This window comes from Dasypus novemcinctus, chromosome 10 (assembly GCF_030445035.2).
Source record: "Dasypus novemcinctus isolate mDasNov1 chromosome 10, mDasNov1.1.hap2, whole genome shotgun sequence".
Taxonomy (NCBI): Eukaryota; Metazoa; Chordata; class Mammalia; order Cingulata; family Dasypodidae; genus Dasypus; species Dasypus novemcinctus.
Window position 1 is genome coordinate 44,084,620 of NC_080682.1, and position 62,042 is coordinate 44,146,661.

General features: G+C 46.5%; 1 protein-coding gene across 1 annotated transcript; it reads left to right on the top strand.

Moving 5' to 3' along the window:
• Positions 1 to 9,670: 9,670 nt before the first annotated feature.
• LRP4 (LDL receptor related protein 4) lies at positions 9,671 to 60,435 on the top strand. Its single transcript, XM_012524903.3, has 38 exons — positions 9,671 to 9,956; positions 23,714 to 23,860; positions 25,035 to 25,151; positions 25,832 to 25,945; positions 26,296 to 26,412; positions 26,886 to 27,014; positions 27,254 to 27,373; positions 27,773 to 27,898; positions 28,440 to 28,565; positions 29,188 to 29,322; positions 29,710 to 29,835; positions 30,156 to 30,386; positions 31,647 to 31,803; positions 33,346 to 33,563; positions 33,707 to 33,883; positions 34,327 to 34,449; positions 36,128 to 36,336; positions 36,510 to 36,591; positions 37,378 to 37,483; positions 38,295 to 38,496; positions 39,730 to 39,919; positions 40,013 to 40,144; positions 41,331 to 41,471; positions 41,797 to 41,883; positions 41,990 to 42,161; positions 42,533 to 42,695; positions 42,814 to 43,039; positions 43,401 to 43,704; positions 44,720 to 44,938; positions 45,095 to 45,229; positions 46,040 to 46,148; positions 47,977 to 48,121; positions 48,379 to 48,492; positions 48,928 to 49,063; positions 50,903 to 50,970; positions 51,526 to 51,613; positions 53,451 to 53,592; positions 56,021 to 60,435. Exons 1-38 carry the CDS (start codon positions 9,905 to 9,907, stop codon positions 56,351 to 56,353), a joined length of 5,718 nt encoding a protein of 1,905 aa, XP_012380357.2. The 5' UTR covers positions 9,671 to 9,904; the 3' UTR covers positions 56,354 to 60,435.
• Positions 60,436 to 62,042: the final 1,607 nt, after the last annotated feature.

The window sequence follows — 62,042 nt, forward strand, 5'->3', positions numbered from 1 at the left end:
GATAAGTTTCAGCACCAGTGGCGCCCGACTGTTAATGACTCAAAGAAAGCTAAATAAGAACAAGATGTCATCTCTGGAGCAACTGGTAGGTTTTTCCTACAGCTCCATCCCTTCCATAAAAATCCTAAGGACCCTTGCTTTAAAGACAATCTTGAACTCTGAATGTCCTGGGAAGTTTATTGAGGAGGAGGAGTTAGAAAAGGGTAGGAGGTTGCTAGACTAAGGCTTCAAAAAAATTGGGAGTTGCACAGAAATAACAGGTGGCCTTACTGGTGGTAGAATTACCATTTACATTTTTCTTCTTTATACTTTCCTATATTCCCGGAAATTTCTATTATGGGCATGTGTTACATTTATAACCTGAAGGAAAAAAACAACAATAAATGAGTGGCTTGAAAAACTTTAAAGTATTTTTCAAGCAAAGGGGATGACCAGATAATGTTTATTTTTCCCAAGAAAAGCCACTACTTTTAGATTTTGCTTCTGTCATAGATTACATGATAATAGATGTTGGCAACACAGCAGTGGTGGAGGAAAGTTTTCAGTGAAATATCCACAATACCAGTCTTAAAAGTAGTGGAGATACAAAAGAGTTGTTAAAGTCAAGTGTATTCTGTAACCCTGTTGAATGTTAAGGAAAGAAAAAAATATTGGCCTTCAATTTAGATGGGTTTTTAAGGTTCTTAAATTATCATAGTATATTTCTGAAAAATTTACGTGAACAACCAATTACCCAGGCAAGCCAATAAATCAGAAGCAACTCCACTATCCTGAAAAGAGGCAAGTGAAGTGAAATTGATCAAAACATAGGGATGACATGAAATGTCAAAGGCAGATATACCTTTTAAGGAATGGAAACATCAAGCTCTAAGCAAATGGGGAAAACACCCACAAGAGAGACTATGTCAAGTCATCAATTTATCAGATTTTGGGAAACGGACTTTGGCCCAGTGGTTAGGGTGTCCCTCTACCACATTGGAGGTCCAAGGTTCAAGCCCCGGGCCTCCTTGACCTGTGTGGAGCTGGCCATGTGCAGTGCTGATGTGCGCAAGGAGTGCGGTGCTACACAGGGGTGTCCCCCGCGTAGGGGAGCCCCACGCACGCGCAAGGAGTGCACCCGTAAGGAGAGCAGCCCAGCGCGAAGGAGGGAGCAGCCTGCCCAGGAATGGCGCCGCCCACACTTCCCCTGCCGCTGACGACAACAGAAGCGGACAAAGAAACAAGACGCAGCAAAAAGACACAGAAAACAGAAAACCGGGGGAGGGGAGGGGGGAATTAAATAAATAAAAATAAATCTTAAAAAAAAAAAATTTATAAGATTTTAATTCCTCTTTTAAAAAGAAAAAAGAATACAACAAGAAAATTAGTATACATCTCTACTCTGCAGAAGAGCTATTAAGAGACTGATAGAGGAAAAAGTCCTCCTTGGAAAGAATACAGAAAAGCAAACACGAATGCACTAAATCGTTTTAAACCTCAAGGAAACTATAAGAAAAGAGAAAATGCAGGCTGAATTATTGCTACAGAACAGGTTCAGGAAACTAGGACAAGCTTTTATCAACTCATCAAGCAGAAAAGATGCTAAAGGCAAAGTAGCTACTAAAAAATACAGGTCATGAAATTCATGCTGAGCTATGAGGCTTTTGTTAAAAGTCTTATCTTCCACAAGAGCAAAGCAGAAACTGTGATGGCACTGTTTGGGATTGACATGTTTAAATTAAAATTGCTATTTACAGAAAAGTCATTCTGGACTGCCACAAGTCTATAGACGAGAACATTGAGGGAATTTGTAAGGAAAAGAAAAATGTTCATAAACTCTTGAGTAGATAAGAATAACTAATGAGTTACAAGAAAGGGGTTAAGAGGACATGGCTTAAATTGAACTGGAGCTTAAAAGCAATTACAGAATTGTACCTTCTTGCTATTCTAGTATTTTCAGTTGCTGCAAAAAAAGTTGGCAATTAAACTTGCATATAGTTTGAAAGGAAGGAAAATTTTCTGATCCTTCTTGATAACCTATAAAAATTAGTTGTGCCTTCTTCTGTCCCAGAGTGTACACCTCTATAAGCATTTATGTTGTGTGTTGTCATGTTTTTTATGTGTTTTTTTTTTTAATTCTTCAGACTATCCCATGAGATTTTGAGTTCCTTGGGACAATCTTTAAATTTATCTTTAAATTTCTAGGACCATGCACAGTGCCTGGCAAAAAGCAGGTTCACAATAAATGCCTGTCAAATGGAGTTTCTCCCCTCCAGATTAAGTCTGGAAATCAAAGGCCAGCCAATCCACAGGACTTATGGTTACCTCATAGGGGCCAATTCATAACTTCATTAAACAAAAGGCCAGGAAAATGCAAGGCATCACTGAGAAGGGCATTAAAGATCAATCAGAAGGCTTTGGTATATTCTTCCTACACCTAATTACTATGTGTGACAGATCACCATATCTTAAGAAATGCCCAGAAAAAAACAACTAACTCAACAAAAGGCTTATAGATGATGCTACATGTAGATCAGCTACAAGAATTATTTCAGGAGGCTGAGAGGAAATATTCTAGGAATCATTAAATAAACTTAGGGAATGAACTGGGAATTTCCAAATTTCAGAATCTTAGGACAGAAAGCTGGAGTAGTATGTGTCTATTTTTTCTCCCCCAAGCCATTCTGTGCATTATCACAAGAGTTTATTGTTATAAAATTAACATTTGACCATGTTATTTCCTTCCTTAAAAATCTTCACTGAAAGTGGTATAATGGTAAAGTTGGTAAATCTTGGTATCTGGGGACAGGGGATATTGGAGTTCTCTGTGTTATATTTGCAACTTTCCTGTATGTGTGCAATTATTTCAAAATAAAAAAGGTTTGCTGACTCACCGTTACTAGAATGAAGCAAAACTTCTTAGCAGACATATAAATTCCCTCACAGTCTGGTCCTAACACACTTTTCCAGCCACCTTGCCATTCATTCCTTCTTACATTCTTAATACTCCAGCCATACTTTCCTACTCAATATTGTTAAATATATTGAGCTCTTTCACACCCTATTCCTCTGGCATAAACTCATCTCTCTTCCTAGAATGTCTCTCTCCTACATTTTCTGTGTAGTAAACCCCTACACATCCGAGAAGACCTAGGCTAAATGCCACCACCTCTGTGAAACCTTATCCAGTCTTCCAAAGAGTCAGTTACCCTTGACGTATATCCGTACTGTAGTGTTTATTATAGTCTATACTTGTTTGTTTACCTGGGTCCCTCTCTTCTTGAGTTGTGAATTTTTCAAAGACAAGGAGCATGTTCTATTCACAGTTATAAACCTTCCTATGCCCAGCAAGACACTCGCTAAATATTTGTTGAAAGTCAAGATAAGTGATTTAAGCTTGAACTTGGAAAATTTGGTTTAAATTAAAGAAATATTACTTTGCATGGCTGTAGTAAACTTAAGAAATTTTATTACTCCAAGAAATCATGAAGGATGAACATCCACATGACTTCAAAATGGGTTTAGATAAGACTGTGGATAATAGGCTCCTGGATGTCCTTAAAGGAAACTAGAATCCAGTATGTTATGGCCCCATTGTTTTGAGGGGACTTCAGGTAAGACAATTCTGCTTTCCACAACATACCCATCAGCGGTTGTAGAAACTGAATCTAGACAATTTGGGCTCTGTCCTGAAACTTCTATTCTTTTGATCTTGTAGGAATATGCTCTTAAAAAATATTTAAGTTAACATAGTAAGCTTTCCTTAAGAGAGCAAAAATTTAGATATCAGTTATAGAAAACCAAATGTTAGTCCACCACCTAGCCTATCACTCTTTCTGGAAAAGTATTATCCTGACTGTCTAGAGTCAAAGATATGTAAAGCATAGAAAAAACAAATTGAAAAAAAAAAGAATAGTATCATCCTCCCCTTGTACTTTGGAGGAACTCAGTGGATGTTGATTGGCTCAAAAGACCTAAAATAGACAAAGGGCATTTCAGAAACAATTTGCAGCAGTAGTTGGTAATTAAGAGCTCCCCTCTCTGCTTTTTTTAATCACCCTGTATACTTCTAGCCACATGAGACTGATGGTCATTCTTTGAATATGCCATGCACTGTCAAGCTACTATAACTTTGCTCATGCTGTTCCTTCCATCCAGAATGTGTTCCCACTTTCTCCTTTCTTCAACTGGAAATTCTCCCTACCTTTAAGATGCAGCTACCGTAAGCAAATTTAAGGGTCTGCTCTTCTCTATTCATATAGCCCTTTATACATACTTCTCTCCCATGGTATTGTAATCCCGGTTTTCTCAAGTTTTCCGCCCCACTAGATTTTGAGCATCTTAAAGGTAGGGACCCTCCCTTAGTCACTTTGTAATTTCCTGGCCCTAGAAGACTGCCTGGTTTGCATTCATCTAACAAAAATGGATCAAGCACCTACTATGTGGCAGATAGTCATCTAGGTACTAGGGAATAAAACAAATCAGGTCCCCGCTCCAATGGGGTTTATAATCTAGGGCTGGGGAAACAGACAATAAACAAGTAATAATTAAGAAGATTATTTCAAAGAGTATTAAGTGCTGTGGAGAAACTAAAACAGGGTAAACAGAGTGAGGACAAGGCAACTTTCGGGTGGTAAGGCAAGTCTTCTCTGAGCCTTCCACAGTTGAGACTAGCCATTCTAAGTAGAGGAGACAGCACATGCAAAAGTTGTAACCAGGAATGACAGCACATTGAAGAGCTGAAAGAAAGCCAGAATGGCTAGAGCAGAATGCATGAGGGGAAAGACAGGTCAGTGAAGGAGGCAGAGGCCAGATCACCAAGGACCTTGAAGGCCATCATGAGAAGTTTGGATTCTATTCTAAGTGCAATGGGAAGCCATTGGAAGATTTTAAGCCCAGTAATAACATGATCTGATTTATATGTTTATTTTTACATTTTTTATGGGTTTTTTCTTTATATGTTTTTTTAAAAGGTCTTCTGGTTGCTGTGTAGAGAATGAGTTAGAACAAGACAAGAGGGAAAAAGAGAGACCATTTACACAGAAGCATAATTCAGTTTGTTATTTAACAAGTATTTTACTCATTGAGCTAGTCATCTTTTTTTTTCTTTCTCTTTTTTTTTTGGCTTCCTGGGCCATGGATTGAACCTGGGACCTCGTATGCAGGAAGCCGGCACTCAACCACTGAGCCACATCAGCTCCCCTAGCCACCATTTTAAATTCACCTTCACTGCTGAAAAGCAAGACATACTGAGCAATTTGCTTCACAGGCTGTATTTATATGTGCTAGGTGTGTGACTATCAAATTTTCAGGAGATAAAAAATGTGCTGGAAGGCCCCACCTTTCAGGGTGTGCCCCGAGTTAGGCCAGAGAACTGAATCAGCCACAGTGCCCCAGATCCCGAGGTGTGTACCACGACTGAGCTAGCACATAAAAAGTGTTGTTGCTAGAAACAGTGGTGTGTGCATGTGTAATTTGGGGGTGGTAAGGGTTTGCACTTAAAAAAGCACAGAAATTCAATCACACTGCTCCCTCCGGCTTCTACTTTTTTCCCTCTCTCCATTAGTTGCCCCAATCATAGATAAAAATTATAAATACCACTGAAAGCCCACCTATCATTAAAAGCAGTCATATTCTTCTAGAAATCCTGTGGCCTCTTTCCTGGCTCAGGCCTTTTCACATGCTGCTGCTTCTACCCAGAAGGCCCTCCCTCTAGCCACTCTCAGCCCCATGACTCCTACTCAGCTTAAATGCCACTGATTCTCACAGGCCTTTCTTGAACCCCCAAATCTAATTCCAGTCTCTTTTTTCATAGACTCATGTTCTTTCCCATCAAAGCCCCTACCATTTGTAGCTTTAAATTCATTTGTGGGATTATTCGTTTAATACCTCTGTGTATCTACAACCCCCCAACCAGTTACTGGACTGTAAATTCCAAAGACCACTGCCTCCACAGAGCCTGGCACATAATATGCTCTCAATAAATACTTAGTGAAGGAATGAATTCTGAAAATAGGTCTCCCAAGGCAGAAAAGGCTCCTTTAGCTGTTCTTTCTCTTGATTTCCCTTCTACAGCTTTAAAAACTCTTTCCTTCCACTCACATTGCTTTCACTAAGGAAGTGATTCAAGAACAAATGATTCCAGAGACAAGATGGAGCACTTCTTTGCAGACACATGTACTTAATTTTTTAAAGCAGAATCTCTTAGTCCTCAACATTATTGGCGTTTGGGGCTGGATAAGTGTTTCTTGTGTGAGCAGTCCTCTTAACTGTAGCATGTTTAGCAGCATCCTTGGCCTTTACCCATTAGATGCCAGTAGCACCCCCTCCCAGTTGTGACAACCAAAAATTTCTTCCAATATTTCCCCTGGAACGGGCCATTGAGAACCATTATTTTAAAATATGAAATTTCAAGCCTCCTTTTTTTTTTTTAGGTGAATTACATTTAGAAACTCAAGCTGTTGAATGATAACTGGGCTATAAAAGGATTCTAAAAACCCGTTTGGGAGAAGCGGACTTGGCCCAGTGGTTAGGGCGTCCTTCTACCACATGGGAGGTCCAAGGTTCAAACCCCAGGCCTCCTTGACCCGTGTGGAGCTGGCCCATGCGCAGTGCTGATGCACGCGAGGAGTGCCGTGCCATGCAGGGGTGTCCCCGTGTAGGGGAGCCCCACGCACAAGGAGTGCGCCCCGTAAGGAGAGCCGCCCAGTGCGAAAGAAAGTACAGCCTGCACAAGGATGGCACCACACACACGGAGAGCTGACACAGCAAGATGACGCAACAAAAAGAAACACAGATTCCCGTGAGGCTGACAACAATAGAAGCAGAAGTGGACAAAGAAGACAACACAGCAAATAGACACAGAGAACAGACAACTGGGGGGCGGGAAGGGGAGAGAAATAAATAAATAAATCTTAAAAAAAAAAACCCAGTTGGATCAAAATAGCACCCATTTCTATATTGTCTAGGTAGCATTCCTTGTATTTCCTTTGAAAGGGCCACTAGTGACAGTCTAATTTGGGGCCATATTCTGATGTTGGAAATTCAGTTCTCTGAACTGTCCTAGAAGGATGATAGAAAGGGGTGGTGTTTTTGAGGAAACTAATGCCTCTGAGACCCCTCTGGAATTGGCAGTCCCCTACAGCTCTTCTAGGGGCATATCCCAGAGGACAATAAAAGGGAGGGGAAAAAAAAAAGCAGCCTATTCTGGCATGCTTTTCAGGATCTTTCACTCTAAACAAGAAAGTCTGAGAGGCCTGGTAAAAATAAATATGGCTTAGCACTCCTGGCACAAGAGCAGTTTCTGTCAGCCAAGACTTAACTCACTCTAGGGGGTGACCCAAGCAGGGACTATGCACGGAGTTCGTTTCTGCCCATTGATATTTCCAATGACTCACAGCAGCCAGGGATGGTTCTGTGCACCAGAGCTATGCTGAACCATGGAAGGGAAGGAGAACTTGGGATGCATATGGAAAATGCAGTTTCTCGAGCCTGAGTCAGACAGGGACAGCCAGCCTCCCCCTTCCTCTCCAGTCCCAGAAAAACAACACAAATCATGCCTTCTGGAAAGGAACCTGTCCTTTGCATACAAAGTGGAAACTGTTTATAAATTCTTAATCCCCAACACTGAAAGTATGGTGACTGCTTGTCCTGGATTTTTTGGGACAAATGGATTCATTATACCACTCGTCTCTAGTTTTCATTAGGAAAATATGTATATATGGTCCCCAGAATCATAGGGTTTTTCTCAACAGGTTGAAAAACAAATCTTCATAAGCAGCATATACTGAAATCCTGACACCAATTAAGGCTGCATCAGAAAAATTGGAGAGGGTCTGAGAATCAGAATCGGCCTCTACTTGTTATTTTTTATCTCCTTGGAATTTTAAATTTCTTCTATTTAGGAGGTACCCAGGATTGAACCTGAGACCACATACATGGGAAACAGGTACTCAACCAGACTTAAGGCTTAGGGGACTCAGGCCTGAAAGGTCAAGTATCATTCCCATGAGTAAGACCATGTGAACCCGACCTGACTTGACTGCCGCCTTCAGTCAGCAAGAAGAACTACACGTGCAGAAAATTCCAGTATTAGTTACCATGGTGATGCTAGTTCAATCACATTGCATCTGGGTGAAAATTCCATGCAAAACAGTATAGAGAAACACTGGCTGAGAAAGAGTTAACACTTCACATTTGTTGTTGCTGTTGCAAAGTGCGGTTTATGTTGGCTTTGGTCAGAGATGGTAATTTGAAGTGAAAGCCTTTGAAAAACGGAAAATAAGCAAGGATGAAATGTCAACCTAGCCATTTGGACAGATCTCCTAATATCCACTTTGCACTACACCACATTACTTTCCCCTCAGCTAACATGGGGCATTTGGACCTTCCTGACTCTATATACTAGCAAGAGGAAAGTGGTTTAATGAAATCCACAAAACCAGGAATTGCTGGCATACCAGTTTGGAGAGAAAAATGATACAGAGGGCTCAAAGGAAGTTGAAGATTTGGGCAAAAGTAACAAAACAAGATTCAACTCAGAAAAATGAATGTAGTAACAAAATTAACCCAGGGTATTAATATGCAATGGGGAGAAAGATAGGCCACAGGTTAAGAGGGAGAGGAGTTTAATTTTATATAGTAAACCAATTTTTTTTTTTCTTTTGCAGGCAGGAAATTTATGGAGGAGCTCTCCCAACGGAGGGAGTCTGAAGATTACACTTCAGCCTCAGTAACCCAAAATTTATATATTGTTGGAGGGCCCTGCAGTCTGAAGCTGGGAGAGGCTGAGGTATTTGGGGGAGTGTGACTCTAAGTTAAGGACTCATTTCCTTAGCCCCTTCCTTTGTAGCCAGGATCAGAAAGTCAGAGAAGGTGAAGAGGCTAGCAATGCTGATTTACAGAGACAGCTAGGAGAAACTGTCTGGGCCAATTCTGGATGTCTGAGCTGGGGAGAAAGGACACAGACAACCACCTCAGGGAATGAGTAAATCAAAAAAGGAGGTCGTGGTATTATTTACCCTAGAACAACGCTGCCCAGACCAAAAAAAGAAGAAAAAGTGGAAGAAGAAAAAGAAACAAGAAAGAAAGGGAGGGGGGGGAGAGAGAAAGAAAAGAAAAAAGGGAAATGAAGGGAAGAAATAAATAAGGAAGAAAGAGAAAAGAAGGAAGAAAAAAATAGGAGAAGGATGAGAATGAAAAAGACCTTCAAAAAGGAATTTTGACGGTGAGAACTCAAGATAAAGCACTCCAGGCCCCCTGATGTCCCTTGTTTGATGTCTCTAAAGACCGAGCGGATTATGCATTAGTAAGCCTTGCGTATTCTGAGACATAATAAAGTCTGGACTTGGGGCCGGTGGGGGGCCGGGGTCATGTCCAGGCGATTGGGGTCAGCTTGGGTGCTCCTCTCTGGCGTAGAGGTAGAGTGAGCGGGATCCAAGAGTTGCCGCTAGAATAATTTTTTTTTTTTAAGTTAGGGACATTCGGATAGTAGTAATGGGGATAGGTGGGGGGGGCTCTTTCTGAGGACTAGGAATGTGGGGGCGGCCTGAAGAGGAGCTGGGTCCGCTCAAGACGCGGGCGGGTGGGGTCGGGGGACTAGGGGTGGGGGCCGAGGGCGGGAAGGGGCTGGGCTGGCGCTGGGGGCGGGACCAGGCGTGGTGGCGGTGGCGGGGGCTGCGGCGCTGGGGGCGGGGCGGCCGGGCCTGGGACACCCCTTCACGGTCCCCTGCGCGGGCGGCTTCGGCTTCGGCTCCCTCACCACTGGAGGCAGCACGGTTGGAGGGCGACTTGAGGGGCGCGCCAGCCACGGTGGAGCCGGGACGCTTCCCCCCGGGGACCCTCCGCCGACTCCTTCGCTGCGCCGCCCGCCGGGAGCCGGCGGGACCCCCGGCCGGCAGGGAGCGCCGGCAGCGGCCACGGCACCATGAGGCGGCCGTGGGGCGCGCTGCTGCTTGGCGCCCTGCTTTACGCACAAGGTAAGCCGCGCTGCCGCGCCGCGGCGCCCGCGCCTCCCGGCCCGCCGGGAAAGTTTGTGCCTGGGACGGCCGCTGCCGGACTTACCTCCCGGGAGCGGGAAGGTGCAGGCTGGGGCCTGGGACCCATCGCTCCCACTCGGAGCCATAGCCTCGAGACTGCGGGTCGGGAAGGGGACCGGGACCTCCCCCAGCGCCCCAAGTCGAGAGGAGGCAAAGGTGGAGGAACTCCCCTGGGCTCGGCGCTCCCAGGCTTCCCTCCCTTGCTGCCGCCGGGCTGGGGGTGAGATCGGAGGCGCTCGCTCGCCCTCCCTCGCTGCTCTTTTAAGAGCTGGGGCTGCTTCTCTTTCAGGTTAAGACTGGGTCTCTGTGTCCTTGGTGCAAGGGAATGTGTGCAAAGAAAGGAGGCAAGGGAGGATGGGTAGCTAAACCCATACATTGTAAATCGCTCTCCTTCCAGGGTTTTGGGGGCTCGGGCGGATTGCGGAGGACTCCAGTGGAATCTGAGTACGTGAACTCCGGGGATTCCTTTGCTCCGGGTCAATTTCTCGAACTCCAGACCTTCCTCCCTCCGAGGGTCTTTGGACGCTGCTTCCTCGCAGCATCTCCCCTTAGTGGTGTTTTGGGTTCCCACTCCTGGCTGCGGCCAATCAATTTCCTGCCCTGGGTCCTCCCAGGGAAAGTGGTGGTGGTGGAGGGGGACAGGGTAGGAAAAGGGGCAGAGGAAGGACGTAGGGAAGAAACTGCTAGAAAGCTCCCTCAGATCCGTCCTAGGCGTGGGCTCCGCGCGGTGGGCCTTGGCCCTCGGGGGAGCTGGACAGACGGCAGCAAGACTCCTGCTTCATCTGCTCCTTATTAATAACTCGTTTGGTGCCCGTACGCTACTGTTGTGTGTGATTGGGACTCGAGTGGAATCTGTTTCTCCGCAGCTGGCTGGGACCATGGGTGCACCCTTGATTTAGCAGCTGCCTCTGGTTTGTGTCCGATGATCAAAGAACTTTGATCTTTGAATTCCATCCCCATCCTCCCACCGCTATTCATTGGGGGGAGGGAGGGGGGGGATCCGAATCTGCCCATTCTACTCCCAGCCGAGATGAGGGGGTGGGATTCAGAATGGAGTGGTTCGTACACCCCCGCCTGACATCCTTCTTTCTTGTACGGAGCTCATGTGGAAATAGTGCAGATCTCGGAACTCGCTGGCAGGGCATGGAGATGTCTGGGCACTTGTTTTTAAAGATTGGTTTACCTTCTAAATCCAAAACAGAGTTCTCATGGCTGTTATTTAAACTATCCGTGGGTTTTAAGTGGCTTTTTCTGTGTCCTCTCTGGCACGGACTGAGCCCTTCTCTACTCTTCACTCTTCTCTGAGTCTAGCCTGGCGACCCACCTTCCTCTCTGCCACTGTGCTCTGCACCACCCCGGATTCTCTCCTAGAAGATTATTTGTAGCCTCTTTGGCATGTCAGGACAGCAACCCTACTGGGGTAGGAATGTAGCTGCTCTTCCCACCACATGGGCCCCTTAAAGGGACAGCTATGCTTTGGGGGGGGGTTCCCCCTTCGGCTGCCGGGGTAGGGGATGGAACTTTCCTTTCGGCCCCCTGGAGGAAGTTTTGAAAAAGATCAAGGGAAATGGCATGGGACTGAAAAAAGGACTAAAACGGATACCAACAAAGCTAGAGAGGAGATTGTTGATTTCTGCCCTAGAGAAGGGAGAGCTGGAAGGTTCTGGGCTGAGACTGGCTAAGAGGATTTTACTACTCCAGAGCTGTCAAAACCATATACCCTATGTCCACATTGAGCCTGGAGGTGAGAATGGGGGTAGTGATTTGTGTGTATTTAATGCTTCTCACACACACACACACACAAAGGATGGAAAGGTTCTTTTTAAAGAAAAAGTTAAGTTTGAAGTCGAACTTCAAAGCACGGGAGGTTTTCTGTGTGCGTGATAAGGATAGTCAGTGGCATAAAGATTTAAACGTCACACAGCTTGATACTGAGCCATCCTTGGACGCTGGGAGGGGACAGACAGATTCATGGTTCACCAGTGAGACAGCAATTGCAGAGCCTGGAACCAGTGCAACCAAAAATTATCACCACCAAGATTCCTGACACTATGTTCCAGGCACTTAGGGAGAAGACATTTGTGATAAGCATAGTAGTAGATCAATTAGTTAGGCAGACCTGACCTCAGCTAGAAGTGAATTCAAAACACAGTTGTTTAGGTGCTTATTTGGATGCAGCTGGTCCCTGTGGCATTTCACAGACACTATAGGTATGGCCTGAGTTTACATAACACTCCAGCCTTAAGGATTTTGGAGGAAATCTTGATTGCTCTTAATAGCTCTTCTTCTTGAGGGTTGAGGTAAGGCCGCAGGCAATCTACCACTACGTGAAAAGTGGGAAAAATCTATGTTTGTCCTGGAGTTTGGTTCCAGGTAAATGAAAAGTTTAAAAATTCTGCTTGCTCAAGAGTGCTTAGGTAGATGAAGAGTGGTTTCAAAGGATCAGTGACTGGTCTTCTTTCCATCTAGCTATTGCCATGGTTGTCATGACTGGTTGTCATGGTGCCTGGGTGACCTTGGCCCTGATCTTATTGGAAGTGTAAAAGATACTTGGCTTGTCACTGATTTTGGATTTCCTCTTCTGTCCCCTGTTGAATATCAGATAACATCTTTGGCACTGACATATGGTATTAAGAATGACAGGTGCAAGGGAACCAAGTCTGGCCATGTCTGATGCAGAGCACACTGGGCATGCCCATCTTCTAGGCCAGCAAAGAACACAGGGGGTCACAGAGGACCGGGTGTTTTCTAGGTCTTTGCTCACCATTTCTACAGACTGACTGCTAATCTTGATCCCTAGAAGAAGGAAATGGGGAGGAATTGCTATATTGCTTCTCCTTTGAAGAAAAGATCAATACTAGAGCCTGTCTGAACAGGAACAGAATTTCAAGAACTACTTTAAGAAGCACTTGGCTGAGAAGTCCCCGTGACCTTGGCTATTGTATGATTGGGCACATCTCATAATTATGAGACAGTTGAATGCCCTTGTTGTTGTCTAGGTCTGTTATCCTATTCCAGCCATGGTGTCTCTGCATTCTTTGACATGCCTTAGTCACAAGTGTTGTCACATTGGCCCAAGCATGGGGCATCTGGGCCCCAGACTTTGTCTGTATTGCCATCACATCTTCAGCAATGGAAGCCCTTCTCTTCTCAGCCGAGGGGGATTCAGTGTCCCAGGGAAGATTCTGTGCTGACTGGTTCACTGGCATAGCCCAAGTATACGGCCCTAAAAATAGTTCTGATGAATGCCTGTGCTTGCCAATCTCCCTCCAGCTTAGAGCTGGCAGGATCAGGTTCTTTTCCCCTAGTATACTCAGGAGCTTTAGCTAAACTGGGTTCTACACCCATTCATTTGTTCTTTCATTCAGCCAATACGTCTGTCAAGCACAAATCTAATCACTGCTTACAGAACTCAAGTGATTAAGAAGCACGGGCAGACCTGGGTTTGAATCTTGGCTTTGGCACTTCCTGATGACACCTTGCAAAACACTTAATCTTCCTAAACTTCAGTGTTATTTGTTAACAGGTTGGGGGCAGAGGGGGGTAGGACTCAGATATAATAGCTTACCACATAAGAATATTGTAAAGATTAAATGAGATAATAGTATGTCCAAACCATTTGGCAAAGGCCTTGACTACTATTTTTGCCTGGGCAAATGTAAGCTGTTTATTAACAAGATTGCGTAAGTGGATTAGAGATGGTCCTTGGCTTTGGAATATGGGAGCCAGATAAATAAATAATTATACTACAATATCATGTGCTAAAACGGAGGCTTGGGGGAAGCGGACTTGGCCCAATGGATAGGGCATCCGCCTACCACATGGGAGGTCTGCGGTTCAAACCCCGGGCCTTCTTGACCCATGTGGAGCTGGCCCATGTGCAATGCTGATGCGCGCAAGGAGTGCCCTGTCACGCAGGGGTGTCCCCCGCGTGGGGGAGCCCCACTCGCAAGAAGTGCGCCCCATAAAGAGAGCCGCCCAGCGCAGAAGAAAGTGCAGCCTGCCCAGAAATGGCACTGCACACACAGGAGAGCTGACAGAGCAAGATGATGCAGCAAAAAGAAACACAGATTCCCTGTGCCACTGACAAAAATACAAGCGTACACAGAAGAACACACAGCGAATGGACACAGACAGCAGACAACGGGGAGAGGGGTGGGGAGGAAGGGGAGAGAAGTAAATAAAAAATAAATCTTTAAAAATAAATAAAATAAGTAGATAAATAAAACGGAGGCTTGGCCCTTCATTCACTTGTGCTGGTTTTTTGGTTTTCTCTTTTAAAAATCTTGCCCCTTCTCCCCCCGCCACCCCCCGAAAACCTAATGAAACCTAGGCCTATTTCTCTCCTGTCCACACTTCCGAAAAAGAGATCTGGTAAGCTGTAATGTGAGTCTAGGGGAGCCTACTCTGCCTTAGTTCTGGAGAGGGCCTGGGAGATGGGCTTTCCTCTGGGATCTTCCCTGTTATAAAAATACAACAACAACTGTGTAATCCACAAGGCAGGGCTGTAGCAAAGCAGTCTCTCATCGAAATTGAAGTCTCTTGTAGCTGGAACAGTTTAGAATTCCAAGCTCTCCCTCCCACTGGCCTGGGAAGGTAGTAATTGCCCCAATTTCGGGGCTGGGCTATTGTGGGGCCTCCTTCCTTCACGACCACTGTCTTTAATCAGGAATCCTGTCAGTGTGCAGCGGTAATTGATGTGGGTCTCCAGCCCCTGACTCTCCCCAACCCCCAGCTCCTCCACCCCAATGTTTGACCCCTGTTGTCTCTTTGTTTCTTCCTTTCAAGTTGGTGCTAGTGATGTGATGTTTTTGGGAGCTGCAGAAAGTTGACCGTAACCAAGAGCAGCCGTTAAAAGGAGCTGATTCTTTGACTTCCTGGCAGTCCTTTGACTCCATTTTCTTTTCTTTTCTTTTGCCTTTTATTTTTTAGGAGGTACCAGGGATTGAACCCGGGACCTCGTACATGGGAAGCAGGCATGCTCAACCACTGAACTATACCCGCTCCCTCTGCATTTTTTATTTCACTAGAAGCAAACACCCTAGGTGCCTTGGACATCTCTCATGCCCTTCAGAGCAAACGTCATTCTTTCACTGCAGGAAGGTATTCCCTTGCTCACAGATGAGTAGGAGGGCTGAAAGCTCTCCCTAACGTCATGCTTCCCCATACAGAAGGGCATTCGCAAGACTCCCTATTACTCAAGTTCGAGTGAAGAAGGGAGGGCACTGCTTGAGACTCAGCTGGGGAAAGCCTGGCTGGGACTTGCTGCAAGCCTTGACTTGGCCTACTGGAGCTCCCTGCCCACCTCTGTTCAGAGCTGAGGATCAGAGCTGCGAGCTGAACCAACCGGAAACAAAAGACTGGGAGCAAACCTCCCATCTGGCTGAGAGGCAGCAACACAAAGGTGCTGCTGCTGCATAATTTATCCGGGTTTACCGGGGCTGGGAAGCTCCTGGTTCCAGGCAGCACCTTTTTGGGGGAGAGGGACCCTCCCCCAGTCTGGGTGTAGGGTCAGGGCAGGTTCAGAGCAGGGTTTTGGGGGAGACACTTGATTAGCACTGAAAGTAAAGAAGCTGTAGGCTATAAGTGCTTGCAGTGATATATCCACACTCAACAGCTCCACTTCCTGCCCGACCTGAGGGGTGGAATGTGAGGGGAATTGCTCCAAGTTTTCCCTTCTGATGGCCCCAGCTGGACTGTCACCACCTTGTGGGCATGGGTCAGAGGACAAGAGAAAGTTCCTCTGTTGGATGGATGCAGCCTAATGGAAACTGAATAGACATGCCAGGTTATAACATCTATAAGCCTAGCAAATAAGAAAGGGGAACCCCTTTCTTTTCCCACTCCCCCCACCCCAGACAGTTCAATAAAGAAGTTTCAAGGATGGGCTAAGAGAAGGAGTAAAAGTGGCTATAAAATGTATCTCCTCCAAATAAGAATTTCTGCTCTTCTGGAAATGATCTCCTTTGGTGACCATTTTTTATGCCAGAAACTGGAACATGTATGTTTAAAAAAATATATTTCTAGGGCAGTTAATGTGTCTTAATGCTTTGCTGCATCCTCATCATGGTGATAAGTGCTTAGCATATGTTGTCGTATTTACTTCCTACAATATCTTTATGAGGTAGATACTGTTAAATTACTATTTTATAGATGGGAAGCTAAGGCTCAGAGCAATTTACTGTCACCCACTAACTGAGTATGGATTTGACCCTAGAACCTAAGCTGTTAACCCCCAATTCATAATACCTCTCAGAATAAAATATTTTAAATTAGGTTGTCCCAGAAGATCTGGGTTGAGAGTACATATATTTCACTGTGGATTGACTTCCCTCTGTGTTCAGGCATCTTCTCAGGGAATCCCCAAAGCACATGGAATTATTTTCCAGGTGTTTTGTGTTGTTGTTGAAGAGGTGCTTACAAAGCCTCCAAGAAGGGGAGATGTGGCTTGTTGCTCCCTGAAGCCACCCATCTCTTCTTTTGTGGGCCTTGTGTTTTAAGATGTAGGGAGAAGGAGAGAGTGATAATTTGTGCAGCCCCTCACAGAACACAGTCAGCTGCATAGTGAAATCTGACAGTCAGGAGCTAGCTGAGGCAGGATTTGCACCAGGAAGTTTTGTTTCCATGTTCTTAAGCTCTGTTGGATTGTGAAATCTGTTGAGTGAGCTCCTGGACCGGGTAAGGAGAATTTTGAGGACCTGTAAGGAGGCATCCTGGTATCACGGCTACATTAGTGGGTTGAGAGAGAGGACACATCCCGATGAAGATGACGGTGTTAGTAATAGTAATAGCTGCTTACTATGTACTTCATAGGTACTATCTCATTTAAGCCTCCCAGTAGCCCTCTAAGACAGATGCTCTTATTTTCCCCATTTTGCAAAAGTGGCAACTAATCCACTTCTGAATTCCTCTGTACTTTAGGTTCTGTATTTCTTCTATACTTGCCTCCTAGGAATTAACCGATGATAAATTAAGTGAGGACAAAGGATGCCATCTGCCTCAGTCTCCTCCAGAGGAAGGCAGGAAAGCCAGGGCTCTTGCCACAGTACTTTTCTTCCCCCATCCCCACCGTGGCTGCTTTGTTCCTGTGATTACTCAGGTCACTAACTTAATGGGGGGGGGGGAGTGGGGGTGACACTGTTGCTTGACACATAGTAGGGTTTTTTAGATACCCCCAAGCCCTAAAGCCAGGCACTATGCTAAGTGCTTCGTGTAATTCAATAATTTAATTCTCATAACATTCATATGAGCCTTATAATCCCAATTTTCCTGATGAAAAACTAAGGTATAAAGATATTATGCCCAGGGTGTAACAGCCAGGAACTAGCAGAGTCAGGATTTGCACCAAGGAAATTTTGTTTCAGTTTTCTTAACAATTATACTCTTCTGGTCTCAAAACTTTGGAAACCAGCCATTGAGAACTTTTCTTTTTTTTGAATAAACTTTTTATTTTGAAATCATTTCACTCCCACTGGACAGTTGTAAAAGTAGTATAAAACCCATCCAGAGAACACCCACATAACCATCCACCCCCACGTACCCAGATCTACCAACTTTTAATATTTTGCCACATTCACTGTATCATCCTATCTATCCATGGGTTCTTTTTTTGTTTTTAAAAGTGGCAAGAGAGGGCTGAACTTGCTGGCACCACTAGGAAAAGACTTCACCAGGTTGATTTTCAAACCTACCAAGTAATGCTGACCTCTAGGGATCACAGGAATAAAACAGACCATGGGACAGAAGTAAAGTTATGATGTCAGTATCATAGTCTGATATAATACTACAGCGAGTGAAAGGAACTTAATAGAACTAGAAAGCCACCTTAAAAAGAAGATTCCTTTTCTCACAAGTACTGGTTAGTAGGAAAATACCTACTTTTATTTCTGATATTCTGTGCATCTTTTTTTCTTTGACAACTCACAAGCCTCTGGAGGGATATATCATTCATTCATTCATTTAACAAACTTGGCATTGATCACCTACTACATACCAAGTATTGAGCTGTGCACAGTGAATACACAGCTGGGTAGCATACAGTTCCAGCCTCCAAGAAGCTTGTGGTCTGGTGAGTGAACACTGATCCCAAGTAGATAGACTAAGTGCTACAATGCAGTGACACAAAGGTCTCTGAGGCTCGGATAAGGAGCTTCCACCTTAGCCTCAGGCCAAGTAGAGCCAAGCCAGGCAGCTTCAGGAAAGGATTCACCTTCCAGTTTCCTGGCACTGCCCTCCTCTTACCTGTTTTTGTGTTAGCACTTAGGCTTCCTAAGCAACCTCTCCCGCCTCCTAACAGTGACTGTCTACAGGCACCTAGATCTCTCCAGATGCCAGGCGTCTCTTGGATAAGGTTAGGTCCATTTCCATGTGGCTCCTTGCTGCCAGTCCTTCCAGTTATATCACTGTGTCTTGCTACATGGGTGCCCCCTTCACTGAGAGATGCCCACTGTAGAGACTGCTGTGGAGCTGAAATTAGTGAATCTGTCCCTTGGTTGGCCTGGATGTAGTTTAGGGTCATTTCAAATAACTTATCCTCACTAGTTAAGGTTTATAGTCTCGCCATTGCCACCTGTCGGTGGGAGGAGAGAGGAGAACAAGTTATAAGCAAAACAGGAAGGTTCCTGCCTTTGCCATGATAATCCCTTCCACACTGGGGTGGCTGTCATGCCCCAGAGCTGTCACTGGGCACTCCTTACCTGCTCATCCCTGGTTTAACTTGAAAAAGCTGCTCTGTAGCTTGTGTGTAGTCACTGTCCACCCATGTGCCTCTGAGTGACAAGTGTAATCCACCTTCAGCTGAGCATTCAATGGGATGATGGAGAGCAGTGCCTCCTTAACCCATGTGCTTCAGTGTCCCTGGGAAGCCTATTAAAAATCCAGATTCTGAGGTCACATTACAAGAATACTAACCTAAGGGTCAGATTGAGCTCCCCTCCTGGCTTTCCATCTTACCCCAGGACCTTGGCCAAAGCAGGTAACCTTACCTGTTAAATAGGTACTATAATAACTCCTCAGGGTTATTGTAATGATTAACTGAGAAGACAAGTGTGTATGCAAACGTGGCAAGTAAACTATAAAGAGAATCAGCAAAGGATAATTATTTGTTATCAGAAGCCCTGTTCCTTCCTGGTCCTATAACACCTAAGGCACTGGTTCAAAAGGACTGGGACTCCAGACTTTCCTTGCTTGGCTACTTTACCTTAGGGTAGGGGAAATTGGTCTTTAGCCTTAGCAGTAACTAGAATGAGAGGTCACTGTTTGAGGCAAATAAACTCAGCATATTTGCTAATTGAGAATACATAAAAGAGAGGGAGTGGCCCAGACCACCAAATGTTGTAAATTCCTTTTTTTTTTTTAGGAGGTACTAGGGATTGAACCCAGGACCTTGTACATGGGAAGCAGGTGCTAAACCACTGAGCTCCATCTGCTCCCCAACGAGAGTTGTTTTTTCTTTTGTTTGCTTTTTGTTTTTAGGTGGTGCCGGGGATTGAACCCAGACTGTACATGGGAAGCAGGTGCTCAACCACTTTAGCTACATCTGATTCCCATAAATTCCTTTTTTTAAAAAAAGTTTATTTTTTTATTTCTCTCCCCTTCCCCCCCCCCCCCCCACACTTGTCTGCTCTCTGTGTCTATATGCTGTGTGTTCTTCTGTGTTCATTTGTGTTCTTGTCAGCGGCACCGGGAATCTGTGTCTCTTTTTGTTACATCATTTTGCTGCGTCAGCTCTCTGTGTGTGTGGTGCCATTTCTGGGCAGGCTGCACTTTTTTTGCGCTGGGCGACTCTCCCTACTGGGCGCACTCCTTGTGCATGGCAGCACTGCGCATGGGCCAGCTCAACACGGGTCAGGAGGCCCTGGTTTGAACCGTGGACCTCCCATGTGGTAGGCGGATGCTCTATCCATTGAGCCAGATCTGCTTCCCTGTAAATTCCTTTTTTGACCTCGAGGTTTTAGAGATCCTTCCAATATCAATACCATTTATTGTGAGGAAGTGTGGTGATGTGGTTAAGAGCAGCAGCTCTGGGATCAACCTGCCTGGCTCCAACCCTTAGTACCCATGTAACCTCCCTGTGGTTCAGCATCCTCTATTATTTGGTGCTGATAATAATAACAGTGTCACCTCCCAGAGTGACTGAGATGATTCATAGATACAGCATAGAAAAGCATGCAGAAAAGTACTTGCAGGGCATCTGGAAAGTATTCATAAATAGCAGTTGTAATATTATGAAGCTTTTGCTGTATGCCAGTCCTCAGTCCTGGGCCAAGCATCTTATTTGTGGATTGTTTAACTTAACCTTTACAAAGACTCTTTTACGTAATACGATTCCTCCCATTTTATAGATGAGGAAACTGAGGCTCACAGGCCTTAAATAAGTTGTTTGTGGCAGAACCAGTATTTGAACCCCACCTCTCTGACTCCAGAATCTCTGCTTTCACGTTTCACTGTCTTATATATGAAGGGGATGTTTCTGTTCTTTCGTGCAGAAGAAAGCAGCGAGGGATTGATAAAGTGGCTGGGCCACGGCTGTGAGGTGTAAATGGTGAGATTCAGGTTAACCGCCCGTAGTGAACACAGAAGATGGATTCCAAAAGCTGGGCGCCTTGATGCTCAGAGATAGCGAAATACCGGGGAGAGACCTTTCCCTGGCTGAAAGCCTTAGGTCCAGAGGCTAGGGAAGCCCCTGAATGACTTTCAAGGCCAGAAACAGAGCTGAGGGTTCTAATGCCTAATTTCTTAAAATGACAACTGTGTTTTGCCGCCCACAGTCACATGTTTCCTTTCTTTACCTACCATTCTTTTAATTGAAAAGGGTTAAAAGCTGCTCTGTGTGATCACAGCCAGGACTTGGGTGAAAAGGCAGAATTCTACCTCCAGGGGCCTAGAGGGGCAGCAGTTGTCCAGAAGAGCCAGCCTCTTGGAGTATACTGTGTCCCCTGTATGAAAGCCCAAGTCGAGGCTCTGCCGGACTGGGGCCTGGCTGACCTTCACGTTGCAGATGCTGGCAGGCTGTCCAGACTCTCCAGCTGCCTGCAGCTATCTTGATGCCCCTCCGATGGAATGCTTTGTTCCTGAAGACTGCTCAGTGAAATCAGGATTTCAGGCTACTGCTCTGCCAAAGGCAGGGGTGGGGCCCTGAAAAAAAACAAAATGAAACAAACCTGGGCTGAGGATCCCTCTTTACCCTCAGTATTCCTTTCATTTGCTGGCAGCACCGGATGCTGCTGTTCTGTTTGCTCTCCCAGTCCTGGTGCTTGGGTTATTAAAATCAAGGCCTTTTGGGGGAAAAAATGTAGCCCCCCACATCCCCACACCCTTATACCCCATACCTCTACACCTCTGCACTCCCCACCCCCAGAGGCCCCACAATCCTTTTCCCCATACCCCACACCCCTGCACCCCAGGCTCCATTTATTCAGCATCTTTTGCTTGCCAAGGTATGAAGTTTCTTTCTTTTGCCTCTATTTTCTTGTCCAGTCCTTGTGGCCTTTTCACAAATGAGGAAACTGAGGTTTAGGGATTTAAGTGACTTAAACAAGGTCAAACTGGTCCTTGGAACCCAGATCTGTCTGCTCTATGTCTTGTGCTTTTTTTTTTTTCTCTGCTCCCCAACCCCTTTGATTCTCCCCTTCTTCTCTGTCCTTGTCACCACCCGCTTTACCTTGAACTCTCTGTTGGTGCATTCCTACTCTCTCCTGTGTGTGGCCAGCAGTGTTTCTCAAGCTTGGAATAGATAATTCTTTGTTGTAGGGCTCTCCTCTGCATTGTAGGATGCTTAGTAGCTTGTCCCTGTTGGATGCCATTAGCATCCCTAGTCTTGACAATCCAAAATATCTCCCCATGTTGCCAATGCAAGGTAGGGGTGAGGTGGCTGAAGGAGGGGGTACAAAATCATCCCCTTTTGAGACCCAGTGATTGCACTTTCTCCCTCCTCCCCATGAAAAGGATCTGTGTGTTGGGGAGCCCCCCACCCCCATTACATGGAGTCATCTGGAATACTTAGCTTCCTTAAAGTGGTCCCCATAGCTGTGATGAACTGGGCACACTACACAATTTCCTCATGTTCTCTTGCCCAGGGTATGAGTGAGAAAAGCTCCCATCCCTTCTCAGTGCTCTCAGAATGGGCCTGAGAGGATGGGGCTGGGACAGTGGGGTCTTCAGGTTTCCCTGGGAAAGAACCCTCTGTCCTGCACTTGCAAAGCAACTTGGAGAGGCAGAGGTCCTTGGGTCAGAGTGGGCCTTTCTGTGAGGTATAGAGATGCTGCATCTCCTGAAGAGGATCTCCTTGACTTCTGCAGGAATCCCTGCATCTTTTCTAGGGCAGCTCATTCCCTTAGCATTTGGAGGGGGAGGTAAAGGCCTCAGTTGAGAATCTGGTGAAAGCTGTGGTCCCTCGCCTCAGAAACATAGCATAAAATACATTTTTGCCCGCAGTTTCAGGGGTTCACAGATCCCAAAGGCCATCTATCCATCCATCTGAAGTTAGAGACCCCTGCCTTATGCTCCCACTCTGTGTGGGAATTGAGGTGGAGAGGGCAGGGTTTAGGCCTCGCTCACAGTTCTTGGAGGGAGTAGAGCACACCCTTTGTTCCTGGCCCTCAGCCCTAATTAAGCCAGGCCAAATAATACTAATGTGAGGTGAGGATGTACATCAAGAGATGAATCAAAAGAGAGAAGCCAGGTCAGGTAAATAGAGGCGTGGCAGTTTAGGAGCTGACTCCTCCCCAGTTCCAGCCCAGCCTGAGGGCAGGACCCAGCTCAGGAGAGGAAGAGAAGAAAGTTGGGGGGAGATGAGCAAGGAGTGAAGGCCCCCATCTTCCCCAGCTGCAAGCAGCCCAGCGGGTTAGATGCATGCTGGGAGGGGGAAGGGTGACCCTGGCAGAACGCTTTGTTCCAGCTGAGGCTGGATTGGGGGCACTGAGCCTTTCACACGCCATCTCAGGGCATCCTGCTGGGCACGCTGGCGAGGGCGCGCAGCAGCCAGTCATGGGACTTGGCCAGGCAGATAGCTCGAGTCTCAATGGGGAAGCCCAGCTGCGGCTGCCGAGGCTGGGGGAAGGGCTGCTTCTGTCCGCCTTCCTCTAGGCTGTGTCTCACGGACCCCGGCTGGTCCCAAGTCCTCTCCCACCCTTCTGACCCCATTCCTCCTGGTGACTTCCTCAAAAGTAAGCCCTGCCTGATGACTCACAGCATCCAGGGCTGCTTCCAGCACTCCCCCACCAACCCCCCTGTGTAGCCTGCTTGTTCCTAATGGGTTTCTAGGATTTTAACTCCATCAATATGTCTTGCCATCCCTGGCCAAGATCCAAGGGTCTGGTCCTGGATGAAGGCAAAATCATCCATACAGCAAACCTAGTTTGGAGGGAAGGAAATAGAGGCCTCCCAGCATCACACTTTTCATCCCCTTCTCCCTTTCTCTGAGAGTACCAACAACCTTCTAGGTGGCATCATTTGTCTCTGGGCCTTTGGGGTGCTTTCCTAGAGGGGTACCTGGACAACTTGTGAGCCCAAAGTCAGAGGGCACCTTCTCGGCCATGCATGTCTTGGAGAAAGGGGAGGAAGACATGATGAGGTTGTCTGTGTCTCTCTCTTGATGTCTCCATGGCCCCCTGGGTGACAGTGCTTCCCATCCCTGCTCCTGGAATGAGCTTCAGCTGAAGGGGAGCTGAGCCCTTACTGATTCCTCTCCTGCCCAGGCCTGGCCGGCAGCCCTGAGTGTGCTTGTGGTCGGAGCCACTTCACCTGTGCAGTGAGCGCCCTCGGCGAGTGTACCTGCATCCCCGCCCAGTGGCAGTGCGATGGGGACAACGACTGCGGAGACCACAGCGATGAGGACGGATGTAGTAAGAACTTCCCCATGGAGGGTGGAAGGGGATGGAAGAGGGGATGGGAGTGGGGGGCAAGGCCAAGGCTGATGGAGTGTTCTGTGTAACAACTACATCCGAGGGTGACAGATATTGACAGAAGGGTGGTTTCTTCACTATATATATGGCCCAACTCCACGCCAACCCTGCCCTGTATTTCTCTTTGTTGGTCCACACATATATGCCCAATAAACAAACCTAGAAAACAAATGTAGGGAAAAACACTCTCAGAACAACAGGTAGTCTTTTTAAATAGACCCCTCTGTATGTTTGTGCATAAGCATGTGTGTAGATTTACTGTAATTTGTGCATTTTAAATTTACAGACTATACATGGGATGCAGATTATGTTAGTTTCTTGGTATTCTGTGTAGTCATACCTTTTTTAATATCATAAACTTTGTAAGCAATCTTCTATTTTAAGTCTCCCTTTGCCCCTCACAATGGTAGCATGTGCACATTTGGCTGGGGTATCCTGTCTTGGATATATGGAAATATCAGAGCTGAGCCAGTTGACTAGGTTTGGGGAGGCAATCTCTGACCTGTAGCATCTGCATCTAAGAGTGGCTAATTAATCTAATGAGAATGAAACTACAACCTGAACCTTATTAATCCTAACCAGTTCACTAATTGTGATGGTGATACATGCTTCCCTTTCATGTAGTACTTTCATATGCATTATCTCAAAAGACCTCTGAGAGCCGAGTATAATTATACAGTCAAACTATAGCTCAGAGAGGGTAACCGCCTTGCTCAGTATCAGAAGTAATGAATTCTGGAAGTGTAATTTGAGCCTAGATGTGTCACTCTTCATTTAACAAAAGGAAAAGAGAAAGAAACACTTCCATCTCTTTCTCTTCCCCTCCCCCTCACATTTTCTTTGCTTTCTCAGTGGTTTTGACTTCCTTGGGCTGGTCTTCCTCTCCCTCATCAACCCCTCACCATGTTCCCTTCTAATACAATCTCTGTGTTGAAGCATCTGCTTAGCTTCTCCATAGGCTCTGGGCAGGAGTAGGGATTTGTAAGGAAGGGCTAGAAGGAAGATAGGAAGATTTGGGACAGGGGATGTTGAGAAAAGGCTTCAGGCCCAGTGTATCCTGCCCGAGTTAGTGTGCCAGATTGCTGAGCTCTTCCCTTCTTTTTCCTGGACTCAGTGCTGCCCACCTGCTCCCCTCTTGACTTCCACTGTGACAATGGCAAGTGCATCCGCCGCTCCTGGGTGTGCGATGGGGACAACGACTGTGAGGACGACTCGGATGAGCAGGACTGTCGTGAGTGCTGGCAGGGGCCAGGCGGACTCCGTCAGGATCTGTTGGGGAAGGATTCTAAATCAGGAAAGGATTCCCCCTCTGTGTCCCGTCCCTTCACATTCTCTGTCTCTTTTTTTCTTTTTTGATTTATTTATTTTATTTTATTTATTTCTCTCCACCCTCCCTCTTTGTCTGCTCTCTGTGTCTATTTGCCTCATTAGGTGCCTCTGGGAACTGATCCTGGGAACTTCCAGAGTGGGAGAGAGGCGATCGTTCTCTTGTGCCACCTCAGCTCCTGATCTGCTGTGTCTCTTATTGTCTCTCCTCTGTGTCCCTCTTTGTTGCATCATCCTGCTGCGCCAGCTCTCTGCATGGGCCAGCACTCCTGCATGGGGCAGCACTCCTGCATGGGGCAGTACTCTGCGTAGGCCGGCATTCTGCGCAGGCCAGCACTCTGCATGGGCCAGCTTGCCACGTGGGCCACCTTGCCTTCACAAGGAGGTCCTGGGCATCAAACCCTGGACCTCCTATGTGGTAGACGAGAGCCTAATTGCTTGAGCCACATCCACTTCCCTGCATTCTCTCTTGGTCAGAGGCAAGGGCAGCACCGGAGCTCCTTGACCACCCTGGAAAGCTTTACATTGGGCTTCCAGGCGCTGGACCCCTCTGCCGGCAGCGGCCTGACCTCTCTGTGTCCACAGCCCCCCGTGAGTGTGAAGAGGACGAGTTCCCCTGCCAGAACGGCTATTGCATCCGCAGCCTGTGGCACTGTGATGGTGACAATGACTGTGGCGACAACAGCGATGAGCAGTGTGGTGAGTGGTGTCCCAGTGAGGCAGGCACAGTGCTGGGTGAGTGGCCTGGCTATGGGAGAAGACAGCAGCAGCAATGGCCCTTGTGCTGCCTGAACCTCCAGCTGCCCCAGGTGTCTGGAGCAGCCAGTGGAAGACAGGGCGGCAGAGTGGTCCAGACCCCCAGGGCCCACGGACCAGGAGTCTGAGGTCTCCCAGGCTCTCAAGGGCCACCCCTTTCCCTAGATCTGTGGTATCTTTCAGGACCTGGGTCAGACCCCAGGGGTGGTGAGGTTGGGGTCAGGGAGGATGGTAGCTGGGTTCCCTGTAGGGCTCTCTCAGGATTGCTCTCCCATTGCACACCCCCCCCCCAGACATGCGCAAGTGCTCCGACAAGGAATTCCGCTGCAGTGATGGGAGCTGCATTGCTGAGCACTGGTACTGCGACGGGGACACCGACTGCAAAGATGGCTCTGATGAGGAGAGCTGTCGTGAGTGGCCCCGCCCGCAGGCTGTTGGGCTGGGAGTGGGCACAGGTCCCATCCAACAGGCCAGGCCGAGGAGTGCATGTACAGTGGGCAAGGGAGGGTGGGATCAAAAAAATATTTGTGGAGAATGAGGGTATCAATCCCATTATAGGGATGGGTTCTTTTTTTCCTGCCCTGGAGAGAGGTGGGTCATCTCCACGGAGGGAATGGGCAGCTCCCCAGCCTGGCCTACCTCCGACCTCCCTCCCGGGTCACTCCCCACCACAGCAGGAGGCGGGGGATGGGTTCTTGAGAAGCAGCTCCTCTAAGCCTGGCTTAGGGTGGGACCAGGCTCCCCTGAGACCAGGGATCCCCAGGCCATCCCAAATAAAACCTGGTTACGGAGGTGCCCAAACATCTTGCCCCTTTGAGGAGTCAGGGCCCCTCTTTTCCATCCAGGTCTGAGTGCATGCCCCTCCCCACCTGCCTTCCTTCAGCCTCAGCAGTGCCGGCACCCCCCTGCAGCCTGGAGGAGTTCCAGTGTGCCTACGGCCGCTGCATCCTTGATATCTACCACTGTGATGGTGACGATGACTGCGGAGACTGGTCGGACGAGTCTGATTGCTGTGAGTGCCCTGGCCAGGCCCGGAGGAGGGAGGCCGGGCTGGGAGGCACTCCTCGGTGGAAGGCACAGGTGCCAGCTGGGGCAAGAGCTCAGGAAAGGAGTTTCTGAATTCCCAGTGACTTGCCATTGGTCCCTCTTAGGCAGAGATGGAGCCCAGGTGCTGGGGCCACAGCATCCTGGTCTGCCCTGGGATGCGCTGTGCACAACCTGGCTAGAGACAAGTCTGTTGTGTTTCCCCAGCCTCCCACCAGCCTTGCCGCTCCGGGGAGTTCATGTGTGACAGTGGCCTGTGCATCAACGCAGGCTGGCGCTGCGATGGCGATGCGGACTGTGACGACCGCTCTGATGAACGTAACTGCAGTGAGTGAAGGACGGCTCCGAAAGGCCGGGCTAGACCTAGGGAGAGGGCTTGTGGAGCCAAAGAGGCCATCAGGGATAGAGCTAGAAGACAGATCATATGGGGCCTCTGTATACACTTGTGCAAGCTCTGCACGGCACAGAGGTACTATGTTCACAGGGATGCCATTTGCAGAATAGACATCAGATTTATATATTCATTCTGGCAGTTTTTCAGCCATGGTCATCAAGTGTCTTGAGGAAGGCATGCCTTTGATTCACACCACAGATACAATGGGGCCAGCTGTGACCCTGATGTCAGGAAGACTGGCTCTGGCCTGGGCACTGACAATCAAGTATGGCTTTGGGTGGCAAGGTGGAGTGCCAGGGAGCCAGCCTTTCATTGGCCTTTGCTTTGCCTAGCCACTGCCATGTGTACAGCGGAACAGTTCCGCTGTCGGTCAGGCCGCTGTGTCCGCCTGTCTTGGCGCTGTGATGGGGAGGACGACTGTGCAGACAACAGCGATGAAGAGAACTGTGAGAACACAGGTGAAGTCTTCCAGGGGTGCTTTTGACCCCGTAGGCTTTAGTCGGGGTGGGGAACAGGGTGAAAAGAGGAAGTAATTGTGCCTTCCAGATGGGCCAAGGTGGTGCTTTATTCTGATCTTGCCCATGGATTGTTCCAGTGCCCAGGGCGGAATCCAGGTGCATCTGTTGCCCTGCAGCCTTATGGGGACACAGTATCAGGGCTGCTCACATTCTGACTCACACAGCTGGTGCCTTTTGCTCTGGCCTAGTGAGCAAGGACAACTCTGGTTAACATCTCCCCATCCCCACCCCCAGCCATGCCTGCTACCAGGCGCACGGATGCACTTTCTTGTTCTGTCCCACGTTCCTCACCTTCCCACTGTGGCATCCTGGGGAGAAAGTGAATGTAGACATGTAGCCAGCCTGTCTGAGCTGTTTCCTGCCTTGGACACTGACCCTCCCACCTAGAGTCTCATCTGTCTAGAAAATGACAGGCTCCCATCCTTCTGTTGACCCAAGTCCTGCCCTACTGTGGCCCTTCCCTCCTGCCCTCCCTTTCTAGGAAGCCCCCAGTGTGCCTCAGACCAGTTCCTGTGCGGGAATGGGCGCTGCATTGGGCAGAGGAAGCTGTGCAATGGGGTCAATGACTGCGGTGACAGCAGCGATGAAAGCCCACAGCAGAACTGCCGTGAGTGTCCCCAGTGGGCAGGCCCAGCCCATGGTTTGTGGCTGAACCCCACCCATAGGGTTCAAAGGGAATCTTCTCCAGGAGCTCTTTTTTTTTTTTTTTAAGATTTATTTTTTTATTTATTTCTCTCCCCTTCCCCGTCCTCCCAGTTGTCTGCTCTCTGTGTCCATTCACTGTGTGTTCTTCTGGGATCGCTTCTATCTTATCAGCAGCACTAGGAATCTGTGTCTCTTTTTGATGCGTCATCTTGCTGCGTCAGCTCTCCGTGTGTGCGGTGCCATTCCTGGGCAGGCTGCACTTTCTTTTGTGCTGGGCGGCTCTCCTTACGGGGCGCACTCCTTGTGCGTGGGGCTCCCCTATGCGGGGGACACCCCTGCGTGGCACGGCACTCCTTGGTACATCAGCACTGCGCATGGGCCAGCTCCACATGGGTCAAGGAGGCCTGGGGTTTGAGCCGCAGACCTCCCATGTGGTAGGCCAAGTCCGTTGGGCCAAGTCCACTTCCCTGTCCAAGGACTCTTGCAGCTTTGGGAGCTGTCCTTCGTGGTCCAGGTGGACTGCCAAGTTGGCTGTCTGGGGAGGACTCTGGGCTCCACTCCCATCTCTGGCTTGGTTGGCACAGGGCCCCGGACGGGTGAGGAGAACTGCAATGTTAACAACGGTGGCTGCGCCCAGAAATGCCAGATGGTGCGGGGGGCAGTGCAGTGTACCTGCCACACAGGCTACCGGCTCACAGAGGACGGGCGCACGTGCCAGGGTGAGCAGGGGCCTGGTTTAGGACAGAGCCAGGATCCTGCATGGGGGCAGTCAACAGGTAGCTGTATTTCCTACGGGCCAGGCATTTGGTGGACAATACCTCATTTAATTATCACAATAATCCTAAGCAGTAGGGCTTGTCCCTCCCATTTCACAAACTGAAGCTCAGAGAGATTAGGTAACTTATTGAAGGCCACACAACTGGTAAGTCAGAGTGTGATTCCAGCCCTGATCTGCATGACTCCAAAGCCCTTAACTTCTTGTTACAGCCTTTCTGTTAGGCCTGGATAGTAGATGGGTACGTGGGCAGGAAAGCAGGTAGTCAGCCTGGGCATTGGGTGGAATGATGGCAGAAGGGAGAGCCCCTGACTCTGCCTGGTCCTCATAGATGTGAATGAATGTGCTGAGGAGGGATATTGCAGCCAGGGCTGCACCAACAGCGAAGGGGCTTTCCAATGCTGGTGTGAAGCGGGCTATGAGCTACGGCCGGACCGGCGCAGCTGCAAGGCTCTGGGTAAGGGGGATTGGCATTTGGCTGGGTGGGCAGGCGTTTGAGCATAGAGATAGGCCAGGTGTTCCCATGCTCAAAAACTGGTGGAAAGGTAGAGCCATTTCCATCTCAGGAAAATGCAGCAGAGGGTGGCATTCTGGGGCCCAAGAAAGACACTGTGGAGTACAGTCCGGAAGTCCTTTCTCCTACTACTGATGCTGAGTTTTGGGGCCGCCTTAGTGGCTGTCCCCATCCTGTCAGCTGAGGAGCTGGGGTACATGCTGAGGGGCACCAGGGGCAGCTCTGGAGCCTGGTGGGGGCCCCATTTCTATACCATGTCCCAGGGCCGGAGCCTGTGCTACTGTTCGCCAATCGCATCGACATCCGGCAGGTGCTGCCGCACCGCTCTGAGTACACCCTACTGCTCAACAACCTGGAGAACGCCATTGCCCTGGATTTCCATCACCGGCGCGAGCTTGTCTTCTGGTCAGATGTCACCCTGGACCGGATCCTCCGTGCCAACCTCAATGGCAGCAGTGTGGAGGAAGTTGTGTCTACTGGGCTAGAGAGCCCAGGTAGGGTACAAGGCCCCCTGGGGAGAGGCAGGGCCACACCATTCACAGAGCAACAGTGCTTGGCAAACCTTGGGCAGCAGAACATTTTTTCCTTTCAGTGAAATTTTAGATGGAACTCCAGTCTAGAAAATATTCCTTACCATACATTCTGAATGTAGGTTCAGAAATAGGTTCAGACTTAAAACATTTCCTCATTATTGAGCTCAGTCCATACAATCAATAACACTTTTAATGAATGCAGTAATTTGAAATCAAGAGATTTATGGATGACAGTTACAGTTTTCTATCAGCCTTAGCATCCAGTTTATTTCTGAATTTCTTTTTTTTTTTTAAGATTTATTTTATTTCTCTCCTCTTCCCCCCCATTGTCTGCTCTCTGTGTCTATTTGCTGTGTGCTCTTCTGCGTCTGCTTGCATTATCCGGAGGCACTGGGAATCTGCGTCCCTTTTTTGTTGCGTCATCTTTCTGTGTCAGCTCTCCATGTGTACGGTGCTACTCCTAGGCAGGATGCGCTTTTTTCATGCGGGACGGCTCTCTTTATGGGGCGCACTCCTTGTGCGTGGGGCACCCCTACATGGGGGCGCCCCTACATGGTACAGCACACCTTGTGCACACGGCACTGTGCGTGGGCCAGCTTACCACACGGGTCAGGAGGCCCTGGGGATTGAACCCTGGACCCTCCATATGGTAGACCAATGCTCTGTCAGTTGAGCTATGTCCGCTTCCCTTCTGAATTTCTTTTGATTGCTCAGTGTCAAGAGTATTCTGATTGACCCAGATAAATATATCTAAATGGTGACAGATTAAAACAGCAGCAGCTCACTTTGCAATCTCAGGCTTTTCTACAAGCAGGTGAAGTGCATTAGATCTGGAATAACCACAGATACTCAGATGCTTATGGAACTTCTACAGTGCCTCTGCAGAATCCTAGGCCACAGTTTGCAAACCCACGAGACAGTACAGTACAGGACCCTGCATTCAGAACCAGGATTCAGGAGGTGGGAGTACAGTTGGGTGGGAGGATGAAAAGCAGCTTGGACAGCTGCTTGACTTCTCTGTACCTCAGTTTCCTCATCTTCATGGGGAGTATATACTCTAGCTCACAGAGTTGCAGTGAGGATTAAATGAGTTAGTATTTGTACAATGGCTAGAACTGTTCCTGGCCCAAGAAAGTGCCTCAAGCAGGAGTTTGCTCTTGTTAGAGTAGGGAGGAGCCAGGGCTGAACTGCTAACACATTATCCCTGTCTCTTTCCACCAGGGGGCTTGGCTGTAGACTGGGTCCATGACAAACTCTACTGGACTGACTCGGGGACGTCAAGGATTGAGGTGGCCAACCTGGATGGGGCCCACCGGAAGGTGCTGCTGTGGCAAAACCTTGAGAAGCCCCGGGCCATTGCCTTGCACCCCATGGAGGGGTGAGTTGGGGACATCTCAAGCTCCTGAATCCCTCCTGTGACCTCTAAGACAGTTCCCGGACCCATTGGGCTAGGCTTTCCAGGGGGAATCCACTCAGTGTGTGTTAACGACCTGGGCTCTGCACCCAGGCACATGTAGCTTTTGGCTGGTGAGTTAGCTTCTTTCTGCCTTGGTTTACTCATTCCTAAATTGATGATAAAGTATACCAGCCTCATAGTTGTATGGTGATTAAATGAGATGGTACATTTTAAATGGTACATAATACCCTTTAGAGAAGTTGTAAATGATTAGTATTTTCATTATTAGCTTACAGGTTGAGCTGATTAATAAAAATTATTAATAACTTTAATAATAAAATGGTTAAAATGGCAATTTTTTGTCATAAATGTTTTACCACAATTAAAAAAAATAGGCGGTGGTAGAGATGGTGACAAAGAAGATAGTACCTATCTTAACTAATATTGTACTATATTGTCAATTACACAACGGTAGGGATTTTTTTTTTAAGATTTATTTTTTATTTATTTCTCTCCCCTCCCCCCACCCCCATTATCTGCTCTCTGTATCCACTTGCTGTGTGTTCTTCTGTGTCTGCTCACATTCTTGTCAGTGGCACAGGGAATCTGTGTCTCTTTTTTTTTTTTTTTTTTTAAGATTTATTTATTTATTTAATTCCCCCCCCTCCCCTGGTTGTCTGTTCTTGGTGTCTATTTGCTGCGTCTTGTTTCTTTGTCCGCTTCTGTTGTCGTCAGCGGCACGGGAAGTGTGGGCGGCGCCATTCCTGGGCAGGCTGCACTTTCTTTTCACGCTGGGCGGCTTTCCTCACGGGCGCACTCCTTGCGCGTGGGGCTCCCCCACGCGGGGGACACCCTTGCGTGGCACGGCACTCCTTGCGCGCATCAGCACTGCGCATGGCCAGCTCCACACGGGTCAAGGAGGCCGGGGTTTGAACCGCGGACCTCCCATATGGTAGACGGACGCCCTAACCACTGGGCCAAAGTCCGTTTCCCTGTGTCTCTTTTTGTTGTGTCATCTTGCTGTGTCAGCTCTCTGTGTGTGCGGCGCCACTCCTGGGCAGGCTGCGCTTTTTTCACGCAGGGCGCACTCCTTGTATGTGGGGCTCCCCTATGCAGGGGATACCCCTGCGTGGCATGTCACTCCTGTGTGTGTCAGTGCTGCACGTGGGTCAGCTCACCACATGGGTCAGGAAGCCCTGGGTTCGAACGCTGGACCTCCTATGTGGTAGGTGGATACTCTATCAATTGAGCCAAATCTGCTTCCCAAGGGTAGGGATTTTTGTCTGTTTTATTTGCTGTTGTCTCCCCAGTTCCTAGAATAGTAACCTCCCCACCTAAAATTTTCTGTGTATGTGAAATGAGTAAATGCCCTGCCTCAAGACCCCTAAATTCAAACTTTTGAAAAACACTCTATGGGCCAATCAGAATATATCTCCTACTATTTGGAGTCCTCTGGGCTAAATGTATAAAAGCCTGATTACTACCATTCTGTCTACCTCTCAATTTCCTTTTCTCCCTTCCTAGTACCATCTACTGGACAGACTGGGGCAATACTCCCCGCATTGAGGCCTCGAGCATGGATGGCTCTGGACGCCGCATCATTGCCGATACCCATCTCTTCTGGCCCAACGGCCTCACCATCGACTACGCAGGGCACCGGATGTACTGGGTGGACGCTAAGCACCATGTCATCGAGCGGGCCAATCTGGACGGGAGTCATCGCAAGGCTGTCATTAGCCAGGGTAAGGTCCTTCCGCCTCTCCCCTTCACCTCCCATCCTCCTTCCCCGGCTCCTGCCCCTAGGAGCCTAGTGCAGTTGCCAGGCCTGGGCCCAGGGGCCATGGTGGGCCATGTCTGGACTGAGGTCTTCCTGGACTTTCCCCAGGCCTCCCGCACCCCTTTGCCATCACGGTGTTTGAAGACAGTCTGTACTGGACAGACTGGCACACCAAGAGCATCAACAGTGCCAACAAATTTACTGGCAAGAATCAGGAAATCATTCGCAACAAACTCCACTTCCCCATGGACATCCACACCTTGCACCCCCAGCGCCAGCCTGCAGGTAAAAAATAAAACAGAGAACTGCCCATTGGATGAGCCGAAGTGGCCTCCTGAGTGACGTGGTCTCTGATGCCTCTGAGAACCTTCTTTGCACCTGTCACGGTTGCCATTGCTGCTGGTGGGGAATTGGGTGTTGGCCCTGACATGGTCTGACTCCTCCCTCTGCTGGACATCTAGGGTCGTACAACATTGAGACTCAAGAAAAAGGAATACTGACTCATTCTCTTCCACGTTCCCCTCTAATTCACACGGATATTTATAGGGCATCTCCTATGTGTCAGGTACTCCCTGTACTAGCAGCTGGGGCAGACAGAAAAAATAATAAGTCCTGGTTTCTGCCTTCTGGGAGCTCACACCCTAGCTAAACCCTTACTTCCCAGTTTTGGGTCCATTTTGCAAACCTTTGGTCTTACGTGGTCCTCTTGCTCCCGACAATTTGAGCAGGAAAAAACCGCTGTGGAGACAACAATGGAGGCTGCACCCACCTGTGTCTGCCCAGTGGCCAGAACTACACCTGTGCTTGCCCCACTGGATTCCGCAAGATCAGCAGCCACGCCTGTGCCCAAAGTAAGTGGGTCTGGGCACCAGCCTCAATAGAGGTTGGTGAGGGCAGGTAGAAGGAACGAGGGATGTGAGTTTGAGGGATTGCCTGATGTGGGGAAGAGCCAGGCTCCTCATGTAGCCCCTGAATAGGAAGAATTTAAAAGGCTGGGGGCTCCTATACCAAAGTTGAGGACAAATGGCTCAGCAGTAGTTGCTGAAGCTCAGTGACACCATCGAGGTGAATCTATAGACCTGGAGCCAGGCTTGTCTGTTATTGTACCACCTAGGATCTACAAGCAACAAAAGGTTTCAGACCTTTCTAGAAAGCAGGAGAATGGTTTTCTATCTCTTCACTTTTAGCCTTATCCTATGGAAGCCTTTCAGTCCGTAAACCAGGACACCAAAAATTAAGATCCCTAATGATGTGCTGTGTATGTAAATTGATAAATTGATAAATACATGTCCAGCAAGTGAAAGACAATGAATGTCAGTGCCTTGGTCTCTCTGAGCTGCTGGTTTGGCCTCTTGCAGGGCTATTGCTTTGGAGAGGGTAGCCCTGTAGAGCCCAGAGCTATAGGTGACTTTTCCTAAGATTATTCCAGAGAAGAGTGATTCAGGTATATAGCCTGGGGTAATTCCTCACACATGAGCAGCTGCTCTTATTTACCACTGTGTACCCATTGACCCTCTTATCTCTGGTAAAATCAAATTCTCTTGGGATCTGGGTCCTTTCCAAAGAGTGAGATAAGGGAAAAAAATCCAGAGGAACAGAGACGATATTCATTCAACACACATTGGTTGAGAACATAGTTTCATGCTCTGAGTTTTCTCCCTACATTATTTTGTGCACAGCTCTTCTCATTCTCTTAGTGAGAGTTCCCTGAGACCTGTCCCATTAAGGGTGTCCCAGAGCTTGAAAGAAGACGGTTGGTAAAAGTAGGCAGGAAATACCTATCCAGGTAGAAACATATGCTGAAAAAGTATTCAGACAGACCAGAGTAGGGGCAGGAGATGGAGAAAAGCAAATAGGAAGAAGCTGTATAGAGGTGTGACCAAAGCTCCATCTCTGGAGCCAGACAGACCTGAGTTCAAAGCTCTGTTGCTTTGTGGCTTTGTGATGCTGGGCAAGTTATTTGACCTCAGTTAGCCTTTTCTAGGAAACAGGAATAAGAATAATAGGTACTACAAAGGGTTGATGTGAGGGGAAAGGAGACCAGGCAAGAAAAACACCAAGTACAGTGTCTGGCAAAGAGTATGTGCCCAAGGAATGGTCATTATTGGCTAGAGTTGTAAAGAGAAAAGCAAGAGGAAGGGATCAATGACAAAGTAGAACAGCAGATGCTTGAAGCAGACACCAGAATCAAGAGAAGTGGTAGGGCAGGGAGGCAGTGATCTAGGCTATACACTGGAGGAGATGAAGACAAACAAGGAGAGAAATTAGATGAGAGCTGACAGCCACTTAACCAGGATGCACTTCTGGGCCCTGGGTAGAGTTCATTTCCATTTGATCCCAAAGTCTGATTATGCCAGCATGGGCTGCCCAATGTTCCAAGTGGGCCCGAGGTGAGAAGAGTAGGGGGACAAAGGGCACCAGATCCCAGGAAGCGTGACAGAACCAGATTTCACACAGGTGAGCGTCTGTGTCTGTCACTGTTATTGGATTTAGAGCATTAAAAGGAGACCCCTTTCGGCCTTTGATCAGGTCTTGACAAGTTCCTGCTTTTTGCCCGAAGGATGGACATCCGTCGGATCAGCTTCGACACAGAGGACCTGTCCGACGATGTCATCCCACTGGCTGACGTGCGCAGTGCTGTGGCCCTTGACTGGGACTCCCGGGATGACCACGTGTACTGGACAGATGTCAGCACTGACACCATCAGCAGGGCCAAGTGGGATGGAACAGGACAGGAGGTAGGGCCCAGCATGGGCCCAGCCCCTCAGGGCGGGCAGAGATTGCAGGGTGGAATCTGCCCTCCTGAGGATACAGGCTTCCCACACCTACTCCAAACTTGGGAATTGGCTAAGTTTGGGCCCCAGAGCTAGACTGAAAGTACAGTTGGTGATATAGCTTTGCTTTCTGCCAGGTGGTAGTAGATACCAGTTTGGAGAGTCCTGCAGGCCTGGCCATTGATTGGGTCACCAACAAGCTATACTGGACAGATGCAGGTATGTGCAGGGCAGCCAGGCCCATTGCAATAGGTGCATGTCTCTCTGGGAGTCTTTATTTAAAACCCTGGCCTCAGATAAAATGAGCCCAGTGCCCATCCTCAACCACTCTGTCTTGGCCTGAAGTCCTTGGAAGGTCAGGAATGATGGGCCTACTGCAGAGCTGCAATGAGACGCTCACTCCAGAAGGTTTGGCATTTACCAATCAAATGTCAACTACTTCTGCTGTGCAGCGATACTTGGGGATGTTATAAAGCATTTCAGATAAGTGGCAGTCCCTGTGTTTTTCCTTCCATCCCTGTCTAGTTAAAACAGATACTTTGTTTAGCCAGGTAGATGTGGGAGGCAAGGGGAATGCTTTACAGAGGTTCTACTCATAGTGTGATCCCTGGACCAGGAGCATCAGAATCACCTGGGAACTCGTTAGAAATGCAAAATTTTGGGCCCCACTCCAGACCTACTGGATCAGAATCTTTGACTGTTGGGTTGGGTAATCTGTGTTTAACAAGCTCTCCTGGTTGGTATGCGCACAAATGTTTGAGAAGCATTGCCTTAAGTTATAGAACAGGGATAGTTGCTTGAGTTGGAGAAGCCTTGCACTTCCAAGAAATGGGACTATCACTTCCTTGAATTTCCTCTCACAATTCAAGTCACTAAATATCCATTGCGCATGTCAGAAAATATTTATTGAGCGTCGACTGCATGCCAACTTCTGTGCTGGGCATGAAAGGTAAGAGGTGAGTGAAGAACACTAGATTTAATATTTTTGTCCCTACTTCTTGGTAGGTACAGACCGGATTGAGGTGGCCAACACAGATGGCAGCATGAGGACTGTACTCATCTGGGAAAACCTCGATCGTCCCCGGGACATAGTGGTGGAACCCATGGGCGGGTGAGCACCTGTCCCTTTGAAACAGGTTTCACCCGCCCCCCAGACCTGAGGACTAGATAGCAGCCTGGGAATTAGGGAGAGTGGCCAGATCTTATAGGCATACTAAGGAAGCAAGGGCAGCTGTAGCAACCACAGATGGTAGTGACAGCCCTGTCTCCTCTGTGAACCAGGAAACCTTTACAATTAAAAAAAAATTTTTTTTTGGCGGGTGGAGGGTGGGGACAGTTGGGGTTGGCTTACAAAAGTAATTCATTGTAAAAAAAATTATATCTGTAGAAAGTGAAAATTTATAATCTCATTCTCCAGCAGTAACTGAAACTAATAGTTTCTCTCCAGATTTTCTTCTGTGTGTATGTATATATATATTTATTGGTGATGTGGTAGTGGTTTTGGTTTTATAAAAATGGCATATTGTTTTACAATTTTTTTCACCTGCCTGTGTGTCCATTTGATCCTATATGTCTGCTTTATTCTTAATGATTGCTTATATAGTATTCTGTTAAATTTATACATTATCATTATTTAACACATACAGCCAGAGAAATGTTTCTTATTCCCTATTTTCATTTCCCCTCTTTCTTTATTCTCAAATAGGCCTTATTCCCAGAATACTCCTTGAGTAGTGAGCTCTGCCTTAATTAAGAGCTGGGGGTACTTTTGATAGAGATAGAAGATGCCAGGCCTTCAGAGATAGCTCTGAGCCTAGGGCGGAGGTTGGGAACTGAGACAGGCTGGGGCAGCTCTTGCAGACAGAAACCCTCAAACGGGTATTAACTCGAAGGTAGGTAAGACCTCCCTTGCCTGTACCCAGGTACATGTATTGGACTGACTGGGGTGCAAGCCCCAAAATTGAACGAGCTGGCATGGACGCCTCGGACCGCCAAGTCATCATATTTTCTAATCTGACCTGGCCTAATGGATTGGCCATTGACTACGGATCCCAGCGGCTGTACTGGGCTGATGCTGGCATGAAGACAATCGAATTTGCTGGGCTGGATGGCAGCAAGAGGAAGGTAAGGCTGGTCCTCACTGACCAGCAGCTAATGGAAACAAAAGGGTTATGGGACCAGCATGGGGCATGTGCTATTGCTTTGAGTCTGTGGCTGCCCAGTGGGTTGTGCCGTTGATGATAAAAGGAAATTGGGGATTAGTTTGGATTGTGGACTGGCAGTAAAAGTGCACAGACTTCTCTAATAACCTTCAAAACTTACACTAATCACCAACTGTGTCTGGGCCCATGATCTTAGTCTATTTTTCCTTCCTTTCTCTTTTATTTTTGTTACTGCTTATTTTAGTGTAATTTCAAACTTACAGAAATAAGATTAGGAAAAAGAACTAATAACTAATATTTTGCCACACTGGCTTTACCATTCTGTGTCTCCATGTCTTTCTCTATTTATATATGTACATATTTTTTTTTTCCAGAACCATGAGATTAAGTTGGAGACATCCTTCACCTTGACTCCAAAATATTTCAACACATATTTCCTAGAAATAAGGATATTGTCTTATATAACAGTACAATTATCAAAATCATATTAAAAATTGATATATTAATCCATAGTCTGTATTTGATTTCACAACCAATTGTTTCATTGTCCTTTATAGCTTTTCTATTCTTTTTTTTCCTTTCTTTTCTGTTCCAGGATCCAATTTAGGATCACCCATTATGTTTAGGAATCATGTCTCTTTAATCTCTAATCTGGAATACTTTCTCAGCCTTTCTGTGTCTTTCTTGACCTTTGCATTTTTAAAGAGTAAAATTCAGTTATTTTGTAGAATGTCCCTCAATTTGGATTTGTCTAATGTTTCTCAGACAAATCTGATGACTGGATTTAAAGTATGTATTTTCAGTAGGAACTCTGTATTGTGAAATTGTGTCCTGACTTCTCAGTCTTATAAGTAGGTCCATGATGTTGGTGATCTTTGCTTGTTTAAGGCAGTGTCCACTGTAAGGGTGCTATTTTTCCTTTTATAATGAACAAGTAATGTGTCGAGAGGCTCTCTGAGACTTCGGAAATAGCATATAATCTTTTTTAATCCTCACACAACCCTTGGAGCTGGCCACCACCAGAATTATGTCACAGATTGGCAGACCAAGGCTCAGAGATTTATTAGTGCTTGCTGAAGGTCACATGGTAGGCAGTAGTGGCAGAGTTGGTTCTGACTCCACACCCGTGATTTGACCACTTCTCTGTGCTGTCAGACCTTCCTGAGGGATGACACAAATACTGGGGTCCTGGCAGGTGCTGATTGGAAGCCAGCTTCCCCACCCATTTGGGCTGACCCTGTATGGAGAGCGCATCTATTGGACTGACTGGCAGACCAAGAGCATTCAGAGTGCCGATCGGCTGACAGGGCTGGACCGGGAGACCCTACAGGAGAACCTGGAGAACCTCATGGACATTCATGTCTTTCACCGCCGGCGGCCCCCAGGTGAGCAGCCCTTGGCCCACACTGGCTTCTTCTCTATCTTTCTATGTCCTGGTTCTCTTTTTTGACCACCCTTCTTGCTTTCTCCCTACCCAGTGTCCACACCATGTGCTCTGGAGAATGGTGGCTGTAGCCACCTGTGTCTTCGTTCCCCAAATCCCAGTGGCTTTAGCTGTACCTGCCCTACAGGCATCAACTTGCTGCCTGATGGCAAGACCTGTTCACCAGGTAAGTCAGAGCATCACAGACCTAGATGCAGCCTCTCTGGGAAGGGAAGTGGTTCTCCTTCCCTGCAGATGGGCTCCAGTGTGATTTGAGAAACCCTGTGGGTCCTGATGCTTCTAGAGCAAGGGTTCCATGGACCCCTTTGCCAGTCAGGTGAAATGAATACTACTGTAATTTATTTATTGCATACTTTTATAAGTGAAGGAAATGCTAGATTTCAGTTAGAGGTCAGAGAAAATAAAGATGATAAGTTGATTTTTTTCAGTTCAAGCTCATGGATCCCCTGAAATCTTTCCATGGATCCTTTGGGGGTCTATGGACCCCTGGTTAAGAACCCCTGTTCTAGAGGCTTAGGGGGGAGACTGAGAGCTTTTAGAAAAGGGAGAGGCCCAGGGAAGCAGGTGGACAGGATTGGAGGCAGGGTTCAACTAGTCCATATGGTGATTTCATGCATATTAGGAAAAGGTGAGCCTTTCTCAAAACATTTAATTTGTATCTTTTGGGAAACTACCATAATATATTGATTTGGTTAAAAGAAGATACTTTACTTCTACCTGTCCCAACATTGGCATAATAAATATGAAAATGTGTCATATCCACAATGTAAATGGCACGCACATATGCATACACACACCTTGGACGTGGCACTTTTGGGATCATACAATGAACACAGCTTATGTGACAGCCTTAAGTGGAGGGTCCCAGAAGCAGAACCTGCTGCCCAGATTTTGAAAGTCACAGTTTCTCCCCAGGGGGCACTGCATGGTAGGCTGCATTGGAAACCTAACATTCCAGAGAATTTGGAGTAGGAAAGGAGCTGTGGACTGTGCCTCTCAGATTGTGCAGAAAGACCTCTCGGGTCTTTGCTCCAGTTCTTAAATTTCATGGTAGTGGGTCCTTCCTAGGGAAGGACCATTATATTAATCAAGAATTGCCATTTATTGAACTCTTATGTGTCAGGCCCAGTGCTGAGTGCTTTTTATACATGATCTCTTTTAATCCTTGGAGCCACCCTGTTATTGTCCTCATTTTACAGATGAGGAACTGAGGCTTAAGTAATTTAAACAATTGTCCCTGGATTGCCAACTAGAAACTAGCAGAGCCAGGGTATAGCCAGGGTATAGACTCCAGGTCCTTTTAATGGACGTGCTAGAGTGACTGTCCTCTCCTCCTCTCTCCACCCATGCAGGCATGAATAGTTTCCTCATCTTTGCCAGGAGAATAGACGTCCGCATGGTCTCCTTGGACATCCCTTATTTTGCTGATGTGGTGGTGCCAATCAATGTTACCATGAAGAACACCATTGCCATTGGGGTGGACCCCCAGGAAGGTCTGTGTGGCCCTCCCCTCCCACCTGGCCTTCTGTCCCTACTCTATAGCAACTGCTGGTCTTCCTTTCCTGTCATCTTTGCCTCCTGAAATAGGCCTGGGGGCACCCCGTTCCTTCTGGCACAGTCCCTGCCCCACCTCCACGTACTTTCACCTCCGTGGGGTCCTTGCTCTCCATCTCTGCCAAAAGGTTTCTTGCCATAGCTCTCCTGCTATGGTATTTCTGCATATCCCTTGTTTCCTTTTGCCAGGGGACATGGGGCTCTTGAAGTGTGTCCCCACGGGGGAGGCGAGGGTCTAGGCTGAACCAAGCTCTCCCTCCCCAGGAAAAGTGTACTGGACTGATAGCACACTGCACAGGATTAGCCGCGCCAATCTGGATGGTTCACAGCATGAGGACATCATCACCACAGGTGGGGTCTCCTCCCAGCCCAGGGACTACCTGTCTGACTGCAAAGCTGGGGAAATAGCCCATCTGTTTTAAAGCAGGAGCCTGTGTCCTCTCTTGACTTCCTGCAGGGCTCCAAACCACAGATGGACTCGCAGTGGATGCCATTGGCCGGAAAGTATACTGGACAGACACGGGAACCAATCGGATTGAAGTGGGCAACCTGGATGGGTCCATGAGGAAAGTGTTGGTGTGGCAGAACCTTGACAGCCCCCGGGCCATCGTGTTGTACCATGAGATGGGGTGAGAGCCAACTATGTGGCTTAGCTGGGGCTAAGGTTGAGGTTGAGAATTGGCAATTGAAAGCAAGTAGGCTTTATAGAAATACCGGTCTTCCCTGGGACTGTTCCATTCCCTGTGACTTCTTTCAGGGTGGCAGTATAGTATATAGAGGTCAAAAGCATGAGCCTTGGAGTCAGAAAACCAGGATTCAAATCTCTTCATCATTTATAGCCACATCACTTTGGGCTCAGTATTTAAACCTCTTGTGCCGTGGTCCTTGGGAAGATTGAGATAATGCATGTAAAGTACTTTACACAGTATCTAGCACACTGTAAGTGCTCATGGTATATGGTGGCTGTGGGTATAACCTGCTAGTATTCTTCCTTGCCCAGGTTCATGTACTGGACAGACTGGGGGGAGAATGCCAAGTTAGAGCGGTCTGGAATGGATGGCTCAGACCGAACCGTGCTCATCAGCAACAACCTAGGATGGCCCAATGGACTGACTGTGGACAAGGCCAGCTCCCAACTGCTATGGGCTGATGCCCACACTGAGGTGAGAGCTCTGCCTGCTTCTGCTATGTACTGGAAGCCAGAGAGGGTAGGAGAGGCCTGTCTCCCTGAGGGCTTGCAGTCTGCTGATAGTCATCCTCCATCCTCTCCTTCCTCTGCAGCGAATTGAGACTGCTGACCTGAACGGTGCCAGTCGGCACACACTGGTGTCACCTGTGCAGCACCCATATGGCCTCACCCTGCTTGACTCCTATATCTACTGGACAGACTGGCAGACCCGAAGCATCCACCGTGCCAACAAGGGTACCGGCAGCAATGTCATCCTGGTGAGGTCCAACCTGCCAGGCCTCATGGACATCCAGGCAGTGGACCGGGCACAGCCACTGGGTGAGAAGCGCCCTGGGGCTATGAGTCAGAATGCTCTGATTTTTTTGGGGTATTTCAACATCAGAGCTATATACAGAGCATGGAGACTCCTTTCCATTCAGAGACAGGAACCCATCTGTGCCCCCTTCCAGAATCAGGCTGTGTCCCATCTGGGTATGACTTGTACTACAACTGCCTGATGCTGTCACCTTCAGAGGACTCTTAGAGACACCCCTGCTTCTTCTACCCCATCCCTGCCAAGCACAAAACCATGCCTCTTAGAACAGCAAGGAATCAACCACATGAAACCAGGGCCTTTTTAGGATTCAGCCACTATTCCTGGTTAGGCATGAAAGCCTGTGCTTCTCTCTCTCAACACCAGGTTTCAACAAGTGCGGCTCAAGAAATGGTGGCTGCTCCCACCTCTGCTTACCTCGACCTTCTGGCTTCTCCTGTGCCTGCCCTACTGGCATCCAGCTAAAGGGAGATGGGAAGACATGTGATCCCTCTCCTGAGACCTACCTGCTCTTCTCCAGCCGCGGCTCCATCCGACGTATATCCCTGGACACCAGCGACCACACAGATGTCCATGTCCCTGTTCCTGAACTCAACAATGTTATCTCCCTGGACTATGACAGTGTGGATGGAAAGGTCTACTATACAGATGTGTTCCTGGATGTTATCAGGTATGAGTATTGCTGAGATCTCCAGAGGACGCAGATCTGCCTCTGATCCCTGAGGTTATGTTTTATGTTGACCTTGAAATGTTCAGAGTTTGGCAATTTGAATGATGAGTCCTAATCCTGATTTGGCCAGGTTTGTAGTGTTATTACTTAGAGAAGAGTTTCAAACTGGTTTGTTTGCTTAAAGTTTACATGTAAGCCTAGTATGTTTAAAAAAAAATTAAAGTCAGGCTAGGGACCTGCAGCTTTCTGCTGGGCTCTGAGGGAACTCTAAGAATTCCCTAGGACACGTTGATCAGTAGACTGTGTAACTAAGCCCTGTATTTGTTTTGCAGTGTAGGAGTCCTGGCCAAATGCCAAAGCTTGTGGTGGTTGTCAGGGTTTTCTGTTTATTTTTATTATTCTTTAAATTTTTGGCCCAGAATAGCTGAGGAATATGATGTCCCATCACCGATAGGAGAGTGGTTTATCATGGCAGAGATTCTCACATGGAGGAACAGGGGGCTTCCACATTGCTCTCCTTGAGGGGTGTATTAGAATCTCATACTGGAGGATGGGGAATACAGGTCATCTAGAGAAATCCCCCAGGTGATTGTGAGATACCCCCCTACCCCCATCCTGAGTTTGAGATTCCTGGTGTAGGACCACCATGAAAATACACAGGTAGGTTTTGAAACATCTGCCTTTTGCATAATCACCATCTATCAATCCTTACCTTCTCCCAAAGGTATGTGGAGAATTAGTAACCTGTTTCCTGTAAGACATGGGCCCCCACCCACTTTATATTCAGTTATCAGGAAACACTCTGTCCTCCTAGGTATTCATTCATTCATTCTGCAGATATTTTATTGAGTACCTAGCATGCTTGGTGCTAAGGAATGCACTAATAGGTACATGGTCTCTGCTTTTTTGGAACTGACAGTCTAGTGGGGGTCCAATTATGGGAGCATGGGCTAAAGGGGTTTCAGAATATTACTGGTCAGTCTGGTCACTCATCCAACCATGGGCTGTTCCCTAGGCGAGCAGATCTGAATGGCAGCAACATGGAGACAGTGATCGGGCGTGGGCTGAAGACCACTGATGGGCTGGCAGTGGACTGGGTGGCCAGGAACCTGTATTGGACAGATACAGGCCGAAATACTATTGAGGCATCAAGGTTGGATGGTTCCTGCCGTAGAGTGCTAATCAACAACAGCCTGGATGAGCCCCGGGCCATTGCTGTTTTCCCCAGAAAGGGGTAAGTTTATGGCCCACTGAAAAAGACATCCAGGGAAGAAGGTCCTGGAAGAGAGACCCTTGGAGGTTACCTATATACTAATGGTTTTTGTGGTTCGTACAACCTCTGGGTGCCAACTTCCCATACCTTAGTGATGGTGGCACTCTTGTGTCTCAGGTACCTCTTCTGGACAGACTGGGGACACATTGCCAAGATCGAGCGGGCAAACCTGGATGGTTCCGATCGGAAGGTCCTCATCAACACAGACCTGGGTTGGCCCAATGGCCTCACCCTGGATTATGATATCCGCAGGTGGGAATCCTGCCCCAAATTAGTCTCCTGGAAATTGGATGGATAGAAGAGAGGGAGGTTGAGTTGAAGTAGGGAAAACAAAAAAGATGCTAAGCTCCTTGGTAGGTAGGGAAGAGAAAGCAGTGAGAAGGAAGAAGGAATGTGTTCTAAGAATTCAGCCCTCATTCTTCAGAAGATTTTTTTTTAAATTTCATTGCCATTAGCAGGGCACATCCTCTGGCTTGGCCACAGGCCTCACTATCCCCTATCCATTTACAGAGCTGTTTCTGTAATGATTGTTATTTATTACCTTTCTGGTCCCATAGGCATTGAATTTATAATTCCTGGCCTAGGGGAAAGGAACTGGAAAGCATGAGAAGAGGGCAAAAGGAGCTTTGAATAGTATGTTCCCCTTTCTTCACCAGAAGGGAAAGGAATCAATCACCTGGAGAATAGCAGATTTGTTCTCTTCCTTTAACCTCAGTGGACTCCATGTAGGTTGAGCTGTCTTCTTAAGAGTATTCTTAAGAACTTGGGCTTAGATTCTGAGGTGGACCTCAAAGGGTGATCAAGTTGCTAAAGATGAGGCTGGGTGGTGGCTCTTCTGAGGTCCCAGACTTTTTACCCCCTCCCCAGAACAGCTGTGGCCTCCCCACTTGCAAATCATCAGTTACCCTTTTCTTCTTTGGGACTTGCAATGACCTCTCAAGGGGCTTATTGACTGCCCACAGCGTGTTAAGTGAAGGAGAGGACAGATAACTTTTTAGGGGACAAGGCTGGGCTCCCTGGCAAGTTTTCGGAGCAGCCACCTTTCTCTCCTCGTCTTCACAGGATCTACTGGGTAGATGCACACCTGGACCGGATTGAGAGTGCTGACCTCAATGGGAAGTTACGGCAGGTCTTGGTCAGCCAAGTGTCCCACCCTTTTGCCCTCACACAGGTACTAACTTAGGAAAGAGCTAACAAAATGTCCTTGACCGGAGTGTTTCCTGAGTCAGCAGCCTCAGCTCTGGTTGCTATCCCTGTGTTACCACTCTCGTAGTCTAGCATTCAAAGGAGTGACTCTTGAACATTGCTGTACAGAATCAGCCATGGAGCTTGCTAAAATGAAGGTTCTTGGGCCCTGGCCATGGAGAATCTGCTTTGTGAGGGATGGGTCCAGGAACCTGTGTTTAACAAGTCCTCTCTCTATGATTCTAATGCTGTGGTCCCAGAATCTGAACAAAGGCAGTTCACTTAGTGGCAGTGGGGTTGAGTGGCTAAGAGCTCAGAGCTTTGAGGCAGCCAACCAGTGTACCTTCAACTTGCCTGGTACCTGGGTTCAAGTTCTGTCTGTGCCATTAAGTAACTAACTTTCCATGAGATACGGAATCTCTCTAAGTTTCAGTTACCTTTAAAACACATGAGTTTAATAATAGTATTCTCCCCAAATATACACAAAGTAGTAGCACATTACCTGGCACCTAGTAAGTGCCCTAACTAGTAAGGATTCAATTCTATGTATCTTCTCTAATCATTTTAATTACAATTAGCTGTCATTTTTGAGCGTTCTAACCCTGTGAGATAATTTGGGGAGGAAATAGGAGACCTACCAAGTCTGGGGCCAAAACAGGGCTTCTCAACCATTTAAAAACTTTGTCATTTTTTGTCATTTTTTGGGCAAACTTAATCCATGCCATCTATATATATTTTGTATTACATCCTAGCAGCCAATACAATTTTGTCTGGCCTTTGGTTTTTTTTTTTCTTTTTTTTTTAAAGATTTATTTATTTATTTAATTTCCCCCCTCCCCTGGTTGTCTGTTCTTGGTGTCTATTTGCTGCTTCTTGTTTCTTTGTCCGCTTCTGTTGTCGTCAGCGGCACAGGAAGTGTGGGCGGCACCATTCCTGGGCAGGCTGCACTTTCTTTTCACGCTGGGCAGTTTTCCTCAAGGGCGCACTCCTTGCGCGTGGGGCTCCCCCACGCGGGGGACACCCCTGTGTGGCACGGCACTCCTTGCGCGCATCAGCACTGCGCATGGCCAGCTCCACACGGGTCAAGGAGGCCCAGGGTTTGAACCGCGGACCTCCCATATGGTAGACGGACGCCCTAACCGCTGGGCCAAAGTCCGTTTCCCTGGCCTTTGTTTTTAACACTCCAAATGTAAAATTACAGGGTAATTCTGAACATGCTTTTTCAATCTGTAAGTTCGCCTTGCAGTTTCTAATATACCCCTGGCCAGGAGGAAAAACGCCTTCTTTGCCTCTCCATATCCCTGTTAGAGAATCTCAGGGTCACTGCATTGGAAGGCAGCCACCCATATAAGTAACCAGAGGAAATTGGGTCAGGGTTTCTGAGCAGTGAGCCCAGAAGAACAGGACCTTGGAGGACCTCTAAAGTTAGTCATATTTGCTAGGTATGGGAACTCATTTATTCATTGAGCCACTCCGTCAACTGACTGAGGACTAAGTGTTAGGTGCTAGAAGTTTTAGAGTTGAATGAAACACAATCTTATTCATCAAAAATTTAATCTGCTAAGAGAGACAAACAGATATGTGAACAAATTACCATACAGTGTCAAAACTTAATTGTAGAAGTGAATACAAGGCACAGAACAGTATGGAGAAGAGAATGGTGAACTCCATATTAGAGAGATTTCCTAGAGGAGGCTATATCTAGGATGCACAGAAGTTGACCAGATAAGAGATGAAAAGGGCATTTCAGCAGGGCTCTATCGGTTTACCACTTGAATAATACTTACTGTGTTTTGGGTTTCCCTGCTGAGTAGCAGGACAGGTGGATCTACTGGACAGATTGGCAGACCAAGTCAATCCAGCGTGTAGACAAGTATTCTGGCCGGAACAAGGAGACGGTATTGGCGAATGTGGAAGGGCTCATGGATATCATTGTGGTTTCCCCTCAGCGGCAGACAGGTGGGCTCCTGGGCTTTCTTACCCATCAGTGGGTTCAGCTGCACTAAGGACTGTTAATGAGCAAGGCAGTTATGGCCCCAGGAGAGCCTTTTGGCTCTTATTTTAAGTTCTTAGAACTTCTTTTCAGCCCCCTAAGGCTGCTTTCCTGCTCTACTATCCCTGGGAGTGGGGTCACCCTGGATCTCCTCCTATTTGAGAAGTGTTACAATGGGAGAACTGATTCTGTTCCTTCAAACATACCTATCCTTTACCTCCAGGGACCAATGCCTGTGGTGTGAACAATGGTGGCTGCACCCACCTCTGCTTTGCCAGAGCCTTGGACTTTGTGTGTGCCTGTCCTGATGAACCTGATGGCCGGCCCTGCTCCCTTGGTAAGTTGGACCAAATGGCCTCTGGAATAGCAGAGTCCATGGAAGGGATCCCCCTTCAGAGCATCTTGTAGCCAAACAATTCACCCTTGAAGTGACTAGGAGCAATGAACTTGGACTTTGGAATTGCACAGACTGGGTTTGAGTTTGGCCTCTGGCATTTACTAGACTAGAATTCAGGCCTCCCGAATTCCCTGATCCTTACTGTGGCCTGTGCATTACTCTCTCTTCCTGACCTTTGTGGTCCAGCTAGCCCATCCAGAGCTATTAATATTAGAATCCAAGTCATTTTATTTATGGTATTAAGAAGGGCCCCTGTTGAGGGTATCTGGGGTTAGATAAAAGATTGTTGCCATCAAGTTCTCCAGATGCTGCTCTTAGACCTTTCTAGAGATTTTTGACCTTCAGTGGCCCACTCCAATCCTCTTTTCTCTCCAGTACCTGGCCTGGTGCCCCCGGCTCCCAGAGCTACCAGCATGAGTGAAAAGAGCCCATTGCTACCGAACACACTACCTACCACCTTGCGTTCTTCTACCACCCGATCCCGCACATCCCAAGAGGAGGTGGAAGGAAGGTAAGTAGGTTCAGTACAGGATTGAGGGCTCTTTGATTCATATCACCACCAGTGGAAGACCAGTAGTCCCAGCTTGATAATTCTAGCAGATGGGAAGTAAATCACATCATTAGCCACCAACCCCTGCTGTTTGGGAGAGGAGATCATATTTAGACTTGTAGATTCTTGCCAGTGATTCCCTTTTTAACTTTGAGGGCAACAAGCTTTAAGAAGAGCTCTGGAGAGAAATAACTCAGGAGGATTTTCCCCACGTGGCATTCCTCCTTCTTCCTCTCCCTCTGTGACATTTATTCTCACATCACAGGTTTAATATATGGTCTTGTCCCATAGTTCAATTAGAAGCTACCAAGTCATAGAGATCTTTATAACTTAGAACAAAAAGGGTTCCCCAGGGATATGATGGCCTTAGCTTCAGATTATAATGACCTCTAGCATTCAAACACATACACATACACCCCATTATTAAATAACTGAGCATATAATGAACAGTTCTCAAGTCACATATAAAATATTGTATTTCATTTTCACTAAATTTTATCAATTATAAGATGCATTTGATTTGAGTGATTAAACTGAAAAATCACCAAAAACAATTGTGAGAATCCATTGATTGTAAGATGAATTCCTATTTCAGAGATGATAGAATGTAGGGACAAAATGCATATCTTAAAATTGATGAAATATGATGTTACATTCAGTTTAGAGAAATTCTTATAACACCGTTTTTAATTTGCACTTTGCAAAATACAAATCTTCTGATACAATAGGAATAAAGAAGAAATGAGCACCCATATACCCATATGTAATCACTCTTAATATTCTGATGTGTATCTTTCCAGATATTTTCTGTTAAAGCAGTTTTTCACTGCAGAAAACTAGACTCTTTATTTTTAATATCAAGTTTATTTTAAAAGATAATGAACACTTGATTGCAATTACTAGTTACATACTAGTAAATCCCAGGAAAGAACTCTAGACTCACAGTCTAGACTATTCTAGAGTCACAGTCCCAAAATTATAAGATTTGTGCATGATCAAATACCTATGCCATTTGTGCCGCATTCTCTCTTTTTAGAACAGTTTGTAAAGAAAAGCAAACACCCAAGAATAATCTTGTATCATTTTCACTGACTTTTTAAGTACTATCAATTGTTATTAATACTTGATTTTCTCTAGGTTTATTTAGACTATTTGCAAACTCACCTCAGACCTTTTGTTAATGTCAGAATTCTATTTGAAGATTCATGCATCTTGGTTTCAAAAGCTCTTGCAAGTAGCTTTTCTCTAACCTTCTAGGAGATGCCTTTAATTGCCTGTGCATAATGTACCACAAAGAAGCTACCTTCTTAGCATTCCAAATGACTTACCTGAGCCCTCCCTGTGTAGGGCTTGCATATTCCCTTGTGAAAGAATGAAGAAAAACAGAAAAATTTTTTTGAATTCTATCTAAACCTTATGATAGTCTTTATCCAATCAGAGATTTGCTTGGCTGGAAGCTTCTTCAAACTCATCCTGGCAGTTTAATAAAGCCTACTCTAGATTTACCTTAGGATTCTTTCTGCAGACTTCCAGCTCTCTCACAAACCTACTTCTCATTTTTAAAGGACTCGTCTTAAAAAGGTACATATTTTAAAACATACTCAAGCATGGTATAGCTGTTTGAAGACAGGGTCTCATACTGATTTTTCTATATTTCCTGGTTCTGACCTCTCCATGCTTGGTACACTCTCTCATACTTGACAGCCCCACTCACAGGACTTTTCACCCTCTCCTGGAGGAAGGCAAGGCCATTGTTGAATACAAGTTGCCTTCACATTCACTTTTCTTATGCTCCCGCAGATGCTCTGAAAAGGATGCCAGACTAGGCCTCTGTGCACATTCCAATGAGGCCATACCTGCTGCTCCAGGTAAGCCCTGAGTGCCCAACAGATTTGAGAAAGAAGATGTAAGGGATCTAAGTGTCCACTGATGTCGTTCATAACCTTCATGGGAACTGTTTGGGCTTGATGAACCCTTTTCATAGACTAAATCCATAGAACTGATAATCCTAATAGCCACCACTTAAGGAGTGCTTTCCATATACAGGCATTTGCAAAGCTATATATATATGCATTCATACACACTCTTATTTAATCTCTACAAGCCATGTGAGAAATGTATTATTTACATTTAACTGATGAGAAACATAGGCTTCAAAGTTAAGTATCTTGCCTAAAGTCAAGCAAGAGGCTAGTAAGTAAGCAGAAATGGGACGGGAAATGCCAGCTGAGTGACAGGTTTCTTCTCAGCCCCTCATGCTCACCCCCTGTGGCCACACCTGTGAGAAGGAGGCTCTAGCCATCCTCAAATGGTGTGGAGTCCAACAACTACAAAAAGGCCCTCTCCATCTTCCCACCGCCCACCCCAGCACCAGCTAGAAGGTTGTTGGTGATCCCTGCCTAGCATCTCTCTGCTCTTCCTAGGGGAAGGACTTCATGTCAGCTATGTCATCGGAGGACTCCTCAGTATTCTGTTGATTTTGTTGGTGATTGCAGCTTTGATGCTGTACAGGTAACCTCAGACCCGCTGCAGGGGCCACATGCTCCCTGGTCCTCATTGGCATGTCTGGGATCTTCCTGAAACTCCATAGTTCACTGATTCCACCTCTGATCAGCCTCATTTCAAGGCTGAGTCCTTGGTCAGAGCAGCAGAAGGAAAGGAGCCTAAGCACTTGCATATATTAATTCATTTAATGGCCACAGCAACCCTAGGGACTTTCTTTACAGACGAAGGCTGAGGGCACGAGGGTGCTCCCAAGGTCACACAGTAAGAGGCAAAGCTGGGAATAACTCCAGCATCTTTGGTTTGGTTTTGTTTGTTTTTTTAGCAAAATTTTTTGTTGTCTTTTTTAAGAAAAATACATAGATCACACAAAATGTTACATTAAAAAATATGAGGTTCCCATGTATCCCACTCCCCACACCACCTCATTCCTCCCACATCAACAACCTCTTTCATCAGTGTGGCATATTGATTGCATTTGATGAATACATTTTGGACACCTCATGGATTACAGTTTACATTGTAGTTTACACTCTCCCCTAGTCCATTCAGTGAGTTATGGCAGGATATATAATGTCCTGAATTCTGTCTCTGCAATATCATTCAGGACAACTCCAAGTCCCAAAAATGCCCCCATATCACATCTCTTCTACCCTCTCCCTGCCCTCAGCAACTCATGTGGCCACTGTCTCCACATCAATGATACAGTTTCTTCCATTGCTAGAGTCACAATAGTTTTATAGTAGAATACCAGTAAATCCACTCTAATCCATATTTTATTCCTCCATTTCATGGACCTTGGGATGGTGATGTCCATTCCACCTCTAAATCGAGAGGGGGATAGCATCTGCCTTAAATCATTGAAACGAAATGATTTTCTACAAACACAACCCTTTACTTCAATATTAGTCAGTATATCATTGCTCAGGAAAGATTATCCTGGGAAGGAATAAGTTGTCATGTTTAATTTAGGGTCTTCTTTTTATGTCTCTCTTGCTTTGTATTTTTCTCAAAATGCTTTAAATACAGTTTGCAGCAAAAATGTTTGGATTTTGCTGCTGCTGCTACTATTACTGCTAATAATATTGATAGTAGTTACCATTTAATGAATATGTATCAATGCCACAACATCCCTGTTATATAGATATTATTATTCCTCACTTTACAGATGAGGATCTGAGGTTCAAAAAGTTTAGGTAACATCCAACCAGATCCCAGCTAGTGGCTGCAAAGATGGATTGAAACACAGATCTGTCTTGATTCCAAAGCTTGGTGTGTTAGCTAGCCATTGATTACCCTCAAACTTAGCACCTTAAAATTACAAACCTGTATTATCTCATAGTTTCTGCGAGTCAGAAATCTGGACTCAGCTTAGGTGGTGCCTTTGCCTCAAGACCTCTCCCAGGGCTGCAATCCAAGTGCCAGCCAGGGTTGTGGTCTCATCTTAGGGCTTGGCTGGGGAAGGATCCCCTGCCAAGCTCACTGATAAAGTTGTTGGCAGGAGTCAGATCCTTGCTGGCTGTTGGACTGGGGGCCTCCATATCAGTTCCTTGCCATGTGGGCCTTTCCATGGCAGCCTGCTTGTCCCAGAGTGAGAGCAAGAGAGAGTGAAAGAGGGCAACTCAAGACCTGAGCCACAGTATTCATTGCCTTTGCATATTCTGTAACTTAGAAGCAGATCACCAGGTCCAGCTGACACTCAACGGGAGGGGATTCAGAAAGACATGAATAACAGGGATCACTGGGATCAGCTTCAAGACTGCCTACCACACTTGGGTTACAAATTCCCCAGGTGTTTTACTCCCAAAATATCTGAACTAATTTCTCATCACCTTTACTCCTACAGACACAAAAAATCCAAGTTCACTGATCCTGGAGTGGGGAACCTGACCTATAGCAATCCCTCCTATCGAACTTCCACTCAGGAAGTCAAAATTGAAGCAATCCCCAAACCACCCATGTACAATCAATTATGCTATAAGAAAGAGGTAAGAATTGAAATTCATATTCAAGGAGTTTTTTGTTTTGGTTTGTTTGTTTGTTTTTTGGTGGGGAGGGCTAATGCTGGTTATATCAGTAAGAGATGCTGGATAATCCCAGCTACCATTTTGGAACTTTGAATGGGAGAACCAAATATGATTTGGGTTTCTGGAGAGGTGTAGAATCTATTAACTGCTTAAGGGACTCTCGCAAGAGGAAGGTTAGAAATGAGAGCCCAGAAGGTTCTGGTCTGCAAGTGAGTATGCATCTCCCTGCCAAGAGATACTTTCCCAGGCTCATAGGTTCTTCCCTCCTGGGGTCATCATTCTCCTGCAGTGACACTGGTGCCCCACTGAAACAAGGGGGCTCTTCTAGACAAACCCCCAAAACCCCAGAGCTGTTGGGAGTACTTTTTCTAACCTCCATTCCAAGATGGTGGCTCCTGTGGTTGGAATGGCTGGTTTTGCTCCATCCTTCCTCTCTTCACAGTCTTAAGGGATTTCACTAAATATCTAGAAGGTTTAACATGCTTTTGGTTGTCGTTTCCCATGTCCCCTGCCTTTAACTCCTGCATCACCTGAGTAGAATTTTTTTTTTTTTTTTTGCTGAATGTTTAGGCATGAAAAATAGTCCCATTTTCTCAAGGGATCTCTTGCATCTATTTCAGGTTTTTCTAGTCTGATATGACCCTTGATTTTCCTAAAATTGTGTGACCTTTTATCAGAAGTTATCCCTTAAGAGAACCTAATCAATCTAATCCCTTGGCCTATCTAGAACAGTTAAAACCTATGGAGCTCCCTGGAATAATACATTTGCTTTACCTGATAAGCTTGTGCTTTCTGGATCCATAATTAAAAGACCTTCCACTATAAGCCAGAATAGAACCTGCAGGGTTTTCTTACAGTTCTAGGGGTAGTAGACCCCTCTTCAATCAATATCATTGACAGAATGGCTCTTAGAGATATTTGGGTTCCTGGAGTATCTGATATCCCAGAAAAGAACCGTAATAAGGGGCCATCAGTTAGAAATTAAAATTATGTGACCTCTTTTTTCTGTTTTATGCTTCTTCCTCAGCAGCTCTTTCACCCCTCTGATAGTCTTTCACCCTTTCTCTTCTGATTTCCTCTTGGTTTCAGGTACCTGTTGATGTGTGTTTATAGAGGGAGTGATATCCCCCCAAATTGCTCTTGCCAAATCCCCCACCTCTCCCTAACTTACCAAGTGTGTCTCTGTGATAAAGACTCTGAGTGGCCTGCATCTTATCTGACATTAATTGCAGCTTGGAGGGTGTGCTGGGTGAACGGCCTCTGTATGTATGTGCATATGTGTGTGTGTGTGTGTGCGTGCTCTCTGTATCTCTGCATGCTCAAGGGAGCTGTCACTCCCAGAGGGCAGGGGCCATGTTCTCTATCATTTGTGTAATCATCAACGCACCTAGTACAGTATCATGCTTAATATAGGGGCTCAATATATCCCTGTGGAATTGAACTGTGACTAAATTAGAGCAGCAGTTTCCAGGCTCTTGGCAATACTTTCCCAGGGACAGAACCCAAGCCATGACCCATTTTCTTCTAACAGTGGCAGCATGTTTGTTGATATCCCCCAGAAACCAGAAGTAAGGCTATCCTTTGAGGAATCCAATCCATAAAGCAGAACTCAAGGCTGTCCTTGGGATAATCCCAGGTTGCTTGGAATTGACCTTAGGGCTCATGGGAACAGAGCCAGGTTAACAGAGGTTAACCTGTAACCTCCCAAAAAAAGGTTACAGGTTATGGGAACTCACTGGATTGACACTTGGAACCCAAGTCTTGCTTCCCAAGTTTTCTCTTGAACAGTATTAGAAAGAAGAAATAATTAAGAACAGACTAGCATACTTAGTTTTGAATCCTGATTAAATGCACATTAAATTGCTTTTGACGATTGCTTTGATCACTTTCAGCATGATGACCCATTAATACACAATAACAATGTACCAATAGCTAATGTGTTTTAGTCACTAAATGTTACTAAAATTTAGTGCATCTTACGTGTCAAGCACCCTTCTAACTGCAATCCATGTATCACCTCATTTAACTCACAGCACCTGGTTGTGAAGTGTGGCTACTGTTACTCTCCCCACACTGCAGATGTGGAGACTGAGATTTAGAAATGTTAAGTAATTTGCCCAAGGTGACATAGCTGGTGTGTGGCTGATGCAGGACCAGAAGCCATGGTTCTCCCTCCTCCCTGTAAGATAATGATAATAATCATAATAGCTGTTTCTGTCCTTTTAGGCTAGTCCTCATATTTTTTCTCTGGCCAAGTTTCCCCATTTGTTTGTGGGATCTTTGTGCACTTCTCACCCACCCCTACCCCACCCACTTCCTTTTTCACTTCACTCTGAGCTCCTTTGTAGAAAGCCACTGACTGACCATGTCTCCCCAATCTCCACCCTAGGGTGGGCCTGACCACAACTACACCAAGGAGAAGATCAAGGTTGTAGAGGGAATCTGCCTCCTGTCTGGGGATGATGCTGAGTGGGATGACCTCAAGCAACTGCGCAGCTCACGGGGGGGCCTTCTCCGGGATCACGTGTGCATGAAGACAGACACGGTGTCCATCCAGGCCAGTTCTGGCTCCCTGGATGACACGGAGACAGAGCAGCTGTTGCAGGAGGAGCAGTCTGAGTGCAGCAGTGTCCACACTGCAGCCACTCCAGAAAGACGGGGCTCTCTGCCAGACACGGGCTGGAAACATGAACGCAAGCTCTCCTCAGAGAGCCAAGTCTAAATGTCCATGTTCTCTCCCTTCCCTGCCTGTTTCTTCTCCTTTATGGACTTCCGGTCCTTGTGCTCACTTATACAACAGGCCCCCTTCCTATGTGCTCATCCTCCTCTTCCTCCCACCCAATAACTGCTCATAAGCCTCCATGGGAGCTCTTTCCACCTGAATCCATAACCAACTGTGCACAAGAAATAATGGTGCCTCCTGAGAATTTAGATCTGGATTTTACCACAAATTTTACCTCCTGCACTTGGTCCTGCACTCCCTGAAATTGGGCTCAGTAATGAATGACTCAAAATTTCAGAGCTACACTTCTCCCTTCCCCTGGTACCCTCAGTGCCTGCCTCACAAGAGCTGATGATCCAAGACTGTACTCTCCCCGATCAGAGTTGGCCTGACTGCTTCTCTGAGAGAACTTGCCAACCAGGGGCTGGGACACGGGGTCCTGGGTAAAGAGAAGGATGAAGGACAGAGGCTGAGAGAAGAAGGAAAGAAGAGTCAGCCCAGCTGGAATGGGCATCTGGGAAACTCCAGCCTCAAGTGTGTTGGTAATATGAAAAAGCTTTTGGGGGTAGTTGAGTGTGGGTGTCCATTGCTGGCAGTGGATGTTACTTGTGCCCTCAGTGTTGCTATTTTTTCAGCTGCAGAGATTCTGGTAAGATCTAGGTATGGCTCAAGTTATTCTTTCTCCTGTTGACTGTCTGGGGCCTCTTCTACCTCCAGATAGCTGGAAACCCCTATCACATGGCTACTGGTGCCACAGTATTCTAAGTCTTTTACTCTAATTAATCAGGTTGTGAACCAGTGGTGTGAGTGACTGTTGGGGTCTAGGGGCTGAGTCTCTGCAATGTCTGTTTAAGAAGCTCTGCCTAGACCAAGTATCATGCCACCTGAAGCTTAGCATTCTATTACTCTCTCCCTCCTGCTCTGGTGAGGGAAGACATTCTGAAACAACCTTTCAGCAAAAGGCCAGAAGTTTCCATAAATATTCAGGAAGAGCAACTGGGTTAGAAACTTGGGGCATCTAAATGGAAGTATCAATGAGGTTGAACCTCCTGTGTTCTCTCTGAAATGCTCAGGGATTTCAGTTAGTGGGCAGAAAGCCTGTGGCTATGGGTGGTGAAGTTTCTATTCCAACTTTCTCTTCTCAGCTAAGTAACTTACTTTCTGTGCTGAGATGCCATCATTTGGTCCATGCTCATTACAAAGGGCATGCATCTCAGGCTCTTGTCATGTGGAATTGGGACAGTTTCTGTCTTAAAACTTCTACCTAGCTCTTCTTCACTTTGTTGCCTAATTTTCTTTCCCTGGCTTAGCCTTGTGGCACCAGTGATCTCCAAAATCCTGAGGTGAGGAGGGCAAAACAGATGCAAAGGAGTGGGGGAGAAGTAGAATAGTAGAGGGAACCACTGATGAAGCCTTCCCAGCCAAAGGAAGACCTAGGCCTCTTCCACGCAGGAATTAGACATGGTTGGAGAGGATGATAGAGGCTGAGAACAGAGGGGAAGGATTTTAGGGCAAGTTTCCTGATTTGAAACATTTCCCATGGTTATTGGCACAAAGAAGACAGCTGCCAAATATCAGTGAAAAAGGAGGACAAGATCAAACTTTTTTTTGATCAGTTCTAAGACTGCAAAAGACAGATACCAAACCCTTAGCCCTGTTCTCAGTAGTCAGCCCCAGGTCTGGATGTCCACATTACAGCCAGGCCAGGCCAGGCCAAGAAGGCTTTTCCAGTGCACATACTGGGAAAGTTGAGGGGCTACTTCTGGGACGTAAAGGGGACATTTCACAATTGATGGGGCAGGATAGGAAGGAGCACTTTGGGTCCTCAGACTTATGATTGGGGAGGAGGAGAAAGCAGAAAAGTGCCATTTTCTTAACTGGAAAGTGGGAAGGATCTTATTGCACTTGGGCTGTTCAGAATGTAGAAAGGACATATTTGAGGAATTATCTATTTGAGCACTGATTGATTTACTGTGTATAAAGCAAAATCTCTCTGTCCTAAGCTAATGGAAGTGATTCTCCCACGCTCATGTGTAATGGTTTTAACGTTACTCACTGGAGAGATTGGACTTTCTTGAGTTATTTAACCACTATGTTCAGTATTTTAGAACTTTATGATAATTTAATATAAATTTAGCTTTTGTTAATCACCTTGCCTGGCTTGGGGTCATGACTCATGCTGTCCCTGCTCTGTCTGGCAGACCCATGCTGTGGGAAACCAGCTTACAGGCTTCACCTCTGAGTCCTTCGGGGATACGGGGACGGTGGAGAATAATAAAGGGTGTGAGGTTCCTGGCCCAAGGTTCAGCTCATCTTGAGAAGACGGTCAAGACCAAAATTCATTGACTTATGAAATCCCTATTTCCTCTAGAGGAGGAGGGATGGCAGAATTCATCTTGGGTGCTGACTCAGACTGGTTGGTAGTGGCTGCCTGGGGTCCTGTTCAGACTCAGTGAGAAAAGTGTCATGATCATTAGTGATGTCTCCCTCAGACTCTGGAAGGATGGCATGTGTACCATGATCTTCTATTTCTGTTCTAGGTCTATGAGGACTTAAGAGTCCCAGAACTTGACTTAATCTTACACACTGGCAAGACTGTCCAATGTAGTAAGAAAGAATGGGGACAGGGAGGGCTAATTCCAGCCTCAGCTCTGCCACTTATTCTGTTTGATATTAGTCAAGTTTCATAGTTACTCTGAGCTTAGGTCAAATGAACACTAAGATACCTTTATTTTTAAATCCACTACGTAGCAAGGTGGCGACAAGGAATTGAATGCCTTCTGAGGTTTTCTGGATGTAATACCTCTCAGTGAAGATTGGGAATTATGTTAGTCTCAATGTCACATGTAGAATTTAGTGTCAAGACTCAGTAGTTGATTTTCTAAACCACAACCCATTTATAGAATAGTATTCCCATTCATCCAGTCATCTCTTCCTACGGGCTGGACACTGCCCATGAGTGAACAGGAAAGACATAGTCTCACAGAGGTTACAGTCTTAACACACACACACCCCAAAAAGGAAAGGAAAGCAAGAAAGACTGAAGCCTCCTGTATTTAAGTGACAAGAGATCTGAGTATGTATAATTCTTCCAACTTTGTTAAGGGGTAAGTATGCTAGGATGAAAATGGGTGAAACAGCTCAAGGACAACTCCCACCACCCACCCATCATTCTCTTTTGAAAAAACAGACAAACAGAAAAGAATGAGGACATTTAAGTAATGCAGTCCAGCCTAAAGTAAACCTGTATACCCATAGGCAGTGCCTTCTCCCAAAGCCTCAGTATTATGGGCCAAGCCCTGATCTCTAGAGCTGGGAACTCAGGAAGAACTTTTCATATGGGAAGAGAAAAGGAATACATCAAAAACAATATTTGCTTGGAAAGTTGAAGATTTTCCTGGGAGAACAAGTGTGGTGAATGTATTTTGCCACCTTGTGACCACTATAGCCAGTTTAACCAAGCATTCAACACTACTTGAGCCTTAAAAGTTATCCCCCTAACCTGCGGCTGCCCTGTTACTTAAGCAGGAGATGAGGGAAAGGAGAATGGGCTGGGCCTGCTGCCCCAGGCCTTGACAGGGATTCAGCTGGTGGCCAGGACTAATACTCGTTTTCAGGTTATGAAGATGACCTGGCTCTCAGTTTCCTGATCAGTAAAATGAAAAGGTGAACCAGACGATTGCTAAGGTCACTTCTGGTCTGAAATTTGTGTTTATGTTCCTTCCAGGAAATCCTGTGGCTAATAAAAGGGTTAAGAATTCTTTGTCTGGTTCTCTGCAGGTAAAACCTGAAACTGATGAGCCGGGAGAAGGTGGGTCAAATTATAATAAACTGGACATATTTTTGCAAACTGGTTAAGTTCAAAATATAGTCACTGCCCTTCTTTCTACTTTGTCTGAACAAACTGTGAAACCTAAGGTAGAAAGGTTTCTGTGGCATGAATATTGATGCTTTCATCAGATCTGGGCCTGAAGAACACAAAGTCAGTGCTACATAGGAACATAGAAAAAGCATCTACAGGACAAGGTTGTAAGTGTAATGCACTGAAGTTCAGAAGTATCAAATAAACTTTGGTTCTCTAATTTCTTTTTATGGACATTATGATAATTGTGGTTGAGTCTGTTTCATACAAAAAAAAAAAAACAGTCTATATGCCTTTTCTTCATATATGAACATGACTTCACTGACCCATTTAGTAGGATATAAGCTTGGGATGTGTGAGGCAATCTTTGTGTTAAAACAGTCCCTTGCTTGCATATTTATTTTCCCTCCAGATCATTTCTCCATTAAACAGCTGGCAGAGGCTAGTAGAGTTCAGCACAGAGAACAGAATTTTCTCTCCAGTCAAGGCTCCAACTCACAACTTTGGACTCCTTGACATGATATTAAAACAGACACAGACAACCTAATTAAGGGTCTGAGTTTAAATCTAAGGCTGAAGTTAGCCCCAAGCCATACAATCTGCTTATTTCTTTTTACAAGACATAAAGAGCCAAGAACTCTCACTCGGCCTGCCCTCCGCAGTGGTTTTCCTTCCAGCCGGTAAAAGTCTGTTGACAGCCTGCTAACGAGGGACCTATCTCTCCCTTCCACCACTTTCCTTTTTGGTGGGGCTGAAACCTCTGTGGTCAAAGTTCTTGGCAGGTCTGCATTTTTGAAGCTACAGATAGAAGGGGAAGCTCCAAAGAAAACAGGTATCATTCCTTTGTTCAACCAGCACTTATTAAATGCAACCAAATGCAAACTAGAAAGGCCTTGCAGTCTTAGAGACCAGGCAAAGCACTAAAACCCACAAGTCACTTGAAATCTGCATTAATGTCAGCATTGCTATCTCCAAGCAATACTTTAGGAAATACCTGAACTGAAAGTTGAAAAGAAGCTAACCATTGAGGCTGCTCCTCTCTTGACTGTAAAGACAGATCCATGTCCCATGGTAGTAATGCCTTGATCAGAATGCAACTTTTGATGAAGATGGAATGAGCATTTTCCCAATCCTAACAGGTTTTGCAGAAATGCCCTGTAGTTATTCAGCTGTTAACAATGTTTGGCACTTGTTTCCTGCTTCTGGTTGCATTAATATAAAGTGTTTACTTTGATCTCCAATGCCCATAAGGGTTTCACTGCCCTAAGATTACCCTCCATACATAGAAGAATTATTATGAGGCCCCTAGAACAAAGAAAGCACACATACACTAATATATACATTGATAAGTGCTATTTGATGATAAGCCTAGATTACAAAAGATACTGGCCAAACACTTCTTGAACACCAACCATGGGCAAGATATGGTATTAGGTTTCTACAAGACTCTACATGATTTACCACCCTTCTCCCCACGTTCTCTATCAATCCCGTCTCCTGCTACCTTCCTACTGCCTATTACTCTGCTCCAGATACAGTTGCCGCATAGCTGTTCCCCCTCTGTCTGGCATTTTCTTCCCCTAGATAAAATCCTGGCTAACTATTTCAAGTCTGCTCAAATGTATCCTCAGTGAAACCTACTGTCACCACCCTTATTAAAATTAGTCTTATGCACCCCCCACTCTGATTCCTTTCTCCCTGCTTTATTCTTTTTCTCTTTTCCCATTGCACATATATTAATCTTCTATTATCATTTACTTATTTATGTGTTGATTTTCTGTTTTCCCACTAGAATGTGAGCTTCATGAGGAGAGGGTATTTTGTTGT

What these genes read in the sequence shown, in the direction of transcription:
- LRP4 (XM_012524903.3), top strand. Translation starts at nt 9,905, where the DNA reads ATGAGGCGGCCGTGGGGCGCGCTGCTGCTTGGCGCCCTGCTTTACGCA. An exon ending in CGCCCTGCTTTACGCACAAG is followed by an intron (nt 9,957 to 23,713) that starts GTAAGCCGCGCT and finishes TCTCCTGCCCAG; the next exon opens with GCCTGGCCGGCAGCCCTGAG. An exon ending in GGGCTGATGCCCACACTGAG is followed by an intron (nt 42,696 to 42,813) that starts GTGAGAGCTCTG and finishes CTTCCTCTGCAG; the next exon opens with CGAATTGAGACTGCTGACCT.